At 41.8% G+C, this 72089-nt stretch overlaps 3 protein-coding genes across 5 annotated transcripts; 2 read left to right on the forward strand and 1 right to left on the reverse strand.

The window, feature by feature from the left end:
* Window positions 1-1543: 1543 nt before the first annotated feature.
* On the forward strand, window positions 1544-3379 carry LOC122551775 (fibrinogen-like protein 1-like protein). The gene is made up of 2 exons (XM_043694234.2): window positions 1544-1727; window positions 2559-3379. Exons 1-2 carry the CDS (start codon window positions 1553-1555, stop codon window positions 3188-3190), a joined length of 807 nt encoding a protein of 268 aa, XP_043550169.1. The 5' UTR covers window positions 1544-1552; the 3' UTR covers window positions 3191-3379.
* A 24297-nt stretch (window positions 3380-27676) lies between these two features.
* LOC122551774 (fibrinogen-like protein 1-like protein) lies at window positions 27677-33985 on the forward strand. The gene is made up of 2 exons (XM_043694232.2): window positions 27677-27908; window positions 33172-33985. Exons 1-2 carry the CDS (start codon window positions 27725-27727, stop codon window positions 33855-33857), a joined length of 870 nt encoding a protein of 289 aa, XP_043550167.2. The 5' UTR covers window positions 27677-27724; the 3' UTR covers window positions 33858-33985.
* A 9849-nt stretch (window positions 33986-43834) lies between these two features.
* On the reverse strand, window positions 43835-53045 carry tmem177 (transmembrane protein 177). 3 transcript variants are annotated; one of them, XM_043694236.2, is made up of 2 exons: window positions 52956-53045; window positions 43835-46632 (listed from the first exon to the last, which is right to left on the reverse strand). In XM_043694236.2, the coding sequence occupies exon 2, from the start codon at window positions 46604-46606 to the stop codon at window positions 45668-45670; it is 939 nt and encodes a 312-aa protein (XP_043550171.1). In that variant the 5' UTR covers window positions 46607-46632; window positions 52956-53045; the 3' UTR covers window positions 43835-45667. The 3 variants fall into 3 exon arrangements, with proteins under 3 accessions (XP_043550171.1, XP_087845453.1, XP_087845454.1); XM_087989327.1 differs by lacking the exon at window positions 52956-53045 and adding an exon at window positions 51100-52862; XM_087989328.1 differs by lacking the exon at window positions 52956-53045 and adding an exon at window positions 47974-48050.
* Window positions 53046-72089: the final 19044 nt, after the last annotated feature.

The following is a 72089-nucleotide window of genomic DNA, read 5'->3' on the forward strand; positions in this document are numbered from 1 at the left end:
GGATAGTGAAGAAGGCGTTTGGTATGCTTTCCTTTATTGGTCAGAGTATTCAGTACAGGAGTTGGGATGGCATGTTGCAGCTGTACAGGACATTGACTAGGCCACTGTTGGAATATTGTGTGCAATTCTGGTCTCCTTCCTATCGGAAAGCTGTGGTGAAACTTGAAAGGGTTCAGAAAAGATTTACAAGGATGTTGCCAGGGTTGGAGGATTTGAGCTATAGGGAGAGGCTGAACAGGCTGGGGCTGTTTTCCCTGGAGCTTCGGAGGCTGAGGGGTGACCTTATAGAGGTTTACAAAATAATGAGGGGCATGGATAGGGTAAATAGGCAAAGTCTTTTCCCTGGGGTGGAGGAGACCAGAACTAGAGGGCATAGGTTTAGGGTGAGAGGCGAAAGATATAAAAGAGACCTATGGGGCAACTACTTCACATAGAGGGTGGTGCGTGTATGGAATGAGCTGCTACAGTATGTGGTGGAGGCTGGTACAATTGCAACAGTTAAAAGGCATTTGGATGGGTATATTAATAGGAAGGGTTTGGAGGGATCTGAGCCAGGTGCTGGCAGGTGGGACTAGATTGGGTTGGGATATTGGTCAGCATGGACGGGTTGGACCGAAGGGTCTGTTTCCATGCTGTACATCTCTATGACCCTAAGTCATTTAGTGTTAAACATTAACCTCCGTATCTTCAGTCATTATTGAACCCCTCGACTTAAATGTCCTTCCTTTCCACATGTGGTTCACTCCATCTGTGCCAAGTTGTCCCTTCTTCCATTACTTATTTACAGTTGGTTGCTATTATTTGCTATAATTTTCCTTCTGTCTGAGTCAAAGTTCTCTTCAGCCAACTATCATTAATCATTTTTATGTTGGGTGTATTAACCTTTGACTGTCCCTTTCTAAACTACTATAAGCCTAATGATACTGGATCACTGTTTCCCAAAAGTTCTCTTGAGAAATATGCTCCTCTTGTCCGATTCCGCCCACTTTTTGCCCTGTATTTTGCTCTTATCCCAGGTCAGATTAGGCTGTTACCACTTATCATGTCTCCTATGTTGTTAGATCTTTCTGAAATCTGTCTGCAAATTTGTTCATCCATCTCCTTCCCATTATTTAGTGTTCCCTGATCTACACCCAACAGCACTACAATACCTATTTTGATATGGCTGTTTGTTTTGAGATCTTAATTTTAAGATTGCTTAATCACAGTGACCTTGATTTTTTTTTAAGTTCAAGGAACTTGTTATATTTTATATTACAGGAGGTAGGCATAAATTATCAGTCACTATTTTCAAGCTGTCAAGGAGAGTTATTGACAATACAGTTTACAGATGTTCAATATCCCTTGTGTAAATATTCAATGTGTTAATGATTTTACATTCAACATGACACAGGTATAAAATGCAAGTAGCATTGTGCACAGTGTTTCTTTTCCACCAACTACTTCACAAAGGCATTGCCTACAGTAAGTTGTGACTTCTTTTAAGTAGACATAAGGACTAAACGTTGCATTGGTTAATCAAAAATATTTGTATCTTTTTCAGAGTTGAAGCATGTTTCCCCACAGAACTTTGAGTTTTCTGGTCCTTGTGATCTTTGCGGTTGAGAAGTGCTCTGCTTTCAGTACAGTCTACTCCAACTTCCTTCAAAGAATCGATAACATAGGTGCATTGACTGAGGAGCAAAAGTCAAGAATTTTGAATGCAAATCCAGTTGACCTGGAAAAAGGTAGTAGTAGTTTTGGTTTTAATACATGCAATTTTCCATCTTAATTAATTATAAGTTAAGCTGCAATCAAATTCAGTTTTTATGATGAATTTGCAACCATTTCTAATTGCATTAGAACAAAACTGGGTGATATAAAGCAAAAAGTCAAATCCTGATGTCAAATCAAGTAGTTGAGATTACTCTTACGTTACTGTTTCACCAAACCTGGGCATTATATGAAGGGGAATCTGAAGAGCGAATTAAATGGTATTTAGAGTTTGTTGCTTGTCTTGTTAGTGATACATGATAGCCAATTTAGCACAACAAGTTTGATACTAATGAAGAAGTATACCACGAAACAGTGTAGATGGTATAGTGCTGTTTCAGGAATAGAGCTGAATTATTTCTTCCAATATGTTATATTGCCATAGAATAACATCAATGCGTCATGACCCAGCTACTTTTCTGGGTTGACCCTAAACTCAATGATGATCTAAGAGGACATTTCTTCAACATACTCATGATCATCTTCTTTTAAAACTGAGATTTTTCTTTTATTTGATAAAATCACAAAGTCTATAGAAGTATTAGTTTGCAATTTTTGTTCTCACTGGGAAAAATTGACCTACGAGTTTAAAATATATTGCCATTAATTCAATCGCCTGTCAAAATTATAAAGCAAAACCATTACTCAAAGCTTTGCGTTTAATGTCAAACATGCAGTGACATAAAACTGATGTGCCAGTGCAACGTATTAGAGCAATTTTGGTTTTCTTCACACATAATAAGATGACCATAATGTAGTAATTTATAAATATGTGTGATTTTCTATTGTCATCATTGATCTTTCAGTGAAAATGAAGCAAGACTGCATGGCATTGAACCGTAATGCAAATAAGTCCAGCGGTATCTATGTTATCCAGCCCAAAGGACATAAGCCTTTGGTGGTTTACTGTCTCATGGATACTCCAGGTAAAGGATGGGTGGTGCTGCAACATGTCTCGAAGAACAGTAGTACTCCCTTTGCAAGACGTTGGAATACTTACGAGCACACTTTCGGAGATATGGAAAATGACCATTGGCTGGGAAATGAATACACCCATTGGATCACACAGCAAGCTCGTTATGAAGTGAGATTTCTCATTGACACTGGTTTTAAAAAAGTTGAGATTGATTATGCCAGCTTCAATATTGAGAATGGAACTAATATGTACAAACTGAGACTGGGTGCTCCCATCAGTCGTTCCCAGGATGAGAAGCTTTTGATGATCAATAAAAATGATAACATGTTGTTTAGTACCATAGATCAGGATAATGATAAAGATGAAAATCAAAATTGTGCACAAGTAGTTGGAGGGGGTTGGTGGTTCGATACATGCTCCTCAGTAGTATTCAATAATCAGCAAATTCGCTGGCCGGGTATTTGTGACAACTGTCAATCTGCCACCATTTTAATCAGACGTACCTTTGCAAATTGCAAGTAATCTCATTATTAAGCATGTAGCATGTTGCTGAATGGTTAAACACATGTTGTGCTCATGATTTTCTGGCAACTGCAACAAAACTTGTATTGCTTAATGCAGTTCAGTAGTATAGCAATAAATCTATCAAAATAATAACTGTACCTAGTTTCGTGTTTCAATGACTGAAATAATTAAAAGAAAAAAAGTCTGGCTATGTTTGTGGTGTTTTCTTATCAAGAAACTGCGATGAATCACATGGGATCCTTTATAGAATTTTTAAAAGTGATTCCAGCAAGAATATGGGGATTATTGTTTCTCTTAATTTAAAATTACATTGCATAATGTAACCAGACAATTCAGCCCAACAATTCCATGACAGTGTTCATTCTTCATTGGAGCCCCCTTTCATCTTTTCTAATCCAAATCTACCATCATAACCTGAGGGCCAGACAGTTAAACAGTGCATAAGAGGACCTTGGACCCATCTAGTTTGCACCAACCTGTCTACACTAATCCCACTTTCTAGCACTTGATCCCTCATCTTAAATGTAATGACATTCAAGTGCTTATCCACAGAATTCCCACCTCATATTTGTAGGTCCTGAAACTATATACTGCAGATGGTGGATATCTGTAAATACCAAACAGAAAGTGCTGGAAACTCTTAGCAGGTCTGGTAGCATTTGTGGAGTATAATGTTCCATCAGAACGTTACCTCCGCTTTTCTCTCCACGGACCACTATTTTCTATTTATATCCGACACATGCCTAGCTTCTTCTAAAACAAAACTCTACTGTTTTGCTTCAACCATTCCCTGTTAAACTTCACACTTCCATCACTCTTCGGGTGATGAGGTTTCTTCTGAATTTTCTGTTGTACTGCTTCATGGCTATTATATATTGATGATCTTTAATTATGCCTTCCCTGCTGGAATAAGCATTTTCTCAATATGTACTCTCTCAAAATCTCTCAAACTTTGAAGACCTCAATTATGCCAGGCCTCAGCCTTCTTTACTTAAGTGAAAACAGACCCAGACTGTGAACCCTACCCTGAAATGCATATCCCTGCCTTTCTGATATCTCCATGTAAATACTCACCCATTAGAGTGCCCACATATGAGTCTTCATAACAGTCTTCAGTGATCTATGATTCCACCTAATAAAGATTTGATACTTATTCGTATAACTTCTCCACTTTTCAATTCTAACACCTTAAAAATAATTTAGGCTTTTTTTTTATGGCCTTGCTAAACCTGTGGTTGAACTTCTAGTGATTAATAAACTTGGATTCTAAGATTCCTTGGTTCTGCTACCCATGACCTTGAGAATGTTATGATGTTGGTAAAAATGGACTATTAACTTTCAATTCCTTGTCTGATTTTTAATCCCCATTTAAAAAAGGAAAAACACTGACTTAAGATGGTTCCAGTGATCACCTGACTATAGGTAAAGCCAGTTAATGAAACTATCACTAAACAACATATGGGGTGGAAAGGAATTTTGCCAGCCCTTGAGTGGCATTGGCAATGATGAGGAATTTGGGAGAATACAATGAGGTGATTCTCAACAGTGAGGTAGAAAGTCCAATTTTCTCAAGATTTTAATAGCTAGATGAGAAATCTACTAATACATGTTGAGGACCTTATTTCCATGCATTTGCATATGATTATTCACCAAACCTGTCTAATTTATATATACAAACAGTCCCTAGGTTGTAATTGAGTTCAGTTTTGGAGTGTGTTTGCAAGTTGATTTGTATGCACATTGGAACACAATGCAGAACAATATAAAGGAGCTGATCGTAAGTACAGGAAATGTTCAGATGTTGGGACTTTAAACTTACACACCTGTGTGGGGTTGCTTTCATAAATACAAAGTTTTCATTCAGACAGTTGTAAATCAGGGACCCTCTGTAGTGTTCAATTCTCCCAATGTTATCAGACTTATGAACGGACCTCTCATATATTAGAGTTGATCATTTCTGCACCTTCTCTCTCGCTGTAACACTATATTTTGCATTCTGTTCTGTTACTCAGATGTACTTAAACTTGTTAGCATGTAAAACAATATCTTTCACTGTATTTTGTTACATGTAACAATGATCAAATCAAATCAAATCAAATTCATCAGCTCTGGTGATGTCTTCACCTTCACAGAGGTCAGTTCATCCAATAATTCACTTCTGATTATGCTTATTTTATCTAATATTTCACACTCCCCCTGTTGAACTGGAATACCTACATCTAACCTATCCTTCATGAAAACAGAGACAAAATGTCTATTTGAAATCCAGACCATATATTCCGCAGCCACGTACAGGTTTCCATTTAAATCTCTAATGGGCTCAACCCTTTCCATGGTCATTCTCGTGCTCTGAAAGTACTGATAAAACAGATTTAGATTTTGCTTAATTTCACTGGCTAATACTTTACCATATCCTCGCTATGCTTTCCTAACTTCCTTTTTCATTTCATTCCTGTGCTTCCAAATAATTACTTTTTCTGAGATTGTTGTAAGCTTTATTTTTCTGCCTTATCTCATCATATAGCTTGTGGATATCAAAGGGACTTAAGTTTTGTTATTACCGCTTTTAATCTTTGTGGGGACACTTTTACACTGTGCCCGAAGAATTTCACTTTTGAATGCCTGCCACTGACATTTCTTTAAGTATTTTGCCTGATGAGCTCTCAGTTTTGGAAAGTTTGCCTTCCCACAGTTTAGAGTTTTTACTCCTGTTCTATTGTTGTCCCTTCTCATAATGATGCTAAATCTCACTGCATTTTGATCAGCCTCTAAAATGATCAGCCACTGCTTGTTTATCAGGCTGCCCAGTTTCATTTCCTGAGATTAAGTGTAGAATAGCACCCTGAATTGTAGAGCTTGTTACATGTTGCCTGTGATTGTTCACTTAAGTACTCTTCAATATGCCTGCATGCTCTGTGCTTTTGTGCTGTTTGCATCCGGGTTCATATTTGGGTGGTTGAAGTCCTCAACTATTATTGACTTATTGTTATTGCAATATTTGCCTACATATTTTCTCCTCTAACTCTCTCCCATTATTTGGACGTCTATAGTACACACTCAGCAATGTGGTTGCTCCTTTTCAGTTTCTGAACCTAACCAATAGGGCCTCATTTGATGCTTCATTTCCTGTACTCTGTATGTTTTGTATACAGTGGTGTGCTTTTTATTCTGTATTCCAAGTGAATAATTCAGCAGCAAGCATTTGTAAGATTATTTATTCTCACATACTTACCACATCACACACTTGGCTTCTAGTGAACTTTACAGATTGCAGTTTGTTCAATCTTATGATTCCTGTTTTCTCAAATGGCAGGCTTATGGTTTCTTTTTTTTTATAGATATTTTTATTAGAAATTTAACGTTTTTATAAGTTTACAAAAATAAACAAAACTCTCAGATATAAACATTGATATACAATTAGCTCAAATATACAATAGCCAAAATTTAACAAAAAAAACAACAAAAAAAACAAAAAAAATGAAAAAAAAAACAAACAAAACTCAACTATCTACTAATCTAACCTACAACTAACCAGAGTGTATATTTAAGTCTCTTACATGCTCGGAATGTGTTAGCATCAGATGTAATAAAACTCGTATTCGTGCGGGATTCCTCCCCCGAGGGGCCCCGGACCAGCCAGGTTTGTAATCTCAATTAAATAAAAGCCCTTGTTAGGATAGCCGAAATATCTGCATTTATGTAATTCAAGAAGGGCTGCCATATTTTATAAAATAATTCAGTCTTTCCGTGCACCATATTTGTAAGGAAGTCAAGGGGAATACATTCCATCATTAGTCTGTGCCAATTTGAAAGTCCAGGGGGGCCCTCAGCTGCCCAGTTCACCAAAATATTTTTCCTTGCACAGAAAGAAAGAATAGAAAATAGTCTCTTCCCGTACGTGTCCAGGTAGGGAAAGTTCGAAAAGCCCAAGAGGAGAGATACAGGGTCCACTTTAATTTCCGTTCCTAAAATTTCTGTCAGGGTACTTGCTACTTTAGTCCAATATCTACGGATCTTATGACTGGTCCATAAGCAATGTACAAGAGTGCCCACCTCTATTTTGCATTTAGAACACATTGGAGATGCTCCTGCCTTAAACTTTGCCAATCGAACCGGTGCTATATGGGCTCTATGAAGTATCTTCAGCTGGATAGCCTGGGTTCTGTTACAAATAGTAATTCTTCTAGCATTTTCCCAAATATCATTCCACGTTTCTGTAGCGATTTCTAGTCCCAAATCCTGATCCCATGTTTTAAGCAGATTATCCATATCTCCCGATACTTCATCATGTAGCAAATGATAAATAGTACTGACGGAAGATACCCCCACTGGTCGTAGGACACTACATTCTCTATCGGATTTATAAAGACTATCTAATAACGTAGTCTTCTTCTGTATATAATCTCGAATTTGGAAGTATCGAAAGAGGTCTCCATTGGGTAATCCGAATTTCTGACGCAGCTGTTCAAAAGACATCAGGACCCCATCTTTAAATAGATCCCCTAGACATGAGATACCCCTGGATCTCCAGAGTTTAAAAGTGGCATCTGTTAACCCCGGTTGGAATCCCCATGCTCCCACTATCGGTGCATAGGGGGATGTTTTATGTGAATTGCCCTCATTTTGCCGCATTATATTCCAAGCCTTGATTGTATTTAGTATTATAGGGTTTTTACAGTGATCTGTAATGAGTTTCCTCTTGTCTGAGAATAAAAGGTTAATAAGTGGGTATTTTACTTGAGAAGCCTCGATGTCCAACCAGATTGATTGTGGATCAGACAAGACCCAATCAGCTATGTAATTTAATAGGGAACTTAACTGATATTTCCTAAAGTCTGGGAAGTCCAATCCACCCTTGCCTGTGGAAGCTGTAGCTTCTTCAGCTTAATGAGGGGCCGCCTATGATTCCAGATAAAGGAACCCAGCCAGCCATATAATTTACATAAAGCCATCCTCGGCAGCATCACCGGAATATTCTCATAGGATATAGGAGACGGGGCAGGATATTCATTTTGATTAGTGCTATTCTACCCAACCAGGAAATTGGTAGGTCTCCCCATCGCTGGAGGTCCTGCCTTATCCTTTCCAATAAATACACAAAATTAGCCTTATACAACTGACCAAATACTGGAGTAATAAAAATGCCTAAATATAAGAAGCCCTCCAGGGACCAGCGAAAGGGAAAAAGGGATCCGTCCGCTAAGTGGGGTATCATGGCAAGGCCACCCATTGGCATAGCCTCCGATTTTGAAAAATTAATTTTATAGCCTGAGAATGCACTAAACGTATTGATAACTTGGATTAGGCGAGGTATGGACATCAGAGGGTTACTGAGGAATAGAAGAACATCATCTGCATAAAGGGTAATTTTATGTTTACCTGTACCAATCCTTGGGGCCACTATATTAGGATCAGCTCGTATAGCTTCTGCTAGTGGTTCAATTATTAGCGTAAATAACAATGGCGAGAGGGGACATCCCTGATGGCAGCCCCTACCCACACTGAAGCAATTTGAACCTAATCCATTGGTAACCACAACTGCTTTGGGATCACTATACAATGTTGAGACCCATTTGGTAAACACCTGTCCAACGCCAAATCTCTCCAATGTGTAAAACAAATATGACCATTCGACCCTATCAAATGCCTTTTCCGCGTCTAATGAAACCACTACTCCTGGTATCTTTCCCTGATGACAGGCTTGAATCATATTCAGAGCCCTTCTAACATTATTGGATGATCTACGGCCCTTAATAAACCCCGTCTGATCCTCCTTTATAATATGTGGCAGTATCCTTTCTAGTTTCAGTGCTAACGTTTTAGAGAGGATTTTAAAATCTACATTTAGCAAGGATATTGGTCTATATGAAGTACAATCTTCTGGATCCTTTCCTTTTTAAAGAAAATGAGAGATATTTGCCTCTTTCAGCGAAGGCAGGAGACAGCCCTGACTATATGCATTGTTATACATGTCCATAAGTGGACCAGCCAGTATTTCTGTAAATTCTTTATAGAATTCAGCTTGAAAACCATCTGGGCCCGGTGCCTTACCATTCTGAAGTTGCCTAATTGCATCAAGTATTTCTTGGAGTGTAAGAGGAGCATTTAGGACCGATATTTGTTCCGGAGTTAGGCCTGGAAAAGTCAAATTTTTAAAAAATGACTGCATCCTCTTCGTCCTATCTTCACAATCCTGTGATTTATATAACTCAGAATAAAATTCTCTAAAGATTGCATTAATCTTTTTGTGATCATGAGTCAAAATACCCGTACTTTCCTTGATAGATGTAATAGTCTGAGGGGCCTTTTTTTTCTTTGCAAGAAATGCTAAGTATCTACCTGGTTTGTCACCATATTCATATAACCTTTGCTTTGCAAATAATATTTCCCTCTTAGCCGTTTGAGTAAGCGTAGTGTTTAGAGCTGTCCTAAGAGCTGTAATCCTTTGCAATTTAATAATAGAAGGTCTATCAGTGTATGCTGTTTCAGCCGCTTTTAAGCGGGCTTCAAGCAGATGCTGTTGTTCTCCCTTAAATTTCTTCTGGGTCGCTGAGTAGGAGATGATCAAGCCTCGCGTGTAAGCTTTGATGGTCTCCCACATCATTGGCGGGTTGCTAGCTGTACCTGATTTAATTTCTAAAAAAGTTTTAAATTCTTGAGAGAAGTACTTTACAAATTTACTATCTTTCATTAGGAAGGGGTCCATACGCCAATGCCGAGGGGATGTCCCATTGTTCCTCGCCTTAGTTTTCACATATACAGCAGCGTGGTCGGAAATTGCTATACTACCTATTTTACAGGATGATATGGAATTTAAAAAAATCGAGGGGGCAAAAAACATATCAATTCTGGTATGACATTTATGTGGATTAGAGTAGAAAGAAAAATCTCTGCCCTGTGGATGAAGACATCTCCATACATCTACTAATCCTAATTCTTTGTTCAGATCCATCAATTGTCTAGATCTGGGAGATACTCCTGCAGTACTCTTGGGAATCCTATCTATTTCCGGATCCATAATACAATTAAAGTCTCCCCCTATAATTATATGATGGGCATCAAAAGCCATCAATTTTGAAAAGGCTTCCGTTATAAATTTATAGGGGTGTGCCGGGGGGCAGTACAAATTTAAAATCCCATATTCCTCTCCATTTATGAGGACTTTAATCAAGATATATCGTCCAGGTTTGTCTTTTATCTGCTTTAGGATTTTGAAAGGGAAATTCTTCCGAACAAGAATAACAATTCCCCTGCTTTTTGAGCTAAAAGAAGAAAAAAAGGCCTGATCAAAATCGCCCTGTCGTAATTTCAAGTGTTCTTTATCTGACAGGTGTGTCGCCTGTAGGAGAGCTATATCAACTCTTTCCTTCTTAAGATTTGATAATATTTTCTTCCTTTTGACTGGCGAATTACTCCCCTTGACGTTCCAGGTCCACCACTTAACCGACTGATCAACCATAATCCTCTGGGCCAATCCAAGACCCCTTGGGAGGGGGAACCCTATCCAGAACATCCCGAGCGTAGAACATATAAAATTTACAAAAATAAAACCTCTTTAACACACCCACAACAATACAATAAAAAACTATTTCTAAATAAAAAAAATATAAAACGTACCTAAGTGGTGACTTTCCCCCTTGTTCCCAAGGGGTGTCACTTCCTCTCCAAAAGTCCATCATATCCTCTCCCAACCAATGCCCCACCCTTGACCCAGGCACTCCTTAATAAAATGAGGAGAATTCAAACATAATACAAAGCTAGAGTTAACAGAGAGCACCCTACCCCCACCCATACCAACACCTGGGTATATTTGGTAATGTTAATACCATATATAAACATATAACTATAAAATTACCACCTCAACAAATAATAATTAAATATAATAATACAAAATAACAAGGGGAAAAACAACCCCGCTCCTAGAGACAGAGGTAAAATTGAATAAGGTAACTACCTCCCCCCACCAACATTAACCAAACCCCCCAGCTTTTATATATATATATATATATATATATATACACACACATATACATACATCCCTCATATATACATAAAATAATAACAGAAAACAACCCCAAGGGGGGGGGGGGGGAGAAAATCAAATCCCTCTTCCCACCCCCCATGATAATATTAAACAGTAAGATAAGAGAAAAAAAAAGGGAGGGATATAAACCAAAGCGGGGGGAAAGGCAAACCAACATCCATTATGTCTTACAGTTTATCTAAGAGAGTCCAAGAATTCCTCAGCCTTTTCTGGTGATCCAAAGTTATATACGGATCCTTCATGGTTAAAGCGTAACGTCGCTGGGTAGCGTAAGGAGTATTGAATATTGAAGTCCCTGAAACGCTTCTTCGCCTCGTCGAATGCCTTCCTCTTTCGAACCAGAGCCGGGGAAAAGTCCTGAAATAGCATGATCTTGGATCCTTTATAGATCATAGCTTGGGGGTCTTTTCCGAGATTTCTAGAGGCTTCTAGGAGTATCTGCCTCTCCTTGTAGCTCTGCAGCCGGAACAGGACCGGGCGCGGGCGCTGGTTCGAGCCGGGCCCGCGTATTGCGACCCGGTAGGCCCATTCCACCCTTACTTGGACTGATCCAGCTTGCAGATTTAAAAGCTGTGGCAGCCACTGCTCCTGGAATCCTGTAAGCTGGCCTTCCTCTTCCCGTTCGGGAAGGCCCAGCAAACGAATATTTTTTCGACGACCTCGATTATCGAGGTCATCAATATGATTTTCCAAGGTCCGGACTTGCTGCTCGAGAGTCCGGACCTGATCCACGGCCGATTGAGCGGTATTTTCGGAGGTCGCGGCCTTTAACTCCGCCCCTCCGACTCGGCGTTCAATTTCTTGGATTTCTCGGTCGTGCTTCTGCAGCGCGGCCGAGAGCGAGTCCCAACGATTTCTGGATTCTGCAATAAAGGCATCGATCTTCGAATCCAGCTTGGAAATCATTTCTGCAAGGCTTGTTACTGTAAGTAAGTCCCCCGGGGCGGCTGTGGACGCCTCTGCTGCAGCTGGAGAGGGTGGGGGAGGGGTTCCTGCTTGCTGAGAGCTGCGGGCTCCCTTCCCTTTAGTCATTTTTATTTAGGATTAAATTGTTTAAATGTAATATTACACAACTAATTAAATTACACAACTATTATAAATGATTTGGTGAGCGTGGTAGGGGGTGGGTGACCCACTGTACCCAAGTCTTGGGAGGAGCACTATAGACTCAGTCTTGCTGGGTCGCCGCCATCTTGGATCCCCAGGCTTATGGTTTCTTAACTGGGTCTAATGATTTAAACTTGAAGTTAAGATCTTAGAGACCAAAGAGTCCATAGCAGCATGTTTCTTGTAGTTGAAAATGTAGGAGATTGGTTCTCAGTTGAATTTTAAACTAGAACTGCTTTAAGTGTTGTGGCTGCTTGATAACTTATAGTTCATTTTAGGAGGCTTTTTGTCAGGCTCTCTGATAACTGATGGTTCTTTTGGGTCCTGGACTGAGAAAGACACTATCCCATCTTGTCTAATTTGGACGGGTGTAATCGGGCTTGTCAATGTGATACAAAAGATGTTATTAGAGCCATTGAGTTTAAATCTTCCTTTTTGTCTGATATGAGTTACCAAGGCATGCAGTTTGGAAACTCCATGGTTTCTAGGTATTGGCACATTGTTAAAAAAATAAGATTTGTGAACATTACAGATGACTGTGACGTACCCTTGCCTATATCCAAATTTAATTCAATATTTACCAAAGATGTGATAATGTCTGTCGTCCAAATGCTGAAGTCAAATGATTTTTTGGAAGTCATCTTAGCAGCTGGTTTGTGTTCAGTTTTTAGATGTAGTGACTGAAAGTTGAAACAATGACATGTCTGTTCTAGATATATGACAATGACCACTCTCTGGGTAACCATTTTTCCTGCAATTCTCCATTGGACTTATTAGTAATAATATATTTATGAACCCCGAGTTTGAACTCCTTAAATGAAACAGCTATTTTTTCAAATACTTTCGTAATTTAAAAGATCTTTTTTTGATCATCCATCGTTTTCCTTTTTCTAAAGATAAAAGCTCCAAACAGTCCTATCTGAGAATGTCTCAGCACTCGTACCTTTCTTGCAATTACCAGCATTGTTTCCTCTATTTAGATTCAGAACCCTAATCTGAGAATCAACTACATTACTCTCCATCTTAGTGAGGAATGAGGTGCCAGAGGTAATAGTGGAGGCAAGTACAATTGCATCATTTGGACAAATATATGGATGGGTTAGGTTTGGAAGGATATGGACCAAACACAGGCAAATGGGACTAGTTTAATTGTGAAAACTAGGCAGCATGGACAAGTTGCGCCAAAGGGCCTGTAATCTTCCATGACTTTATGGCTTTGATGTCTTCTTTGCCTTTTCTCCAGTGAGAATGGAAATGTTATTTCTCGAAACAGTTGCATTCAGTAGGTATCTGTTTCTATTTTGTAAAGGACACCTTACTAAGTTTTCCAAAGAAAAGTCCCAAAATAGTGGCTTATTCCCAGGAGATAACTGTCATAAAAGAAGGACCACTTTCTTGACCCTTTCCCAGTGCAGGAGAGCTAAACGACTCCACCTTATGACCCTGAAGTGTACATTCAATACACTCCAATGGCAAAAGGAAAGACATCTCTAAACAATGGGGAATTATAGTTTAAAGAAAAACTGGTTGAGCTTTTATTCGTTTTAAAGCTTGTTGAATCAAAGGAGTTTGAACACTTATTTTGTATTTAGTGCTTTTGGAAATTATATAGTACAGCAAAGAATGCATTTATTCAGAATCGACTCATCCAACCTGGTGATAATTAATTGTAGTCACATAGGTGTTGCGATGTTCTAGAGTAGATAATGGATTGAAGGATGCGTAGTTTGCTTGAAAGTGAATCGTGAAGGATGGAGGCATCATGACTGCTTCAAACAAATCTTATGCTCATATCCTTTACTTTTTTGGTTGCACAATCTATACATTCTGGAAGGTTAATGGGATTCTCTGCTTGAACTCACAAAGCCATGTCGCTGCCATCCATCACACTTTGGAAAATTATCATTCATCTAATAAAACTATGCATTTTTTTCATATGGAACGTGGGCATTGCTGTAAAATCAGTATTTTTTGCACATCGCTAATTGCTCTTGAACTGCAGCCAGTTAAAAGTCAACCACATTGTTAAAAGTCTGGAGTCACACATAGGCTAGACTAGGTAAAGATGAAAGATTTCCATCCATAAATTGCATGAGTGAACCAGATGGGTTTTGATGACAATCGTAAAGTGGTTACCATTGTATGAACTTTTTTATTCTAGATTTTATTGGATTCCAATTTCATCATGGTGGGATTTTAATCCAGGTTCCCACAGAACATCAAATAAAAACTGAAAGAATTACAGATGCTGTAAATTGGAGACAAAAATAGAAATTGCTGGAAAAGCTTAAGATGCCTGACAGCATCTGTGGAGAGAAATCAAAGTTAACGTTTCGGGTCGAGTGACCCTTCCCCAGAACTGCAGAACTACTAATAGTCCAGTGACATTACCACAATGCCATCACCTCCCTATCACCCTTTCACATGCTTCCTTGTTGTGATTCCAAACTCCATCAATTCACTAGCTCTCTGCTAAAAAAAAAAATTGATGAGTAAATGTTTGTACAATAGCCTCTTGGTACTTCACATATTCTAGATGGCTGCCTGAAAGAACCCGGTTAAAAATCACACAGCACCAGGTTATAGTTCAACAGGTTTATTTGGAAGCACTAGCTTTCAAAGCGTTGCTCCTTCATCAGCTAGTGCTTCCAAATAAGCCTGTTGGACTATAACCTGGCATTGTGTGATTTTTAACTTTATCCACCCCAGTCCAACACCAGCTCCTCCACATCATGAAAGAACATGGTGTTTGCTATTTTGAACTTCACATTTACAGTCTTCTTGTACACAAATAAGCAAAACTGAAGCTTTTCAAGCATGTTTCCTATTGTCTCTTTGATAAACTAACTTCTCACTAAGGTCTGTGAACAATATTGTCTGCAATTTTCTTGTAAAGTCATATTCTGCCTCACTGCTTCTTCCTCAATTCTTTATTGCTCCTTCTCTTCTTCCATGATAATGGCAAAGACAGGAGCATCCACACGCACCAGATAGTTGTTTTTGAGCAGATCTACTGCACAGAAGGGCAAAATATCCATAGTCTTTCAGTGCCACAAACAATCAACAACAATTTCAGGCTTTCCACATGCTCCATTCGCAGCTGCAATAAGGAAAAACAATATTTTCTCCAATGAAAAATAATAAACATCAGAGTCACAAGTATCAACTGCTGTCATGCTTAAAGAAGGACCACTCAGTTTCAGTGGAGGAGGTGAAGATCCCACTTTCCACTCTGGAACCCACAGGATCTGTCTGTCAGACCCAGAAACCATGTGCAGCTTTCTCTGGGTGGGAAGACCACGTGCACATCCAGTCCTTCGATTCCATCATGCTTAAGAACATCATGCAAATGTTCTTACCAATGCAATTACATTTCTCTCACATTTAATGTGAAATTATTTGAGGTGGTTCAGAGGAGCAAGAAAACAGGTGACAAAATTAAAAGAGTTTGGATATAAAAATACTGAACCTAATGATGCCTAGTGAGTGTCCCCATCATTGGTCAAAACAATTGATGCAGAAATGCCTCTCATTCTGCATCTTATGTGGATCCACTCTTCACCCTTCAGTTGCTGTGATAGTTTTGCTGCCAATAACTCTGGTGAGGTGAGGCAGGGAGAAAAGACTGGGGCTCATTTTCCTGGAGCATCAGAAGCTGAGGGGTGACATTATAAAGGTTTATAAAATCACAATGAGCATGAATTGGGTAAACAGACAAGGTCTTTTCCCCTGCTTAGGGGAGTCCAAAACTAGAGGGCATAGGTTTAAGGTGAGGGGGGAAAGATTTAAAAGGGACCTAAGGGGCAATGTTTTCAGCAGAGGATGGTGTGTGTATGGAATGAGCTGCCAGATGAAGTTAAAAGGCACCTGGATGGGTATATGAATAGGGAGGATTTAGAGAATATGGTCCAAATGCTGGCAAATGTGTCTCAATTAATTTAGGATATCTGATCGGCATGGATGAGTTGGACCAAAGTGTCTGTTTCCAAGCTGTATATCTTAGGAGAAAGGCTAATTTTGACGGTATTAGGCAAGAACATTCAAAAGCTGATTGGGGGCAGATGTTCGCAGGTAAAGGGACAGCTGGAAAATGGGAAGCCTTCAGAAATGAGTTAACAAGAGTCCAGAGACAATGTATTCCTGCTAGGGTGAAAGGAAAGGCTGGTCGGCACAGAGAATGCTGGATGACTAAAGAAATTGAGGGTTTGGTTAAGAAAAAGAAGGAAGTATATGTCAGGCATAGACAGGATAGATCAAGTGAATCCTTAGAAGAGTATAAAGGCAATAGGGAAATTAAGCGGGAAATCAGGAGGGCAAAAAGGGGACATGAGGTAGCTTTGGTAAATAGAGCTAAGGAGAATCCAACAGGTTTTTACAAAGACATTAAGGACAAAAGTGTAACTAAAGAGAGAATAGGGTCCCTCCAAGGTTCCTGAAGAAGGGCATGTGCCCGAAACGTCGAATCTCCTGTTCCCTGGATGCTGCCTGACCTGCTGTGCTGTTCCAGCAATAAAGTTTCAGCTTTGATCTCCAGCGTCTGCAGACCTCACTTTTTCCCTCCAAGATCAGCAAGGTGGCCTTTGCGTGGAGCCGCAGGAGGTGGGGGTGGTACTAAACAAGTATTTTTCATCAGTATTTACTGTGGAAAAGGACATGGAAGATATAGAATGTAGGGAAATAGATGGTGATATATTGAAAAATGTCCATATTACAGAGGAGGAAGTGCTGAATGTCTTGAAACACAAAAAACTGGATAAACCCCCAAGACCTGATCACTAGTACCCTAGAACTCTGTGGGAAGCTAGAGAAGTGATTGCTGGGCCTCTTGCTGAGATATTTGTATCATTGATAGTCACAAGTGAGGTGCCGGAAGATTGGAGGTTGGCTAACGTGGGCCAGTGTTTAAGAAGGGTGGTAAGGACAAGCCAGGGAACTATAGACCAGTGAGCTTGACGTCGGTGGTGGGCAAGTTGTTGGAAGGAATCCTGAGGGACAGGATGTACGTGTATTTGGAAAGGCAAGAACTGATTAGGGATAGTCAGCATGGCTTTGTGCATGGGAAATTATGTCTCATGAACTTGATTGAGTTTTTTGAAAAAGTAACAAAGAGAATTGATGAGGGCAGAGCAGTAAATGTGATCTATATGGACTTCAGTAAGGCATTCGACTAGGTTGCCCATGGGAGACTGATTAGCAAGGTTAGATCTCATGGAATTCAGGAGAGCTCGCCGTTTGTATACAGAACTGGCTCATAGGTAGAAGACAGAGGGTGGTGGTGAAGGGTTGTTTTTCAGACTTGAGGCCTGTGACCAGTGAAGTGCCACAAGGATCGGTGCTGGGTCCATTTCTTTTCATCATTTATATCAATAATTTGGATTGTGCTTAAAAGGTATAGTTAGTAAGTTTGCAGATGACACCAAAATTGGAGGTGTAGTGGACAGCGAAGGAAGTTACCTCAAATTACTACAGGATCTGGACCAGATGGGCCAATGGGCTGAGAAGTGGCAGATGGACTTTAATTCAGTTAAATGCGAGTGCTGCATTTTGAGAAAGCAAATCTTAGCAGGACTTATACACTTAATGGTAAGGTCCTGGGGAGTGTTGCTGAACAAAGAGACCTTGGAGTGCAGGTTCATAGTTCCATGAAAGTGGAGTCTCAGGTAGATAGGATAGTGAAGAAGGCGTTTAGTATGCTTTCTTTTGTTGGTCAGAGTATTGAGTATAGGAGTTGGGAGGTCATGTTGTGGCTGTACAGGACATTGGTTAGGTTACCTTTGGAATATTGCATGCAATTCTGGTCTCCTTCCTATTGGAAGGATGTTGTGAAACTTGCAAGGATTCAGAAAAGATTTACAAGGATGTTGCCAGGGTTGGAGGATTTGAGCTATAGGGAGAGGCTAAAAAAGCTGGGGCTGTTTTCCCTGGAGCATTGGAAACCGAGGGGTGACTTTATAGAGGTTTATAAAATTATGAGGAACATGGATAGGGTAAATCAACAAGGTCTTTTCCCTGGGGTGGGGGAGTCCAGAACTAGAGGGCAAAGGTTTAGGGTGAGAGGGAAAAGATATAAAAGAGACCTAAGGGGCAACTTTTTCATGCAGAGAGTGGTGCATGTGTGGAATGAGCTGCCAGAGGAAATGGTGAAGGCTGGTTCAATTGTAGCATTTAGAAGGCATCCGGATGGGTATATGAATGGGAAGGGTTTGGAGGGATATGGGCCGGTGCTGGCAGGTGGGACTAGATTGGGTTGGGATGTCTGGTCGGCATGGACGAATTGGACCGAAGAGTTTGTTTCCATGCTGTACATGTCTTTGACTCTATGACTCTAAATATATGGAATGTTGTGGCTATTTCATAAAGGTGCCATGTTGTCTATGTCTGTGTCTGTGTACAGGTATCTGCACTGTCCTGTCATTACTGGCATCCAAGACAATAAAATTCTAAAATTCTCCACAGCAACTCCTTGAGTTCTCCTTATAAGAGATGAACTGCTCATCAGGAACGATTTTTCAGCCTTCTCCTTCTCATTAGTATTTTATTAAGTTGGTCTGCATCAAAACAAGTGCATTATATAAACAATTGACTGATGCTTCCCAGATGGCATGCCCAGGTGGTCGCACCCTGCTAAGGTGAAAGAATGGGCATTAAAATAGAGCTCTGAGCAATTGTTTTGGAAACTCTGTTATTCTGAGATGATGCCCACCCAACCAACAGTGCAGTGTTAATGGTTATTAGGGCAGGTATTTAAACTAAAGAGTGAAGAGCGTCCAGAGCTCACAGGAAAATAAAAGAGAGCAGCCTGTGTCAGATCATTGAACTTCTTGCATCATTAGGGATGGGAGATGTTGCATTATATACTAGAGATGTCACCACCTCCCCATCATACAGCAAGAGTCTTTATCTTGGACTTGAAACAATTGCTTCCTTTCTGCAACTGAATCTCATTTAGGAGCATTTCCTCCATGAAATTGTGTATGCTTCTAACACAAGCTGCCTTTCTATTTGCTTTTCTTCGAAATACACAGGATTTGTTCAGTGGCTGGTCAATGACTACTTGAATGATCCAGCACAAATCCAGTTCTTGAGCACAAAACTCGCAACATTGATCATGTGAAACTTTGAGGTCATGATGTTTCCATTCTTGCGGAATAAGTCCTCTAGCCAAGTATTTATTTGCATATCACTGCAAACCATGTTTTCATTCAATTAGTTGCTTTCAGGATTAGTGAAACTAGGACGTGTGTCATAAAGGCAACCTATTTGTTATGCAAGTGTTGACTCTACTGATGGACTGTTAATGATAAACAATCAATGACACGTAACACAGCTAAAATGTACAAATATTTGCTGGCACAAAAGATCATAATCGAGGACAATCATTAATTCTTAAGATGCAGCATTGACCAAATGTTTAGTTATACTGCTCGGTAGATTATAAATGAGGATTGCATGAGTCGTATTAAAGATAAATGATTTATTCGAAATTCTCACACACAACATATGTAGCATGATATCATTATGACTACTTAGTCACTATAATCATTTATGATGCTATCCTTTAGTTTTTATATTTAATTTTTATAATTTTAATGTGTAATCTTAAAATGTACAAGACACACCTTTACAATTCAAGATGTCTGCAAGAGTTCATATATTTGAACTATGTTACAGTGCAATGAGAATTGAAATAATAAATGCTAGTAATAGTGAATATATCTGTTTATCTTTAGTTCTTTTCCCTACAACTGATTATATTTCTGAAAGACAGTGCTTTTGTAGACACAATGTAAATGTAAGCCTTCCTTTTGTTTCACTGTTTTAAAATATTACAATATTGTAATAATTATCATAACCCTCTCATTAAATTAAAATCCAGTGTGGAAACAGGCCCTTCAGCCCAACCAGTCCACACCGACCATCCGAAGAGTAATCCACCTAGACTCATTTCACTCTAACCAAAGCACCAACTCTATGGGCAATTTTGCATGGCCAATTCATCTAACCTGCACATCTTCGGACTGTGGAAGGAAACCAGAGCACCCAGAGGAAACCCACGCAGACACGGGGAGAATGTTCAAACTCCACACGGACAGTCACCCAAGGCTGGAATCAAACCTGGGACCCTGGTGCTGTGAAGCAGCAGTGCTAACCACTGAGCCACCATGCCACCCCAAATTATGATTTGATGAGGATCTTGCCCATTGGATGGAAAGCAGTGAGAGACCCATCAGGTACTTAATTGGATCATAATGCATCGTTCCCTGAATCAAGGATGTGGAGGCCAGAAGTGTCCCAGGAGTGGCTGGACAACCAGAGACCGGCAGCTGAGCAAGTAGGCAGAATCTGTGAAGAGCCCAGGTCAGAGGTGAGTGAGGGTTGGTGGGGCTGAGGGAGAGTGCAGTCTGCAGCAAAGGCAGTGCTCAGGATCAGGTACTGTGCCTTTGAATGAGAATTCCACTGCCAGATGGCACTACTTCTCTGGCAGCAAGTTTAATTCTACCAGTAAGACTGTGTTATTAGATTGTCTGACAACAAATGCATTAACGTAAAAGTCCCTATTTTTTTATTATACAACCCTCCAGTCCTCTTCTCTTCTCACCACAACTCCTCTTCCCTGTCCAAGTCTGACATGCCAGGGTTCACTTTTCTAACTGTAGCCTCTTTTGCATCTCACCTCCATATCAATACAACCTTCAACCTTCAGATGCCTGGAGCCTACATCATCAATCCCTTTATGTTACTACACCTTACTCCATTATCAAAAGCCTCCTCAAGATTAAACTCCTTGATCATACTTTGCCATTTCAGTAACTTAATGGCTATAACTGACAGAATACTGAATAGCCTGGACAGACTGGATGTTGGGAAGATGTTTTCGTTGGCAGGAGAGACTAGGACCTCAGGGCACAGCCTTAGAGTAAAGGGAAGAACTGTTAGTACAGAGATAGGGTGAAACTTCTTCACCTAGAGAGTGGTGAATCTATGGAATTCATTGCCACAGACGGCTGTGGAGGTCAGGTCATTGAGTACATTTAAAACTGAGATAGATAGGTTCTTGATTGTCAAGGGAATAAAGGGTTATGGGGAGAAAGCAGGAGAAGGGGTTTGAGAAAGTTAGCCATGACTGAATGGCAGAGCAGGCTTAATGGGCTGAATGGCTTATAGTCTTATAGTCCGACTCTCAGAATCAAGACTAGCCCTTATAAAATACATTGAAACTTTTAGATTTAGGGTCTAAGGTACTTACAAACTCAAAGTTGATTGAGAATTTTGCTGGGAAGATTCAATGCACTATATTTCTTCTTGCCTTAAACTGCAAAGCAGTTAAATCATTTAAGATCTGTGATATCTTTGTTTCATTGAAAAGTTTTTGGTTCACTTCAAACTGCAGTCAAGAGAATTGCATTAAGAATTAAATTAAATCTATGGCACTGAATGACATGGGGTCAGATGATATGGAGTCTGTGTGGGTGGAGTTGGGGAACCACAAAGGCAAAAAAACCCATAATGGGAGTTATGTGCAGACCTCCCAGCAGTGATCAGGACCAGGGACGCAAGATGGGCCAGGAAACATAGGGCATGTCAGAAAGGTAAGGTCACTGTGATCATGGGGGACTTCAATATGCAAATAGACTGGGTGAATAATGTTGCCGGTGGATCCAAAGAAAGGGAATTCATGGAATACTTACAGGATGGCTTTTTGGAACAACTTGTGATGGAGCCCACAAGGGAGCAGGCTATTCTGGACTTAGTGCAATGTAATGAGCCAGACTTTATAAAAATCTTAAAGTCAGGGAACACTTAGGAGGCAGAGATCATAATATGGTAGAGTTCAGCCTGAGAAGCAAAATCAGATGTAATGGTGTTTCAATTAAATAAAAGTAATTACAGGGGCATGAGAGAGGAACTGATGAAAATCGACTGGAAGCAGAGCCTAGTGGCGAAGATTGTAGAGCAACAATGGCAGGAGTTTCTGGCTGTAATTGAGGACACAGTACAGAGGTTCATCTCAAAGAAACAAAAGAGTATCCGAGGGGGCGGAGGGGGTGGGGGTGGGTGCATGGTGGGGGAGTGGGGGCGCGAGGGGTGGGTGTTTAACAATTAGATAGCCATGGCTGACAAAGAAAGTCAGCAAATGTATCAAAGAAAAAGAGAGAGCCTACAAAGTGGCCAAGAGCACTGGGAAATCAGAAGATTAGGAAGACTACAAAAACAAACAGAGGATAACAAAGAGAGAAATAAGGAAGAAGAGGATCAAATATGAAGGTAAACTAGCCAGTAATATTAGGAATGATAATAAAAGTTTCTTTCAATACATAAGAAACAAATGAGAGGCAAAAGTAGAGATTGGGCCACTCCAAATTGATGCAGGAAGGCTGGTGCTGGGAGATAAGGAAATAGCTGAAGAACTTAATAAGTACTTTGTGTCAGTCTTCACAGTGGAAGTCATGAGTCATAGCCCAAGAATTAAGGAGAGTCAGGGGGCAGAGTTGACTATGGTAGCCATTACAAAAGAGAAAGTGCTAGTAAAGCTAAAAGGTCTAAAAATTGATAAATCTCATGGCCCTGATGGATGACATCCTACAATTCTGAGGGAGGTGGCTGAGGAAATAGTGGAGGCGTTGGTTGTGATCTTTCAAAGATCACTGGAGTCAGGGAAAGTTCCAGATGATTGGAAAATTGCTGTTGTTACCCCCTTGTTCAAGAAAGTATCAAGACAAAAGATGTAAAATTATAGGCCGATTAGCCTAACCTTGGTTGTGATTAAAATTCTACAATCCATCATTAAGGATGAGATTTCTAAATTCTTGGAAGTGCAGGGTCGGATTAGAACAAATCAGCATGGATTTAGTAAGGGGAGTCATGCCTAACAAACCTATTAGAATTCTTTGAAGAGCTAACAAGCAGATTAGACCAGGGAAACCCAGTGGATGTTATCTATCTAGACTTCCAGAAGGCCTTTGATAAGGTACCTCATGGGAGGCTACTGAGTAGATGAGTGTCTATGGTGATCGAGGTGATTGAGGATTGGCTGTCTGACAGAAGGCAGAGAGTTGGATGAAAGGTTCTTTTCTGGAATGGCAGCTGGTGACAAATGGTGTCCCGCAGGGTTCAGTGTTGGGACTGCAGCTGTTCACTTTATATATTAATGATCTGGACGAAGGGACTTGGGGCATTCTGGCAAAGTTTGTCAATGATATGAAGTTAGGCAGGCAGGCAAGTAGTACGGAGGAGGTGGGGAGGCTGCAGAAAGATTTAGACAGTTTAAGAGAGTGGTCCAGGAAATGGCTGATGAAATTCAATGTGAGCAAATGTGAGGTCTTGCACTTTGGAAAAAAGAATACAGGCATGGACTATTTTCTAAATGGTGAGAAAATAGGGATCTGGTACAAAGGGATCTGGGAATGCTAGTCCAGGATTCTCTAAAGGTTGACTTGCAGGTTGAGTCTGTGATTAAGAAAGCAAATGTAATGTTGTTATTTATCTCAAGAGGGTTGGAATATAAAAAGAGTGATGTGCTTCTGAGACTTTATAAAGCTCTGGTTAGGCCCTATTTAGACTACTGTGTTCAGTTTTGGGCCCCACACCTCAGGAAGGACATACAGTGGTGACCCCGGAATCCGAATGCCCTATTGTTCGAACAAGTCAGCATCCGAACAATTATTTCGAGAAAATTTTGCCCTAAAATCCGAACACATTTTCAGAATCCGAACACCACGTACCATTCAGGTCGCACATTGTTTGATCAGTTCGTCCCCGGAAGTAGTCGTGAGAGCATCTCTCATGTGTTCATCACTAGTTTTCTTGTGTTTTCACCTTGATTTGTGCTGGGTTTTTTTAATTATCACCCTTGTGCATTCACCATGGCACCCAAGAAGAGCATGGAAAAAATAAGAGTAAGAGGAAGTCCGTGAGAACGACAATTTAGTTGAAGAAAGAACTTATCGCTAAGCGTGAGGATGGTACATGTGTGTCTGATCTCGCTGCCATGTTTGAGATGCCGAAATCGACGGTGTGTATGATTCTGAAAAATAAAGGAATGATAAAAGTATCTAATGTGGCAAAAGGTGTTACAACTCTGACCTCTAAGAGATCGAATTTTATAGAGGAGGTGGAAAAACTCATCTTAGTTTGGATAAACGAAAAACAGTTGGTTGGTGATCCCATCTCCGAGGGCATAATTTGGGAGAAAGCCAGGCTCCTGTACACTGACCTTAAAAAGACGTGCCTGGAAGTAGTGCTGATAATGATAAGTTTAAGGCTAGTAGGGGGTGGTTTGAAAACTTTAAGAAAAGAACTGGGATCCACAGTGTTGTTATGCACGGAGAGGCTGCTAGTTCGAATGTGGATGCAGCGGCAAATTTTGTGAAGAAATTTAGTGAGTTTGTGAACACCAAGAGGTGTGTGGCACAACAGGTGTTCAATTGTGATGTGATCTTCTGGAAAAAGATGCCAAGGAGGACCTATATAACTAAGGAAGAGAAGTCTTTACCAGGCCATAAGCCAATGAAAGACAGGCTTACTCTCTTGCTGTGTGGTAATGCTAGTGGAGACTGCAGGATAAAGCCATGTACCACTCAGAGAATCCACGTGTGTTCAAAAAGAACAATGTTATGAAGAGCAAGCTTAATGTCATGTGGAGGGCAAACATGAAAGCATGGGTTAGCAGGCAGTTCTTCACTGAGTGGATTCATGAGGAGTTTGCCCCTTCTGTGAAGGCTTATCTTGAGGAAAAAAATCTATCCCTGAAGGCTCTTCTTATGGTGGACAATGCTCCTGCTCATCCTCTAGCTTGGAAGAAGATTTGGTGGGCGAATATAGCTTCATCAAGGTGAAGTTCTTGCCCCCCAACACCACTCCTCTCATCCAGCCCATGGACCAGCAAATTATCTCAAATTTCAAAAAACTGTACACCAAGGCTATGTTCCAGAGATGCTTTGAGGTGACAAACGAGACCAAACTGACCCTCAGAGAGTTTTGGAAAGATCATTATAATATCCTCCATTGCTTAAGAATCATAGACAAAGCATGGAGGGAAGTGTCTCTGAGGACAATGAACTCTGTCTGGCAGAAACTCTGGCCTGAATGTGTTGCAGGGAGAGACTTTGAAGGCTTCGAAGAACCACCTGTTGTGCCTGTTATTGTGTCTCTGGGCAAGTCTATGGGCTTGGAGGTGAGTGAAGAGGATGTGGAGGAGTTAGTGGAGGATCACAAGAATGAACTCACCACAGAAGAACTTCAGCACCTCCATAAGACACAGCAAGAAGAAGTGGCAGAGGAAATTTCTTCAGAGGAGGAAGAGGGAGCTAGTGGGAGCATTTCCAATGCTGAAATTAAGGAACTGTGCTTCCTGTGGTCTATAACACAGGCCATTGTTGAAAAGAGGCGTCCTAACAAGGCAGTTGTCAACAGGAGCATAAACATGTTCAATGATAATGTGATTGACCACTTCAGAAAAATTCAGAAAAGTCGCCAACACCAGACAATTTTGGAAAGGTGGTTCTCTAAAGAAAGCCAGTCCAGTCAGCCCCAGCCCTCTACTAGTGGTCTTAGTGTTACGAGAGTGAAGAGACAAAGAGAGCAAAGAGCAGAAGCACAGTTACCTGATGTTATTATGGAAGGTGATTCACCTTCCAAGCAGTAAACCCTCTCCCTCCTTTCTCCTCTCCAGCTTCCACATGCATCATTAGCACTCCTCACTAAGGTAAATGAAGTCATTTTCACGTTAGTACATTTATTTCTTGTTTTTATTATTATTACTTGATATTTAGGTCATTTACTTATCTTATTTTACTTTAACCATGTGTATTTGCAGTTAAAACTGTCCTGGAAATGTTTTTTTTGGGTCCAGAAACGGAGGATGATCTGATGTTCCTCATGGAGAAAGTGAGGACTACAGATGCTGGAGATCAAAGCTGAAAATGTGTTGCTGGAAAAGCACAGTAGGTCAGGCAGCATCCGAGGAGCAGGAGAATCGACGTTTCGGGCATGAGCCCTTCTTCAGGAGGGCATGATTCCTGAAGAAGGGCTCATGCTCGAAACGTCAATTCTCCTGTTCCTTGGATGCTGCCTGACCTGCTGCGCTTTTCCAGCAACACATTTTCAGCTCTGATGTTCCTCATGTCTACTTTCCTGTTCTTTCCCCACAATGCTTGATTCCTCGATTAAACAATAATCTATCTATCTCAGCCTTAAACGTACACAAGGACTCAGGCCCCACAGCTCTCTGTGGTAAGAAGTTCCAGAGACTCACAACCCTGTGTGTGAAGAAATTTCTCCTCATCTTAGTCGTAAATGGGCACCCTTTTATACTGAGATTATGCCCTCTGCTTCAAGACTCTCCCATGTTGGGAAACATCCCCTCAGCACTTAACCTGTCAAGACCCTTAAAAACTCAAATGGTTCAGAGAGAGCACCTCTCATTCTCCTAAATTCCATTGGGTAGAGTCTCAACCTGTTTAGCTTTTGCTCATAAGACAATCCCTCCATACCTGGGGATCATCTCAGTGAACGTTCTCTGAACTGCTGCAGAGGCTGAGGATCACAGAAAGAAAACAGACCAGTATGTGTGAGGACAGGAAAGGGGTTGGGGGGAGAGGGAAGTTGGAGACAACTCCTTTCCGATGCTGTGTCACTTGATCAGGAGAGTGCCCAATAGCAAGAGATCAATTCATCTCCACCAAATTACCCACACCCCACAAGGCACTTGACAAATTTGTTGCGTGGTTTTTTGAGGAGTTTGAAGATTCATATGACCTTCACTTAATCCCTGAGCCTCCACCAAATTGTGGTATGATTATGAGCATTACAGTGCAATACTAGAGCACTGACTGTAAGTGTTAATTGTTAGCTCAAGTTTAGTGTAATCATGCAAGGATGGATCACATGAAAAAGTACCTTTTTGAATTATGAAATATCAAGGTTCATTGGTGGGAACTTTATTGGAGAAAATGATTTAATTAAAAACTAAAATTATCACACCTATGATACATTTAATTTTGCTTTAGCAAACATATTTATTCATTTTTAGATAGTAGTGGTTTAGTAGCTTGCCTGGAATGTGTATTTGTCTATCAATAAAAGACAAGATGAAATTGGATAATCCCTACATGTTCCAGCTGTTAAGATGTTTACCACATGTTCCGTTCATGCTCAATGTAAACTTCGCTATCTATAAAATTATAGTTAATTTTTAATGGTTCATGGCTATTTGCATCCAGATCACCAGTATAAAAGCAAACAGTGAACCCTATAATTTATTTCCTGTCTAACCTTCTCCCAGCAAAGGTCTCAGTAAATGTGAAGAAATTTGTTGCAAGTTTGGAAGTTAAACTCATAAGACTAACTCTTGTGGTTCATCCTCTTGCAGGTTTTCCATCATGAATTTCAACACCCAGTTCATAACGTTCACTGGTATTCTGCTGTGTGCTCAAAGTTTTACTTTGGATGCTGCAAGCACACTGATCTACAAAGACCTGAAACTTAAAGTAGCTAATGCTGAGATGGTACATACAAACCAAGTGAGAAGCATCATAAATTTGAGAGATCTGCTTCTGAAAAAAGGTGAGCTGTTTTAATAATATTTCTTCTGAAAACTTTGGTGTGATTATAATAGATTTTTCCTCAATCTTTACTTTTACACTTTGATTTTTAAAAATGGGCTCAATAAGCCCTTGACATTGTATTCAAGCATTCCTCTGGCCTTTATGGTGCAGCTTTCTATGCTCTGCCTTGATCAGATCAGGAAGGAACTGATTAATGCTTACCATGCATTTATCAGGATACGCTTCCCATCTTGAAATCTCTTTATAGTCTTTGTAGTTCAAATGTTGCTCAAGCATTTATGTTAATCATTGTAGAATCCTTACAGTGTGGAAACAGGCCCTTCAGCCCAGGAAGTCCACATCAACCCTCTGGGAGGAAATCAGAGCACCCAGAGGAAACCCACGCAGACATGGGGAGAATGTGCAAACTCCACATAGACAGGTGCCCGAGACTGGAATTGAACCTAGGTCCCTGAGGCTGTGAGGCAGCAATGCTAACCATTAAGCCACTGTGCCACCCTTGGTGACTTCATCCTTACTTTAAATTTCTCTTTTCACTCGTCTCACTTTCTTCAGGTCAAGAGTGTGGCCACGGGTACCCTCACAAGCCCCAGTATGGCCAGTCTCTTTGTGCAGTATCTGGAACATTTCTTGTTCAAGTCCTACTCCTGCTCCCAATCACAACTCTCTCCAGTACATTAATGACATCAGGGGCACTTCATCACTCTCTCACCCAGAACTGGAAAGTTCATTTATTTTGCTTCTAATCTACTCTCACCTTCACCTGGTACATTTCGGACTCCTCCCTTCCTCGATAACTGCTTCCATTGCTGGGGATAGGCTGGTCATCAATATCCACTTCAAACCCAATGACTCGCACAGTTACCTGGACTATACATCCTCACACCCGGCTTTCTGTAAAAATTCTATTCCATTCTCCCAGTTCCTCCATCTCTGTTGCAACTGTTTTGACAATGCCAGCTTCTTCAAGGAAAGTATCATATAAGTGTATTGGTTTTTAAGGAGATATCACAATTGAGAACAAACAGTATTTTCTTTTAACTTTTATTTTAAAAAGATATTTAATTATATGATTTGAATGCCAATGTGAATGCATGAAAAGTTGTTCAGAAGATACCAGTATAATGCACTAGTGGTACTGACCAATAACTCAAGTTAGGATTTGGTCAACTACCTGGTGAGCATCGGGATTTCAAATCAAACCATCAGGAAGAATTTTGGTTTGCCCTGTCCACAGAATCATTTTTGAAATGACTTTTTCTTTCCAAATATAAATGTTAAAATTTTTTTGGAGTAAACATATCGATTTTGAGATTATTAAACAGAGAAATTGAGAGAGAGAGATTGGATAGGCAGGGTAGGGAGTTTAGATTAGAGTGGTGCTGGAAAAGAACAACAGATCAGGCAGGCATCCGAGGAGCAGGAAAATCGACATTTCAGGCAAAAGCCCTTCATCAGGATTTCCAGCATCTGCAGTCCTCACTTTTGCCAGGGTAGGGAGTCCTTTTGTCAATTTTTGCATGAAGTTGTCACACTTAAATGCACAGGGAGAAAGTGCGGACTGCAGATGCTGGAGACCAGAGTTGAAAAATGTGACACTGGAGAAACACAGCAGGCCAGGCAGCATCTGAGGAGCAGGAGAATCGATGTTTCGGGCATAAGCCCTTCTTCAGGAATCCTGAAGAAGGGCTTATGCCTGAGACGTTGTTTTTCCAGCATCACATTTTTCAACACTTAAATGTACAGTAATCTTGTTGACATACTTTGTACAAAGAAAGTATAAACAAAGTAAATTAAGGCAAAATGAATCACAACTTACTGTGCTGGTTCAGCATATGCTCAGGAAGACAAATGGAATGGTGCAATGGAAACCGAGAAGTTAAGTACAGAACTTCTACAACAGCTACACAGAGCCTTCCTTAAACTGCATCTGGAACAATGTGTGCAATTTTTGTATCCTCACTTAAGAAAAGATGTAAAAACATTAGAAATTGTTCAGAAAGATGTCATGACTAATTACTGGGATGTATAGGCTACACGTGAGTGCAATTGCAACATTTAGTAGACATTTGGAAATGTCTATGAATAGGAAAGGTTTAGAGGGACATGGGCCAAAATTTGAAAATGGGACTAGTTCTGTTTAGGAAACCTAGTACACGGATGAGTTGGGCCAAAGGGCCTTTCCCGTACTGTATGATTCTGTAAAATTTAAGCAAGTTGGGCCTACACATCAGAGTTTAAAAGAATCAGAAGTGATCTTAGTGAAACATGTAAAATCATGAGGGGACTTGATAGGGTGGGAACTGACAGTTTGAAAAATAGGAGTCTCCCATTAGGTCAGAGATGCGGAGAACATTTTTACTCTCAGTATCAGTTTGTGGAATTATTTTCCCCACAGGACAGTGAAGACTGGGATATTGTACCCAAGCCTGGTTTAGATAGATCTTTGATTGACAGCAGGGTTAATGGTTTTTTTTAGGAGGGGATGTCCAGGAAAGAGCAATTGTGTCCACAATCAGGTTAATCAAAGTTTGTCCAATGCCAGAGCAGATCAGGCTCAAAGTGATGATTGGATTACTGCTTCTATTTAGAGTCATAGAGATATACAACATGGAAACAGACCCTTCGGACCAACTCATCGATGCTGACAAGATATCACAACCCACTCTAATCCCACCTGCAAGCACCTGATCCACTTCCCTCCAAACCCTTCCTATTCATATATCCATCCAGATGCCTTTTAAATGTTGCAGTTGTACCTCCATCACTTCTTCTGGCAGCCCATTCCACACATGCACCACCTTCTGCATGAAAAGGTTGCCCCTTAGGTCTCTTGTATATCTTTCCCCTCTCACCCTAAACCTATGCCCTCTAGTTCTGGACTCCTCCACCCCAGGGAAAAGACCTTGTTGATTTACCCTATCCATGCCACTCATGATTTTATAAACCTCTATAAGGTCACCCCTCAGCCTCTGACACTCCAGGGAAAATAGCCCTAGCCTATTCAACCTCTCCCTATAGCTCAAACCTCCAACCCTGGCAAGATTCTTGTAAAGCTTTTCTGAACCCTTTCAAGTTTCACAACATCCTTCTAATAGGAAGGAAAACAGAATTGTATGCAATATTCCAAAAGTGGCCATGAGATCTAACCTTGTTAATCAGTCTCCATGGGGAACCTTGTCGAACGCCTTACTGAAATCCATATAGATCACGTTCACCACTCTGTCCTCATCAATCCTCTTTGTTACTTCTTCAAAAAACTCAACCAAGTTTGTGAGACATGATTTCCCATGCACAAAGCCATGTTGACAATCCCCAATCAGTTCTTGCCTTTCCAAATACATGTACATCCTGTCTCTCAGGATTCCCTCCAACAACTTGTCCACCACTGATGTCAGGCTCACCGGTCTATAGTTCCCTGGTTTGTCCTTACCACCTTTCTTAAACATTGGCACCATGTTGCCAATCCCCAGTCTTCTGGCACCTCACCCGTGACTATTGACGATATGACTATCTCAGCAAGAGGCCCAGCAATTACTTCCCTACCTTCCCAGTGTTCTAGGGTACACCTGATCAGGTCCTGGAGATTTATCCACTTCTATGCATTTCAAGACATCCAGGACTTCCTCCTCTGTAATGTGCACATTTTTCAAGATGTCACCATCTATTTCCCTACATTCTATATCTTTCATTTCTTGTGGTCTTGCGAAATTTCTTCTAGTCCTCAACTATTACACACGCAAGAACTTAAGGGCATAGTGCATGTATTTTTCACTTTTTTTTGTTTGCGGGACAGGGGAATCGCTGACAAGGCAAACGTTTGTTGCCCATTCCTTATTGCCCTTGAATTGAGTGGCTTCATAGCCCATTCCAGAGGACAGTTAAGAAGTAACCATTTGCTGGGGATCTGGAATAATATATAAGCCAGACCAGGTAACAATGGTAAATTTCCCTCCGTAAAGGATTTTAGTGAAACAGAGATTTTTTACATGAGACTTGTTCAGAGTTTCACAGTTATCATTACTGAGATGAGCTTTCAATTCCAGATGGATTAATTGAGTTCAAGTTCCACTATCTACTATGGTATTAGCCTGGGTCTCTGATTAGAAAGTCATTGTCTCCCTCAAATGGTGGGCATAGGATACTAAGGTTAGACATGAAGATGTTTCCATGTATGTAGTGACATTTTATATATTACACATTTCAGTCTCATAGTGAAAAATATGTCAAGGCAAAAAGGAGAAGCTGAAGGACTATAAGCAACAAGAGATCAACAAACAAATCATCCTCAGTAGTTAGTGGTTGATTGATCTAATTGGATGTGCCCTAGACTCTTATCATTTCTATATCCATCCCGACCCAAGGTATTTCACGTTTATTAAGTTACAGTCGAGGTATGGTCTCCTGGTTTTGTAGGTAAAATGCAAGTTTATTGGTGCACATCAAGACCCCACAATCAGCAATATCAAATAATTGCTCAAAAGACAGTAGTAATTTCTGAAGAAGGGTCACCAAAACGTTAACTCTACTTTCTCTTCATAGATGCTGCCTGACCTGCTGAGTTTCTCCAGTAAATTCTGTTTCTGTTTAAGACAAATTACTAGTTTTGTTGATTGAGCGATAACAGTGGGAATGGTACCAACGGATTGTTAAGTGTTTTCTTAGTTGAAATTCACCTTTGATTCCGCTGCTTCAAAAAAGGAGCAGTACTCCAATCAATATTAATCATTCAGCCTAGCTGATGGCTTGGAGCTTAGACCCATATCTTAGAAGAGGGGCATAATCTCAAATGAGCCAAATTGATCAAATCTAGCTGGCCCCAGCTAATGTCTGGGTCTTGTGTCAAGGTCTTCAGGCCTTAACAGGATTGGTCAGTTTATACCATACAGAGTTCCATCTTGATAGCAAAGTAACCATTGTGCTTCATTACTGGTATAATGCTTCTGTCCTTATGTAATCAATCAAATCTAATTTATCGTGAACAAAATTTGTGAGTAACTACTGAATGAAATGAAAAACAACAAATTCTTCCAAACTAAAACACTGTACAATAGATAATACAATAGTTCTATAAATAGCATGCTTGATAGAAATAGACATTTAGAAATTATATTTCTTACATTGGATTGCATATTTATTCATAATGTAGTGCAATCTTCTTAAATAACTATCAAATAAATTTAAGACACAAGATATAATTATTCATACAAGTGTGGACATGAAAAAACACTGCAAAATAAATTAAATGCTTATTGTCATAGCAAAATACTCAAGAGATTGCAATGAGCTTCTTCAACGAGGATTCACTGAAGATGGCCTCTACGTGATCCAGCCAGAACCACTAGACCAAACACCACCCATTGTGATCAACTGTAACATGAGTTATGACTGCAGTGGTGGATGGACGGTGCTGCATCGGAACACCAGACAGAGCGAGATGACATGGAATGAAACATGGACTGCGTACAAGTATGGGTTCGGCAATATTCAGGGTGACCACTACATTGGCAATCAGTATATGTACTACCTAACCAGCCAGAAATGGTACAAAGCAAGAGTAGTAATAGATGAGGAGAAAAATGGTTGGACTCAACAGAGCTATGCTGAGTATGATATTTTCCGGTTGGGTGATGAGAGCACACACTATAGAATGCAACTTGGTGCATACAGGGGTGGTGCTGGAGATGCTTTGGCAACCTTTGAAAATATGGTTGATAATTTGCCATTTAGCTCAAGGGATAATGACACTGATGGTGATGCAGCTAACTGTGCTTCCAAGTATGGTGGTGGGTGGTGGTTTAATACTTGCTCAAAAAATAGCCCCTTTGCCATGTTGACCCAAAAAGAGAACATTCACTGGAAACCTTTCTGCCAAAACTGCAGGCATGTCGTTCTCATGGTCAAACCTGTCAGTATGTATTGCCGCTCTGAAGAAATGACACAGTAGATTCGATATTGTTTTATTACAAAATGCAAATGATTCTTTCTGAAATCAGTTACTGGAACAATATAATCCAGATTGTTAGTGTAGGAACTTTTGGTGTAGTTGAAAAATAAAATTCATTAAAGCACCCACGTATGTTTTGGTTCCTGGACATTATTTTAGCAAGCAAAGCAAAACATGCTGTGTTGGTATCTTACTCTTTATAGATTCACGCTAACCGGTCCATTTTTAATTTTCTTCATTGGGGGAAAACTGATGACTACCTTTTCCTCACTATGGAAAGGAATAAAATTACCCAATGGCCTAGCAACGTCGCAGCAAATCTGCTAGCGATTGTCAAATAAAATAAAAGAAAACTGATTTTCCAATTTAACCAACAAGATAATGGAAAATATAAAGGTTCTATAGATAGCACCAAGTGATGAATCTGGTACCACTGCTTTCCACACTTGTTCAAATTACTGAGTAACGCTGCTTAACGTCTTATCCTGAGACCATGAATGCAAATGCAAGCTCACTTTTTATAACACTTTGCAGAGTTCGGCACAGCAAGAATGCTCCTTCCAGGACAAACAGCAGTTGGCTAACATTGGCTTCCTCTCACCCTACCAGGTTCTATGCATGCCTCCATTCGCATTGCAGTCACTCTAAATCAGTGTTGACGACACTGGGGAATTTTCTTAGCACCTATACTGTAAATCCTCACTTAAAGTTCCTTGACAATCACAACTTTTCAGTGAAATATTAAAACTGTGGATGGGAGGTGGTTAGCTCAATTGACTGGACAGCTGGTATGTGAAGCACAGTAATGCCAGCAACACAGGTTCACGTCTCAGAACGGTGAAGGTCTTGTCTTCTCAACTTACCCCCCACCTCCACCACCTGATGTATGGTAATTCTCAGGTTAAACTCACCACCAGTCATCTCTCTCTCTCTCAAACAAGACAGCAGCCTTTGGGACTATGGCAATTATAGTTCTGTAGGTCCTTCCCCATTAGGAATAATAGAAACAGGACACCCTCCAGACAGAAGTATTTTACATTATCAAGTGAAATATTTTAAAAAAAGTTTTAAAATATTAAAGAAAAATGTAATTTGCTGCTTATAGTATCATCTTCTGTCCAGCAAACCTTCCCAAACACCGCCTCCTCATTGCTGCAGCCCCTTCCTGCTTCCAAACCCTCTGGGTTATGACCTCTATCCAGTTCCTGACCCTCCGAGTTATAGGGCAAACTCCAGCCTGCTTGATCCTCCCTTTTGCCACTTCAGTCTTCTGGAATTGGTTTCCCATTCAAGATCCAGAGCTAAAGTTCTGATGATGTGGATGTGTAAATCTCAATGGTTCTGTTCAGGAGTGCTGGGACTTTTACAATCCATAACAAAAACAGAAATTGCTGTAGGAACTCAGCAGATTTGGCAGCATCTGTGGAGAGAAAGCAGAGTTAACATTTCGAGTCCAGTAACCCTTCCTCAGAACACAATCTTTTTCTGTCTTTTATAATCCATTTTCGATTTTTAAATGCTCCCTCTCACCTCTCCTGAACCCTCTAGTGTGAGTAAGGCCTAGGAGGAAGAGCATCGAGGCAGAAACAGTTTTGAAAGTCATTTAAAATTTTTGTATAAATGTGATTTATAAAGTCCCAGTGCTTTTGAACCACTGGGACTTGCACTTCCATGATATCAGAGCTCCTGTTTTAGATGTGATCTGGCTTTGGAATGGGAAGTGTAGTTCAGGAAAAGGATACTCCCATGAATTGGGGAGGGAGAAGATGCTGGAGATCAGATAGTAGACCAGTTCTGACGAAGGTCACTCAACCCAAAATGTTAACTGCGATTTCTGTCCACAGATGCTGCCAGACCTGCTGAGCTTTAACAGTAATTTCTGTTGTTGGGCCGAATATTGGGTAAGGTAGTAATCTAATCATGTAGGAAATAATGTTAAAACAAACCTTGCAACGGTCAATAAGATTACAAGACCCATAATTTAACAATGTAAAAGCAAGACATTAAAAATGACTTTAAACACGAACATACTGAAGGAGTATGAATTTTATAGTAATTATTCAAATGAGGTCTGTGACTCCTTGAGCCCACAGCTTCAAGAGATTTAGATTAGATTCGCTACAGTATGGAAACAGGCCCTTAGGCCCAACAGGTCTACACCGACTCTCCAAAGAGTAATCCAACCAGACTTATTTCCCTACATTTACCCCTGACTAATGCACCTAACACTATGGGCAATATAGCATGGCCAATTCACCTGCCTTGCACATCTTTGGATTGTGGGAGAAAACTGGAGCACCTGGAAGAAACCCATGCAGACACGGGGAGAATGTGCAAACTCCACACAGACAGCTAGCTGAGGCAGGAATTGAACCGTGGCGCTGTGAGTCAGCAGTGCTAACCATTGAGCCACTGTGCTGCCTAATGCGTTTTAAATTCATTTGAAGCTCTAAAATGATGGTCTTCATCATTGATACTTTTCACTTTCTTTACCATGCTTACTGAGTCCAGCATATAATGATGACATGTATGGGTTTTAGTTTCTCCTGTACTGCAGCGGTGAAGAAAAATGACCAATATTCAGGGATATTTCAATGGCCATAATCTTGAGCAGATGTGACAGTCAAGAAGGCACAACAATGCCTCTTCTTCCTCAGAAGGCCAAGAAAGTTTGGCCTGTCCATAAGGACCCCTATCAACATTTACAGATGTACCATAGAAAACACTCTGGGTGCATCACGGCTTGGTACGGCAACTGTTCTGCCCAGGACCGTAAGAAACTACAGAAAGTTGTGAACACAACCCAGACCATCACGCAAGCCAACCTTCCATCCACTGAATCTATCTATATTTCTCGTTGCATGGAAAGGCAGCCAACATCATCAAAGATCTTTCCCACCCCAGTTAAAGTCTCTTTCAACCTCTTCCATCAGGTACAGGACACAAAAGGTATAACACATGTACCAAATGTATCATGAAGGTGTACATGTGCACTGTACCTTTAAGAGACATTGGAAGCTGGCACAGACTAAGAGAGGCACAGATTGTACTGAAAGAGGTTAAAATGTAACATTTGACTGTGAAACCAATATTGCAGATGAGTTGCCATGATACAAAAAGCAAATTCAAATTCGGCCAATCAGTTTAAATTATGCCCAAGATACCAAAATCCAAACAAATTTGAATTTAGTATTTTGAACAACATGTAAAACAATGAAATGATCTGATGTTTTGGGGTATAAAACTAGATATTTTGAACAGTTAGGAGGAGAACAGCTAAGAAAACCAACAAGTACAGACTGCTAGCTGAATAGCTCTCTGAAAGGTACCGGTTCATATGGAAGACCTGTGAAGCAGAATACTGAAGCCAACAGAAGAAAATCTACATAGGAAGATACAGAGAAGATTTAACAGCTGGCTGGTTTTGAAATTTGAATTTTTTTTTGTAAATGTCAATCGGGGTTTTTCAGACCAGTGGGAGGTAAAAGATAGGTTTACGAGAAAGGAGTTGTAAATAGCTGTTGTTCTAATGTTCTCTGTTGGACTTAGGGAATAAAATTGTTAATTTTTACTTTAAATATTGACCTCTGGGATAGTTCTTTGCCTCTTAAACTTTAACAGATTATGGGATGTAAGTTTCTCTGTGTGTCAGAGTTAAATTAGCAGGGGGGTTTACCCCATGTTGTAACAATAGGTTTAAGGAAAGCTGCTTCCCCGCTGTTATTAGACAACTGAATATACCTGTCTAATTTCAAATCTAATGTTGATCTTGCTTTTGTGCAGCTCCCGTGCAGCTGTAACCTTGTATGCCTTGCTCTGTCTAATCACTCTATCATCTGTACATCCTTGTATGCTATGACCTGCCTGTACTGCACACTAAACAAAACTTTTCACTGTACTTAGGTGTATGTGACAATAAATCAAATCAAATCCACCTTACTTTTTTTGTTACCAAAGTGGATAACCTCACATTTATCTACCTTATACAACCTCTGCCATGCATGTACCTACTCTACTTATCCAAATTGCACTGGAGCAGCTCTACATCCTCCTCACAGTTCACCTTCCCACCCACTTTTGTGTCAGATACTATGCTTAGCTCCCTTGTCCAAATCATAATATATTATGAATAGCTAGGGTCCAAGTACTAATCACCACAGTACCCCACTGGTTGGCTACCACTTGTAAAAGGACCCATTTATTTCTCACCTGTTTCCTATCTGCCAAGCAATCCATATTAGTACGCTACTACCAATCCCAATGCTCTTTAAGTTTACACGTATACATCCAGTGTGCAATCTTATCAAAAGCCTTCTGATAGCCCAGGTAAATCACATCCACTGGCACCCCCTTATGAATAATATAGTTATGTCGTTGAAACATTCCAGTAGATTTGTCAAGCATTATTTCCCTTTCATAAATCCATGCTGACTCTGTCCAATCCTGTCACTGTTTTCCAAGTGCTCTGCTATTAAGTTCTATGTAATAGTATTTAACATTTTCCCCACTGCCGATGTCAGGCTAACCAGTCTATAATTTCTTGCTTTCTCTCTATCTCCTTTTTAAATAGTGGGGTTACATTAGCTACTTTCCAATCCATAAGAACTTTTCCAGAGTCTACAGAACTTTGAAAGATTATCACCAATTTATCTACTATTTATGGGGCCTTTTCCTTAATTATGTAGACTGTTAGGTCCTAGGGATTTATTGGCCTTCAATCCCATCAATTTCCCCAACACCATTTCCCTATCATACTGATTTTATTCCGTTTCTTCCTCCCTCTAGATCCTATGTTTTCCAACATTTTTTTGAGATGCTATTTGTGCCCTCATTTTTGAAGATAGAACCAAAGTATGTACCTAATTGATCTTCCCTTTCTTCCCATTATATGTTCCCCTGTTTCTGACTGTAAGGGGCCAACATTTATCCTCACTAATCTTTTTTTCTTCACATATTATACAGTTATCAGTAGGGCCCTGGGAAGTGTTGCTGAACAAAGAGACCTGGGTACAGGTGCATAGTTCCTTGAAAATGGAGTTGCAGGTAGACAGGGTGGTGAAGAAGGCTTTGGCATGCTTGCCTTCATTGGTCAGAACGTTGAGCATAGCAGTTGGGATGTGATGTTGCAGCTGTACAAGACATTGGTCAGGCCACTTTTAGAATACTATATATAATTCTTGTCGCCCTTCTATAGGAAGATGTTGTTAAACTTGAGAGGGTGCAGAAAAGACTTATAAGCATGTTGCCAGGGCTGGAGATTTTGAGTTCATAGAACCTTTACAATGTGGAAATAGGCCCTTCGGCCCAACAAATCCACACCGACCCTCTGAAGAGTAATCCACCCAGACCCATTCCCTGAACCTATTGTGTACCCAGCCTATACATCTTTGGATTGTGGAAGCAACCCAGAGAAAACCCACGCAGACACTGGGAGAATGTAGAAATTCCACACAAACAGTGGCCCAAGGCTGGAATTGAACCCAGGTCCCTGGTGCTGAGAGTCAGCAGTGCTAACCATTGAGATACCAAGCCACCCCAAAGAGTTTTAGGAAAAATCTCAGGCCATCCCAGATGGGACTTGAACTCCGCAATCCCTAGTTTAGGAGGCCAGTGCTTTATCCATTAAATACTGGGGCCACATTGAATGAGGTTATATTGAGTAATAGGGAGAGACTGAATAGGCTGGGGCTTTTCTAAGTGGAGCTTCAGAGACTGAGTGGTGACCTTATAGAAGTTTATTAAATCATGAGAGGCATGATTAGGGCAAATAGACAAGTCTTTTTTCTAGGAAGGGCATCCGTTTAAGGTGGGAGGGGAAAGATTTTAAAAGGACCTGAGGAGTAACTTTTTCATGCAGAGGGTGGTGCGTGTATGAAATGAGCTGCCAGAGGAAGTTGCGGTGGTGGGTACAATTATAACATTTATGAATGAGTACACAAATTGAAAGGGTTTAGAGAGATATGGACCAAATGCGAACAAATGGAACTACAGTTGAAAAGTGTGGCACTGGAAAAGGACAGCAAATCAGGCAGCATCTGGGAGCAGGAGAGTCGATGCTTCAGGCATAAGCCCTTCATTAGGAGTGTGGAGAGGGAAGAGAACTGAAAGATAAATAGGGAGTGGAGCTGGGGCTGGGGGGGGGGGGGGGGGGGGGGGGTGGGAAGGGTAGGTAGGAAAGCGATAGGTGGATGCAGTAATTGTGATGGGTCAATGGGAGGGCAGAGTGGATAAGTGGGAAGCAAGATGGACAGGCAGGACATGTGAAGAGAGTGGTGCTGAGTTGGACTAGGTCAGATTACGGGAAGCATGGTGGCACAGTGGTTAGCACTGCAGCCTCACAGCGCCAGAGACCTGGGTTCAATTCCCGCCTCAGGCAACTGTCTGTGTGGAGTTTACACATTCTCCCCGTGTCTATGTGGGTTTCCTCTGGGTGCTCCGGTTTCCTCCCACAGTCCAAAAATGTGCAGGTTAGGTGAATTGGCCATGCTAAATTGCCCATAGTGGTAGGTGAAGGGGTAAATGTAGAGGAATGGGTCTGGATGGGTTGCTCTGCAGAGGGTCGGTGTGGACTTGAAGGGCCGAAGGGCCTGTTTCCATACTGTAGGAAATCTAATCTAAGCAGATTGGGATGTCTAGTCAGCAGACACTCACGCTAAACTGCCCTGTGGCCGAACACAATTCCCTCTCCCACTCCACCAAAGACATGCAATTCCTGGGCCACCTCCACCACCAGATTGACGCCTGGAGGATGAATACCTCATCTTTCACATTGGGACCTTCCAACCACATGGGATCAAATGTTGATTTCACCAGTTTTCTCATCTCCCTTCCCATCTTTTCACAGATCCAATTCAGCACCGCACTCTTGAACTGTCCTCCCTGTCCATCTATCTTCCCATCTACTTGCTCCACCCTCCGTTCCAACTTATCACCTTCACCCCTTACCTTCATCATAGAATCTCTGTGGAAACAGGTCCTTCAGCCAACAAGTCCACACTGACCCTCCGAAGAGCATTCCACCCAAACCCACTCCCCTACCCTATTACTCTACATTTACCCCGACTAATGCACCTAACCTACACATCCCTGAACACAATGGGGAATTTAGCATGGCTAGTTCACCTAACCTGCACATGTTTGGATTGTGGGAAGAAACTGGAGCACCCGGAGGAAACCCATGCAGACACGGGGACAATGTGCAAACTCCACACAGACAGTCGCCCGAGGTTACTGTCATCTACCTATCACTTTCCCAACTACCTTCCCCCCAGCCCCACCCATCTCTCAGCCCCCTTGGGCTTCTCCCACATTCCTGATGAAGAGTTTATGCTTGAAACATTGATTCTCCTGCTCCATGGATGTTGCTTGACCGGCTATGCTTTTCCAGCACCACACATTTTGACTCTTTTACATTGTTTGTATGTTCCTCACAAGCTCCCTCTTGTACTCTATTGTCCCCTCTTAACCAATCCCTTTCTTCTCTGTTGCTGAAATGAAAATTTCTCCCAGTCGTCAGGTATGCTGCTTTTTTGATCTGTGTGCCTTTTCTTTGGACCTTATATTCACCTTAATTTCCTTTGTGTGCAATGGTCAGACCACCTTTCCTATTTAACTTAGGCCAGACAGGAATGAACAACTGCTGCAGTTCATGCACTCTTTAAACGTTTGCCAGTGCCTCTCCACTGTCATCACTTTAAATCTATCACAACTAGCTCACACCTCAAACTATTGTGGATTCCTTTATTTCGATTCAGGACCTTAGTCTTAGAACAAACCACATCATTCTCCATCTTAATCATATTATGGTTACTCTTCCCCAAGAAGCCTTGCATAGCTAAATTGCAAATAATTCCTTCCTCATTACAGAATGCTCAGTCTCGGATGGCTTATTCTCTATGGGACACCAACCAACCCCACTGCCTTTGGCCAAACACTTCAACTTACCCCCCCAACCCCCCACTCCACCAAGGACATGCAAGTCCTGGGCTTCCTCCATTGCCACTCCCTAACCACCTGATGCCTGGATGATGAACAACTCATCTTCTGCCTTGGGACCCTCCAACTTCATGGCATCATTTCCCCTCCTCCCACCTTATCCCAGTTCCAAACTTCCAACTCAGCACCGGCCTCATGACCTGTCCATCTTCCTTCCCACCTATCCAGTCCACCCTTCTCTCCAACCTATCACCATTATACCCACCTCCGCCTACTTATCGCACTCTCAGCTATCATACCCCAGCCCCTGCTCCATCGCCCCCCCATTTATCTCACCACTCCCTTGGCTCACAGCGTCATTCCTGGTGAAGGGCTTTTGCCCAAAACATCAACTCTCCTGTTCCTCAGATGCTGCCTGACCTGCTGTGCCTTTGCAGCACCATACTCTCAACTCTCATTTCCAGCAGCTGCAGTCCTCATTTTCATCTGGCCTAGTTCAACATATTGATCCAGAAAACCATCTTGACACCCCAAGAATTCATCCTCTACAGTATTGATATTGATTTGATTTGCCCTGTCATGTGCATATTAAAGTCATCCATAATTATAGTGGTATCTTCATTGCTTGAATCTCTAATTTCCTGTTTAATGCATTCCTCAACAGTAACACTACAGTTTAGGGGTCTGTATACTGTACATGTCAGTATCCCACTGTACTTTTTTGCCCCTTTGTGTTTCTGAGCTCGACCCACACAGGTTCTATTTCACTGGAGATCATATTCTTCCTCACTGTTACATTAATTTTCTTTAATCAATAATGCTACCCTACTTTCTTTTCCTTTTTGTCTGTCTTTCCTAAAGTTCCCATTCCTGGTCACTTGCATCTACATCTCTATAATCCCAAATATATCATACCTGCTTACAGTACATCTAATTGTTGACTAATTCATCCACTTTAAAGTGACTGCGTGTTAAAATACAAATCTTTAAGGTTTATGTTTTTAATGTTCTTCATCCCATTCATATTAATTTACAGCGGCCTTGTTCGATTCTTACTCTTGAAATCTCTGCTGATCACTTTTCTAATTTCCCATTGTCTTTTGTCCTTGCTCTGTTTTCCTGTCTTCTATGTATCTGCATAAGCTCTAATCTCCTGTAATTTTAGTTCATACCCTCCCCAATATCTAATCTTCAGATGAAAGTGGGAAACGTCACCCATTGTCACAAGTAGCTGTCCTGTGGTCACCAGCTAGCAGGATTCAGTTGGATGATTGACACAGTGTAAACCACCTGCTCCTAGACATCAGGTATATCAACGAGTTTTCAGGGTCTCATTGGACAGTTCTGGTCAGAAGGTCCTTGTAGTTGCCAGTCTGCATCAGGGAGCTGTTTTCTTCAGAAGGAAGATAGACCAGAAGAGATGGAGGGAAGACCCAGAGGAAGTTCCCTAGTACTTCGGCCAGACGGCAGGATGCTGCCTTCACAACTTTAATGAAATCAACACATTCCATGCCATCTGCCTGTTCTGTGCTTTAATGAACCATTCTTAATTGTCATAGGGTGTATATTGTCTAATTCACTAATGTATACAGCTAAACTGCTGTTTTGCAACAATCCTAACAAAATTCCTTACAAATAGTCAATATTTAAGTAACTGTGATCACACACCCCTAAAAATCAACACTTGCCAAATACACCATACGCAACTGAACTATACATAAACATAGATGGTCCACCTTCTTGTTTGTAGTTTATATATTGCTTCTACATGATGACTATATATGGGTGTTGCTTAATTGAATAGTTTGCTCATGGAACTGGAGCCCTTCTCATCTTATTGACCACAGATGTATTTTATTGGCTAAATGCACTGGTCTTGCAATGACACAATGGGATTCAATGCAGCCCAACATCATAGAAGCAGCATTTCCTAATTTATACAAACCATTCCAGTTAGCATATAAGTTAGAGGTTCATCAGTTTTAATTTAAGCAAATAAAGAGCTTAACAGGAGAAAAACAGGCAGCCTTGCAAAAGCACCATAATATTATACCATTTATTTTCTAAAAAAATGCAGATTGCTCGTACAGGATGAAAATAGCACATTACCAATCATTTAATCGTGGAGTGTAGCCCCTGTGATAAAGGATTTCTGCACATGCCTGTGAAACCTGAACCTCTTAGCAAAATGAGAACTCACAGGTAGAAGCTCTTTCTGCACTGTCAGACCACAGAGGTTTCAAAATCTATCTTGTACATACATATAAAAATCACAGAATTAGTTCTCTTAACATTCTGGTGGCAATTAGGCACAGGGCCCTCAGTCAATGTGAACGCCCATTATTTGCTACATTTGTTCCTTCTTTGTCAACGGTACATGGACATTGTCCTAATTACCCTTGGGAAGGTGGTGGTAAGCCGCCTTCTTGAACCACTGCTGATCCTGGGATGCAGATACACCCATGGAGCTGTTAGGAAGGGAAATAACATCCTGAAGTGTCAAGCTTAGAGGGAACTAACAATGCAACCAATTTATTTGCTTTTTCTGCACTTTTAACTTTTGACCACTATTACTTTTTTTATTTCAGAACTCTCTTAAAATGTCAAATATCCTGTGAAAGCGAATATTCATAATGTTCTCATTCTCATTAGTTACTCAAATTCATGCTACTAATGCATCTCTGATACTGCAAATGAGGTGGCCCAGCCATGTATATCATGCCGCTTTGCACACAATATGGGTGAGACCCAGAGGTTTGCCCACTGACAGTCAATGACTGGTGAACTTCACCTTTCAAGTCAGGTTCAAGATTTGATTATCAAACAAGGCTTGAGTTCAAGTGTAGCTCTTTTAGATTTAACTATCTTCATTCATGATTAAGCCACTATGTATAATCTGCAATTCTTGCGAGATCATCATAACCTCAAACAAAAGGATATCTGCACATGCCTGTGAAACCTGAACCTATTAGCAAAATTATAATTCAATACAAGAAAAATGTAAAGGAAAACACGAGTGATTGATATAGGTTTGCAAGCCATGTAAAACTGGCATGCTCTTGGACTCAGTAACTTGCATAAAAATGTAACAACATTTGGTCAATAAAAGGCAAAGAAAGAAAAACAAGTAGAATGCCAGTCTCTCAGTTTCCTGCTTTTTGCCATGATCTGTGTCTGAATTTTATGAAATTAGATGATCCTTTGCTATAAAGGATAATTTAGTCAGTTTGGCAATGTAATAGGTTATAAGTCACCGGAACACCAGTGAATCTTTATCAATCACCACACTGGAACAGCTCATTACAAGGTGCAGCAGAACTTCCTATCCACAAAATGCATTTTTGTGATGCTGGGAGATGCTTCCCTCACAGAGAATCTGGGAGAACAGGAGAAAGCACACAGTTTGGGGCACACAGTAAACAAAGGAAAGCAAAATTGGAGAGAATTCACTGCACAAGATATTGTGCAAATGTGTACCTAATTGGGGGATGTGTCAATGGCAAAGGCAGCATTTGTCACCCATCCCTTACTGTTCTTAAGACGGTAGTGATGTAACTTTCTTGAACTGTTCCAATCCTTCTGGTGCATGGACACCCACAGTATCCTTATGGAAAGATTGCCATGATTTTGACTCAGCAATAACCAAGGAACTGCAATATGGTTCCAAATCAAGATGGTGTGTGGCTTTCAGGTGAACTTGCAGGTGGTGGTATCTGATACCTCTGTGCTTCTAGGTAAGGGTTGCAAATTTGAGAGATGTTGTCGAATGAGCCATGATGAGTTGCTGCAGTGCATCCTGTCGATAGTATACACTGCTGCCACTGTAGTGGATAGAATGAATATTTAAGTTGGTGGATGGGGTACAATTCACTGGTTTACATCCAGCAGTCTTTCAGAGTATTTTCAATCATCTCTTTTCTGGAGGTGTAAGGAGCATGTTTCAATCTGAACCAATGCCTTGGGAACAGATTTCCATTTGTTGCATACATTTCCACTCCTTTTTTACCCAGAAGAAAACGAAATGTTCTATTCCGTGCAAGTACTTTATCATAAAACTCAATGCCTCCTTCTGCATAGTTCTTTGATATTGTAGCTGTGCGGTGGTCTGATCTATAGTCAAGCCAGTGACTAACTGTATCAGAAAGAAGAAAGTAACCTATAAGTCCCACTGCTACTACAGTCAAGTTGAAAAAGCCACGTACTAATACAGGACCAGAGTACAAACCTAGGGCTTGTTTTGCTGCCACCCCAGTCAGATATGTGCCTGCTAAACAGACTGATCCCACCAGTGAATAAATGATAGGGCTGTTGCTCTGCAAATACATAATCTCTCGAGCTATGGCAAACTTCTGTGCATTAGGTGAAAAGGTGAGGGATTCCCTTAGGGCTTTTCCCACCTCACTGTCCCATTTGACGTCTCTGCCATTGATCATGACAATTCGATTTGTTATTCCTTTTCCTTCATCATCTGTGCTGTTGAAGTTGGCAGGGATGCCAATGATGGCACCAGCCGGTAACCAAGGGACACCCGCACTCACTGGCTGAAAGCTGAAGGCAGCAAACGCTGTGTAATTCTGTGTTGAATCCACCCCAGCATCTTTAAGAACCTCTTGAAAAGTATCTTGCAATTTGTCTGAAAGTTCAGCAGGGATCCCTCTTGACCAAGCTTGGTACAACTTTCCATACGTCTGCTGGGGGAAAACATGACAGAAGGCATTGGTGACAAACAGCCCTCCACAGGAAACAGCCAGCAACTTTAATCTATGCCTGGTGGCAAATACAGTAAGTTTCCTAACAAATTGACTTGCCATCATCCAAGTGTTTGTATGGGTGAGTATATCTGCAAGAAAAAACATACCATTTAGACAGGAGTGGTCAGTTTGATTTCTCAGTTATGTGCTTACAGCCCCTTGAGTTGTTCAATCCTTCAATTAGATCATTCTTCTCCTGCATCTCAACTCCTTTTAAATATCTTTGTATCATATCCATCGATCTCATAACCTAACAAAACTCCATCAAACAATTGTTTTGATAGCTTCAATTTTGCTGCTCCCACAAACCTTTGGGAGAGATGTCCAAATTTGTATCGTGTGTAGGGAAGTAAACACGTCCTCACATCCTACCTAAATTGCCTCACTCAAACTTCTGATCACTTGCCTTTATTTTGATTTCTTCAACAAAATAAATAATTCCACTGTACCTACCATCGACAGTTGAAACAACTCAATCAGATCACTCTTCAGTCTAATTTTCATTTCTAATGGGAGCTGGTGTTGCTGGCAAAGTAAGCAATTATTGCTCATTGCTAATTGCCCTTGAAAAGCTGGTTGAATATGTTAATTTGATACCCAGAATAAAAAGCCAAACTCAAAACGTGCTCGATAAACTCGGCTGGACCGGCAACCTTCGTGTTGGGGGGGGGGGGGGGGGAGAAGGAGAGAGAGTGAGAGTCAGAGAGAGAGAGAGAGAGAGAGAGAGAGAGAGATAGAGAGATAGAGAGAGAGATAGAGAGAGAGAGAGAGAGATATAGAGAGATATAGAGAGATATAGAGAGATATAGAGAGATATAGAGAGAGAGAGAGAGATAGAGAGAGATAGAGAGAGATAGAGAGAGATAGAGAGAGATAGAGAGAGATAGAGAGAGATAGAGAGAGATAGAGAGAGATAGAGAGAGATAGAGAGAGATAGAGAGAGATAGAGAGAGATAGAGAGAGATAGAGAGAGATAGAGAGAGATAGAGAGAGATAGAGAGAGATAGAGAGAGATAGATAGAGGGGGAGAGTGAGAGCGAGAGAGAGAATGAAAAAGAGAGTGAGAGTGAGACAGTGAGAGGGAGAATGAGTGTGTGAGAGAGAGAAAAACAGAGTTAACATTTCAAGTCCAATGTGATTGTTCTTCAGAACTGAAGGGGACTAGATAATGATGGATTTCATGCTCGGTTGTGACGGAAAATAATCTGAATGAGTTGTCGAGCCCTATGTTGGTTCTTCAAGCTATAAAGTGCCTAAGCAGAAAATGAGATGTGATTTGCTTGGGCTTCACTAGAACAATGCAGCAGCACATCTCGGACAGAAATGTCTGAATATGATCTCTCATTTTCCAGTCCACTTCAGTTCCAAAGAAGAAACATATTGAACTCCAAATGTTAACTCTATTTCTTCCATCACAGACGGTGCCAAACCTGCTGATTTTCTCCAGCACATTTTGTTTGCATTTCAGATCGCCAGCAGCTAAAGTACTTTGCCTTTATTTGAGGTCTGTACCTACAGGGAGTTAGAAGAAAGAGAGATGATTTTCCAGAAATATACAAGATTTTATAAGAACATAAGAACTGGGAGCAGGAGTAGGCCATCTGGCCCTTTGAGCCTGCTCCGCTGTTCAATAAGATCATGGCTGATCTTTTTGTGGCCTCAGCTCCACTTACCCGCCTTCTCACCATAATCTTTAATTCCTTTACTGTTCGAAAAAAATCGACCTTAGTTTTAAAAATATTTCCTGAGGAAGCCTCAATCACTTCCATGGACAGGGAATTCTACAGATTCACAACCCTCTGGGTGAAGAAGTTCCTTCTCAATTCGGTCCTAAGTCTACTCCCCCTAATTTTGAGGCTATGCCCTTTTGTCCTAGTTTCACCTGCCAGTGGAGACACTCTCTCTGCTCCTATTTATTTATTCCCTTCATTATTTTATAAGTTTCTATAAGATTCCCCCTCATTCTTCCACATTTCATTGAATATAATCTCAGCCTCTCCTCATAAACCAACCTCTTCAACTCCGGAATCAACCTAGTGAACCTCCTCTGCACCCCCTCTTGTGCCCTCAATAGAGGAGACCAACATTGCACACAGTACGCGAGGTGTGACCTCACCAATACCCTATACAGCTGCAACATAACCTCCCTGCTTTTAAACTCAATCCTTCAGCAATGAAGGACAAAATTTCATTTGCCTTCTTAGTTAGCTGTTGCACCTATAGACCAACCTTCTGTGATTCAGGTACAAGGACACCCAGGTCCCTCTGCACAGCAGCATGCTGTACTTTCTTACTATTCAAGTATTAGTCCTTTTTACTGTTATTCCTACTGAAATGGATTACTTCATATTTATTAACATTGTACTCCATCTATCAGACCTTTGCCCACTCACTCAAACTATCTTTTTGAAAGTTTCATAATCCTCTGCTTTACCACTCATCTTAGTGTCATCTGGAAACTTTGACACACTATACATGGACCCCAACTCCAAATCATTTATATAAATTGTGAATAATGGCGGTCCCAACACTGATCCCGGAGGCACACCACTAGTCACTAATTGTCAATGAGAATAGCACTCATTTATCCCCACTCTTTGCTTTATGTTGGTTAACCAATCCTCTATCCATGCTAATACATTGTCCATAATACCTTGCGTCTTTTCCTTATGCAGCAACCTTTTGTGAGTGGATTCCCAGTGAATGTTTCCACTTTGGTGGGGGGGGGGGGGGGGGGGGGGCGGCGATGGAAACACTAAAATGAGCTATGATGTGGAGGTGCTGGTTTTGGACTGAGTCAGAAGACACCAGGTTTTGGTCCAACAGATTTATTTGAAATCACAAGCTTTCGGAGTGCTGCTCCTTTGTCAGGTTAAGTCAGGTTCACCTGACAAGGGAGCAGCGCTCCAAAGGCTTGTGATTTCAAATAAACTTGTCAGACCAAAACCTAGTGTCATGTGACTTCTGACCTAAAACTAGCTGATATTGTTTAAGAATAAAGGGCTGGCCTTTTAAGACAGAGAGTAGTTTTTTTTTTCTGAGGGTCATTGGTCATTGGGCAGTATGGTGGCTCAGTGGTTAGTACTGCTACCTCACAGCACCAGGGACTTGGGTTTGATTCCAGCCTTGGGCGACTATCTTTGTGGAACTTGCACATTCTCCCCATGTCTGCATGGGTTTCCTCCGGGTGGTCCGGTTTTCTCCCACAATCAAAGATGTGCAGGTTAGGTGAATTGGCCATGCTAAATTGCCCATAGTGTTCAGGGATGTGTAGGTTAGGTGCATTAATCAGGGGTAAATGTAGAGTAAAGGGGAATGGGTTTGGGTGGGATACTCTTCGGAGGGTTGGTGTGGACTTGTTGGGCTTCTTTTTACCCCAGAGGTACTGAAGTTCAGGTCTTTATATTTATTCAAGGCTGAATTATACAGATTTCTATTACACAAATGATTCCAGAAGACTGGAGTAGAAGGATGCAGAAGTTATGCTGCAAATATACATAACCCAGTTAGACCCCACTTAGAGGTGTGCAGACTGGAGGATATATTAGCACGGAGCATGTACAATATAGGTTTACAAGAATGATACTGGACCTTTAGGGATTAAGTTATGAGGAGAGACCACACCAATTAGGTCTGATTTCTCTAGAATTTAGAAGGTTAAAGGGTGACCAGATCAAAGTCTTCAAGATATTGACAAGAAACGAGTGGGTATATAGAGATAAACTATTTCCACTGGTTGTGGAATCTAGAACTAGGCAGCATAGTCTGACAATGAGGTCCAGACCATTCAGGAGAACTTTCAGGAAGCAATTCCATACAGAAAAGGTGGTAGGTGTTTGGAACTTTTTTCCACAAACTGCAGTGGATGCTGCACCAGTTTTAATCTGAGAGAGATAAATGTTTGGTCACTAAAGGTATTAAGGGATATGGACTAAAGGTAGGCATATAGGCCACAGATCAGCCACGATCTCACTGAATGGTGGAACAAGTTCAAGGGGTTGAATGGCCTATTCTTATGTTCCTACATAAAGATTATGAGGTGCAGATAGAAAAGTAGAGATAAGACTTGAACCAGATCTTACTGACAAGTAAAGCATGTTACAAGAGCTAAATGACCTGCTCCTGCTCCCAAGTACCATGAGTCATCTTCTTGAACAGTTGCCGTCTTTGTGGCATAAGTACACCCACACTGCTATTAGGGAGCTCCAGGATTTTGACAGTGCGGGAATGGCAATGTGGTTGCAAGCCCAAATAGTGTTCGGATTATTGGGGGACTTGCAGGTGATATCATTCCCATGCATATGCTGCCCTTGTGGCAGGGGTCTGAGTTTGAAAGATTCAAAGGAAGGAGATTTGGTAACAATCTCAAGCCTAGTCTGACCTTAGCCAATAAGTGAGGGTTGGCATATTGGTAACATCACTAGTAATCCAGAACCCCAAACTAATGTTCTAGGTCCATAAGACCATAAGACATAGGAGTGGAAGTAAGGCCATTCGGCCCATCGAGTCCACTCCGCCATTCAATCATGGCTGATGCGCATTTCAGCTCCACTTACCAGCGTTCTCCCCGTAGCCCTTAATTCCTCGAGACAACAAGAATCTATCAATCTCGGCCTTGAAGACATTTAGCGTCCCGGCTTCCACTGCACTCCGTGGCAATGAATTCCACAGGCCCACCACTCTCTGGCTGAAGAAATGCCTCCGCATTTCTGTTCTGAAATGACCCCCTCTAATTCTAAGGCTGTGTCCACGGGTCCTAGTCTCCTCGTTTAACTGAAACAATTTCCTAGCATCCACCTTTTCCAAGCCATGTATTATTTTGTACGTCTCTATTAAGTCTCCCCTTAATCTTCTAAACTCCAACGAATACAATCCCAGTATCCTCAGCCCTTCCTCATATGTTAGACCTGTCATTCCAGGGATCATCCGTGTGAATCTCCGCTGGACACGTTCCAGTGCCAGTATGTCCTTCCTGAGGTGTGGGGACCAAAACTGGACACAGTACTCCAAATGGGGCCTAACCAGAGCTTTATAAAGTCTTAGTAGTACATCTCTGCTTTTATATTCCAACCCTCTTGAGATAAGAGACAACATTGCATTCGCTTTCTTAATCACGGACTCAACCTGCATGTTTACCTTTAGAGAATCCTCGACTAGCACTCCCAGATCACTTTGTGCTTTGGGTTTATTAATTTTCTCACCATTTGGTCAAAATGGATTTGAACCCTACCATGGCAGATGGTGAAAGTTGATTTCAATAGAAATCTGACATAAAATGTTGGCACAGTGGCAACCACATAACTACTGAAAAGGCTCATATAGTTCACTTAGGGAAAAGAATCTGCTGCCTTTGCTTTATTTGGCCTACATGGGACTTCAATCCCACATCAACATGGTTGCCTCTCAAAATAACTTCAAGGTAATTGGGGATGACTTATTACTGACCCCACTGAATGGCAGAACTGACTCAAAGAACTGAGAGGCCTATTCTTGTACCACACTTGCAACTGCTTATCTCTTCACAAATGCTGCCTGACCTGCCACGTTTCTCTACCTTTTTTTGTGTTTGTTTCAGATTTCTAGCATCATCATTGTTTCTGCTTTAATCTGCAAGGTCCAAATGACCAATTACTGCTTCCCAAGTGCTATGCACCCCCTTTCTCGAACCACAGCAATCCAAGGGCTGAGGTGTAAGGTCACCCATGGTGCCATTAGGGAGTTCCAGAATTCTGACTCAGTAGCACCAAGGGAACAGCGATATTGTTCCAAGTCAGCATGCCCACAACCCATAAGCAAATATTAATTATAATTAAAAAGAAATGGTTAAAACCCCACTTTGGGCCGATCTGCCTTCATCCACAACATCCCAAACTGTTCCCCGAAGTAAAGATTTGGGAGAATTACGTGACGTGCACGGGTGGCTCCGTGGTTAGCACTGCTGCCTCACAGCAACCGGGACCCGGGTTTGAGTCACTGTGTGGAGTTTGTACATTCTCTCAGTGTCTGTGTGGGTTTGCTCCGGTTTCCTCCCACATCCAAAGATGAGCAAGGTTAGATGGGTTACCAATTGGAAAGGAAGGGATGGGATGGTCTTTGGAGGGTCAGCGTGGACTCGATGGGCCAAATGGCCTGCATTCACACTGTATGGATTTTATTACTGGAAACAAGCATCTGTGAGACGTTTATTTTCTCCTCTTCCCTCTACAAATGAAAGGCGAGCAGCAAAGCTGAGACAGAGACAGAGGCAGAGGCAGGTCAGACCCCAGTCCCAGCCTTAGCTCCTTGCTCCTTTTTTATGGTCACCCCGGGATACACTTCACAATAGACAGAGGATGGGGAAAGCCATTTCAAACCCACTAACAACTAACAACCCCCAACCCCTCCCTGCTCTCGGATTGATTTTTCTTTTTACCTCAGACTCCAGGACAACCTCAAACACAGACCGGCTTTTTTCCCCCTCCCAGTCGTTTACGACACTTTCCAGCAGCTGCTCCCAGAATACGGCGGACTTCGGGTCGCTGGTCTCTCCCGTCGGGGATGAAGCCGCCGGAGTCGCCATCTTTGTAAAGTTACGAGGGTGTGCGGCCACGAAGGTGCGGATCAATGAGTATCCATCTTTGTAAGGTAATGTCAATGGGCGGCCATCTTTGTAAGGTAATGTCAATGGGCGGCCATCTTTGTAAGGTAGAGTCAATGAGCAGCTATTTTTATAAACTCCATGAGCGGCCATGTTTGTGAGGTGGAGCCCATGAGCAACCATTTCTGGAGAGTCAAATGAATAACCTTTGATGAAGGTTAATGTGTTAATATTTGTATACTGGATGCAGCTAGGGGGAGGAGTTGAGTTAAAAAAAGTAAAATATGTTTTAAAAATTAATTCCTTCAGCTAGACCCCTTACACACACATACAAACACACATTGTATCTTCTACTTGGGTTAATGTAATTTTCTTTTTCAATTGGTGGACATTGAAAACCTGAAATCGGAACTGAAATGATGGAAATACCCAACAAGTCCATCTTTCTCAGCCTTATGTCGAAACAAGAATTCTGCCCTATCGCTCTATGTGACAGCAGTTTCAAAGACTCACAACCCACTTAGAAAAAAAAATCCCCCTCATCTCAGTCTTTGTGATGATGATGTCACTTGAAAAAGGTTATTTTGTCCTGGGTTTTTGAACAGAGGAATGTAAACGCAGAGGTTCCAAAGTGGCTTGGGAGCTAGCCTGAATCAATAGTCATGCTGCGGAGGAGCTGGTGTTGGATTTGGATGGACAAAGTTAAAAATCACACAACATCAGGTTATATCCAAAAGGTTTATTTGGAAGCACTAGCTAGCTTTTGGAGCTCTGCTCCTACATCAGGTAGCTGTGTAGCAGGACCATAAGACAAAAAATTTATAGCAAAAGATTACAATGTCATATAAAAAAATAGCTCAGTCAAGAGGACTCTAATTTCACACCTTTAATGCATTGTCTGAGCTGAGATGTTACCTATTTTTCATAAAACTGTACGTTATCTCGAGAATGTGACTTAAAAGAAGTTCTGGGATCTACATATTAATGAACCAAAACCTGCAACCCATTTTAAAAGATGAAAGACTTAACAGCAATCTAGGTTTGTTCAATATATCATTTCAGCTGCAAGACACTGTAATCTTTTACTATAATTTCTGTATCTTATGGTCCTGCTCCACAGCTACCTGATGAAGGAGCAGTGCTCCAAAAGCTAGTGCTTCCAAATAAACCTGTTGAACTATAACGTGGTGTTGTGTGATTTTTAACTGAATAGTGTAAGAGCCTTTTGGTCTTTTTAAAATGGTTTAACAATGGGAGGGGAGTGGCTGGTTCTTCCCAAGTCAGGGTTTTCTAGCTCTAGCAGTCACAAGATGCTTGAATCCAGTTGTAAGCTTCAGTAAATGATTCCTGAAGGACTTTCTGTGAAATTTCTCTGCATGTTGTTCCCTCCTGCCTGTAAGGATCTGTGTTTGAATTTACCTTTTTGCCAAGGAGTGTGTTTAGGGGATGTTACCGTATTGGAACAGTTAATTAGTTATAGGTACAGTGTCGGGTTGGTTAGGTTTTCCAGTAAAGTTGTTCTAAATTCTGCTTTCCTTTGTTCGTCTTTTAACTACAGTGTTTAAATAAATTGTGCTTTTCTTAAAGCTGAGTGGTTTGACCAGTTGCATAACTCCTGGAACCTACTTCACATCTACCTTTAAAACAAATAAAATTTAGCGTCTTCTTAAGTATTTTGAAGAAGTCTGGCCTGGTCCATAACAGTCTGAAAAATTATGCCTTTGTTTTAAGAGTTATGGACTTTGGTTCTGGACTGTTTGTGAGAATAAACACCATTTCTGCATTTACCTGTTTAAGCCCCTTTAAAATCAAATCTATTTCATTGAGATCACCACTTATTCTTATAAATTCCAGAGAGTACAGTCTCAACCTTGTTTAGCCTTTGCTCATAAAACAATCCCTCCGTACCAGGAATAATCAGTGTGAAACTTGTCTGAACTGCCTCCAAAGGAATGGTCCTTAAATAAAGGGACCAAAACTGCACATAATATTCCAAATGAGGTATCATCAGCACCTTATATAGTTACAGTAAGACTCCCTGACTCTTACACTTCAACACCCTCCCCCCTTGAAATAAGACCAAAATTTCTACTAGCTTCCAGACTACCTGTTGCACTGGGTGCTACTTGTAGTGATTGTAATGAGGTCAGAAGTCACACGACATCAGGTTATAGCCCAACAGGTTTGTTTGAAATCGTAAGCTTTCGGACCACTTCTCCTTCATCAAGTGAAGTGCAGAAACTTGTTGGACTGTAACACCTGTCGTGTGACTTCTGACCTTGTCCATCCTAGTCCAACACCAGCACCTCCATATCATGGAATAAGGTCAGCCAGGTGGACCCCATAAAATATGAGCTCCTGGATTGGGGCTGTTAATCTGGTCCAATCAAGCAGCCTGCCTGACAGATAGAAATAGGAGTGTCAGTGGTTCTGTTCGCTCTGAGAGCTGATCAGTGTCAAGGACTTGGCAAAAGTGAGGACTGCAGATGCTGGAAACCAGACTTTAGGTTAGAGTGGTGCTGGAAAAGCACAGCAGGTCAGGCAACATCCAAAGAGCAGGAAAATTGACGTTCCGGGCATAAGCCCTTCATCAGGAATGAAGCAGGTCAGGCAGCATTTGAGGAGCAGGAAAATCAACGTTTCCGATGAAGAGCTTTTGCCCGCAGTGTTAAGGACTCTCCATACATAAAGGGTAACTTGGTGATGGCATACCAGCATTTGTGGAGTTGTTTTAGTGGCAACGAGAGAAAAGCACTCTCCAGAAGAATTTTATTTGCAACATTAATTTTTGAGTTAGGGTAGGCTTTTCTGGCATCATTATTTGGAAAGCTTGACTTGCTTGATCTTGCCATCGAAAACTGGGCCCAGGATGTGGAAAGAACGGGTTATATTTTCTTGGCAAATGACATTGGGGCAGATGAAAAGCAACAAGTTATTCTCCTGGCAGTTTGTGGACCCACAGCTTTTTTGGTTATTAGGAGCCTAACTTTCTCTGGGGCACCAGACACTAAAGCTTTTCAAGATTTGATGGATTTAGTTGAGGAATATTACTATCCCCAAGCCTCCTTTAATTCTGAGATTCTACCGAATTTTCCTCAGCAAATCGAAACCAGGGGAATCTGTATCAGGATTTTTGACAAGGTTAAGATGACTGGGTTCTGGGATCTGGGTTCAATTCCCATCTCGGGCAGATGTCTGTGTGGAGTTTGCACAATGTCTGCATGGGTGTGCTCCGGCTTCCTCCAACAATCCAAAGATGTGCAGGTTAGGTAAATTGACGGTGCTAAATTGCCTGTAGTGTTAGATGCAGGGATAAATGTAAGGGAATGGGTCTGGGTGGGTTGCTCTTTGGACGGTCGGTGTAGACTTGTTGGACTGAAGGGCCTGTTTCCACACTGTAGGGAATCGAAGAAAAACAAAGTCTGATGGGTCTGCTCGCTTTTGTGGGGAGTTTAACCAAACAGTAAAATGCTTTTTACAGCTGGACAAATATCCACTTCCTCACTTCGAGGATTTATATGTAAAACTAGCACATAAATTTTTAATAATGGACACAAACCCCTGCTAGGTCTACTTAAGGAGGACAAGGCAGTGCTGCCGATAGTTTCAGGCCAAATTCAGCAGTGGACTCTAATACTAAATGTGCATTGTTACAAGTTGAGACACTGTCCAGGAGGCCAAGTAACAAATGCGGATGTGTTGAGCTGCCTCCCACTGGCAGATACACCACCGGTGGTATCACCCCTGGAAGAGTCCGTAACGGTTTTAAATTTTCTGGACACATTTCCAGTCACAGCTGACAATATTAGACTATGGACATAGAAGGATCTGGTCCTGGCAAAACTGAAACAGCTGGTGGTGATGGGGGAAACCAAAGGGCTGTCACAAACATAATTGAAACACTTTTGAACCCGGAGAGACCAGATCAGTGTTCTGTAGAAGAGTCACTGGACCCTAAACATTAACTCTACCTTCAGATTTTGCCTGACCTGTTGCGTTGTTCCAGCAATTTTTGATACTGATTTCCAGCATCCACAATTCTTTTGTTTTTTTTCTATAGTTTCTCATCTTCTACCTTCTTTAACAGGGGTGTTACATTAGCCATTTTCCAAACTTCTGGGATCCTCCCTAGCTCTAACGAATCTGAAAAATCACCACCAATGCCCCCACAAATTCATCAGCTCTGTGGTGTAGTCTATCTGGTTCAGGTGATTTATTCACCTTCAGACCTTTCAAATTCCCTAGCACCTTCTCATTAATTATGGCCACTACACTGACCCCTGGCCCTCTTGAAGTTCTGGTATGTTACTGGTGTCTTCCACTATGAAGACTGATGCAAAGTACCAATTCAGTTCCTCCGTCATTTCTTTGTTCTCCATTACTACTTCTACAGCCCAATTTTCCAACTGTCCAATTTCCACTCTTGCCTCTCTCATACCTTTCCTATTTCTAAAAAGACTCTTGCAATCTTCTCTTATGTTACTAGCTAGCTTACCTTCATATTTCATCTTCTCCCCTTTGTTGATTTTTTTGGTTATCCTTGACTGGTTTTTAAAAGCTTCTCAATCCCCTGGCTTCCCATTAATCCTCATCACATTGCATGCTTTTTCTTTTGCTCTTAAGGTGTCCCTGACTTTCCTTGACAGCCATGGTTGTCTCATCCTCCCTTTGTACGTTTCTTCTTCTTTGAGATAAATTTTGGCTCTTGAATTACCCCCCAGAAACCCCTGCCATTGCTGCTCCACCATCTTCCCTGCTTGACTTCCCTTCTAATCAACTCTGGCCATCTCCTCGCACATGTGTTTGTAGTTACTTTGACTTAGTTATAATACCATTCCATCTGATTCAAACTTCTCCCTCTCAAATTTTATCATATTATGGTCACTGTACCCAATGGGATCCTGCATCTTAAGCTCCTTAATCAAGCCTGCCTCATCACACATCACCAAATCCAGAATTGGCTGTTCTGTAGTGCACTTTGTCACAATCTGCTCCAAAAACCTATCGTGTAGACATTCCAAAAATTCCTTTTCTTGAGATCTGTTACCAACCTGATTTTCCCAGTTCACCTGCATATTTAAGCCCTCCCCATTATCATTGTAATAGAGCCTTTCTTAAATGCCTTTCCTATCTTCTGATTTATTTTTTTCCCTACATCCTGCCTACTGCTAGGAGGCCTGTATGCAACTCCTGTCAGTCTTTTTTGCTTTGCCATTCCTCAACTCTACCCACACAGATCCTATGCCTTTTGACCCCATATTGCTTTGTCTATCAATTTAATTTTAGTTTTTATGAACAAGGCAACTTCACCCCCCTCTATCCATCTGCTTGTCCTTTGAATAGGATGCTTATCCTTGGATAAAACATAAAATATAGAACATTACAGTGCAGCACAGGTTCTTGGCCCTTGATGTTGTGCCGAATTAAGATCCATATGTTTATCCAATGGCCATTTAAATGCCCTTAAAGTTGGCAGTCCATGACTGTTGCAAGCAGGGCATTCCATGCTTCTACTACTCTCTGAGTAAAGAACCTACCTCTGACATCTGTCCTAATCGGTCACCCCTCAATTTAAAGCAATGTCCCCTCATGTGAGCCATCACCATCCGAGGAAAAAGGCTCTCACTGTCCACCCTATCTAATCTTCCGAACATCTTGTATGACTCTGTTAAGTCACCTCTTAACCTTCTTATCGAGTTATCGAGATGTACAGCATGGAAACAGACCCTTTGGTCCAACCCATCCATGCCTACCAGATATCCCAATCTAGTCCCACCTGCCAGCACCTGGCCCACATCCCTCCAAACCCTTCCTATTCATATACCCATCCAGATGCCTTTTAAATGTTGCAAATGTACGAACCTCCACCACTTCCTCTGGCAGCTCATTCTATACACGTACCACCCTCTGCGTGAAAAAGTTGCCCTTAGGTCCCTTTTATATCTTTCTCCTCTCACCCTAAACCTATGTCGTCTGGTTCTGGACTCCCCCACCCCAGGGAAGACACTTTGTCTATTTATCCTATCCATGTTCCTCATGATTTTATAACCCTCTAATAGGTCACCCCTCAGCCTGTGACAGTCCAGGGAAAATAGCCCCAGCCTATTCAACGTCTCCCGATAACTCAAATTCTCAAATCCTTGTAAATCTTTTCTGAACCCTTCCAGGTTTCACAACATCCTTCCGATAGGAAGGAGACCAGAATTGCATGCAATATTCCAGAAGTGGCCTAACTAATGTCCTGTACAGCCGCAACATGACCTTCCAACCCTTGTACTCAATACTCTGACCAATAAAGGAAAGCATACCAAACGCCTTCTTCACTATCCTATCTACCTGCGACTCCCCAGGACCTTACCATCAAGTGTATAAGTCCTGCTCAGATTTGTTTTTCCAAAATGCAGTACCTCACATTTATCTAAATTGAACTCCATCTGCTAATCCTCAGCCCATTGCCCATTTGATCAAGATTTCATTGTACACTGAGGTAACCTTCTTTTCTGTCCACTACACCTCCAATTTTGGTGTAATCTGCAAACTTACTGACAATACCTCCTATATTCACATCCAAATCATTTATATAAATGACAAAAAATAGTGGACCCAGCACCAATCCTTATGGCTCTGCACTAGTCACAGACCTCCAGGCTGCCCTCATCAATCGTCTTTGTTACTTCTTGAAAAAATCTCAATCAAATTTGTGAGACATAATTTCCCATGCACAAAGTCATGTTGACTATCCCTAATCAGTCCTTGCCTTTCAAAATACATGTAAATCCTGTCCCTCAGGATTCCCTCCAACAACTTGCCCACCATCGATGACAGGCTCACTGGTCTATATTTCCTTGGCTTTTCTTTACCACCTTTCTTAAATAGTGGCACTACCTTAGCCAATCTCCAGTCTTCTGGCACCTCACCTGTGACTATAGATGATACAAATATCTCAGCAAGGGGCCCAGCAATCACTTTCCTAGCTTCCCACAGAGTTCTACCTGATCGGGTCCAGCGCCACCTCTTCTGTAATACAGACATTTTTCACAATGCCACCATCCATTTCCCCACATTCTATATCTTCCACGTTCTTCTCCACAGTAAATTCTCAGACTCCTCAGCCTCCTTCGACTGACTGAACTGGTCCTCACCCTCAACAACTTCTCTTTCCAATCCTCCCACTTCCTCCAAACCAAAGGAGTAGCCATGGGCAACCGCATGGGCCCCAGCTATGCCTGCCTCTTCGTAGGATATGTGGAACAGTCCATCTTCCGCAGCTACACTGGCACCACCTCCCACCTTTTCCTCCGCTACATCAATGACTGTATCGGCGCTACCTCGTGCTCCCACGAGGAGGTTGAACAGTTCATCCACTTTACCAACACCTTCCACCCTGACCTCAAATTCACCTGGACCATCTCAGATTCCTCCCTCCCCTTCCTAGACCTCTCCATTTCTATCTCGGGCGACCGAATCAACACGGACATTTACTATAAACCGACCGACTCCCACAGCTACCTAGACTACACCTCCTCCCACCCTGCCCCCTGTAAAAATGCCATCCCATATTCCCAATTCCTTCGTCTCCGCCGCATCTGCTCCCAGGAGGACCAGTTCCAATACCGTACAACCCAGATGGCCTCCTTCTTCAAAGACCGCAATTTCCCGCCAGACTTGATCGACGATGCTCTCCACCGCATCTCCTCCACTTCCCGCTCCTCTGCCCTTGAGCCCCGCCCCTCCAATCGCCACCAGGACAGAACCCCACTGGTCCTCACCTACCACCCCACCAACCTCCATATACAGCGTATCATCCGTCGTCATTTCCACCACCTCCAAACGGACCCCACCACCAGGGATATATTTCTCTCCCCTCCCCTATCAGCGTTCCGAAAAGACCACTCCCTCCGTGACTCCCTCGTCAGGTCCACACCCCCCACCAACCCAACCTCCACTCCCGGCACCTTCCCCTGCAACCGCAAGGAATGCAAAACTTGCGCCCACACCTCCCCCCTTACTTCCCTCCAAGGCCCCAAGGGATCATTCCATATCCACCACAAATTCACCTGCACCTCCACACACATCATTTATTGCATCCGCTGCACCCGATGTGTCTCCTCTATATTGGGGAGACGGGCCGCCTACTTGCGGAACATTTCAGAGAACACCTCTGGGACACCTGGACCAACCAACCCAACCACCCCGTGGCTCAACACTTCAACTCCCCCTCCCACTCCACCAAGGACATGCAGGTCCTTGGACTCCTCCATCGCCAGACCATAGCAACACGACGGTTGGAGGAAGAACACCTCATCGTCTGCCTAGGAACCCTCCAACTACAAGGGATGAACTCAGATTTCTCCAGTTTCCTCATTTCCCCTCCCCCACCTTGTCTCAGTCCCAACCCTCAAACTCAGCACAGCCTTCCTAACCAGCAATCTTCTTCCTGACCTCTCCGCCCCACCCCCACTCCGGCCTATCACCCTCACCTTGACCTCCTTCCATCTATCGCATTTCCAACGCCCCTCCCCCAAGTCCCTCCTCCCAACCTTTTATCTTAGCCTGCTGGACACACTTTCCTCATTCCTGAAGAAGGGCTCATGCCCAAAACATCGATTCTCCTGCTCCTTGGATGCTGCCTGACCTGCTGCGCTTTTCCAGCAACACATTTTCAACCATAGTCACCTACCCTGTCTTATTTCTCAAGAGTAGTTCATATTCTGCACCTTCTCTAGTAAGAACATCCACATACTGAATCAGAAAATGTTCTTGTACACACTCAACAAATTCCTCTTCATCTAAACCCTTAACACTATAGCAAGCTCAGTCTATGTTTGAAAAGTTAAAATCCCCTACCATAACCACTCTATTATTCTTATAGATAACTGAAATCTCCTTACAAATTTGTTTCTCAATTTCCCGCTGACTATTGGAGGCTCAATAATACAATCACAATAAGGTCATCATCCCTTTCTTATTTCTCAGTTCCACCCAAATAACGTCCCTGGGTGTATTCCTAAGAATATCCTCCCCAAGTAAGCAGTAATGCTATTCCTTATCAAAACACCACTCCCCCTCCTCTCTTGCCCCCTTTTCTATCCTTCCTATAGCATTTGTATCCTGGAATATTAAGCTGCCAGTCCCATCCATCCCTGGGCCACATTTTTATCATTGGTATGATATCCCAGTCCCATGTTCCTAACCATGCCCTGAGTTCATCTGCCTTCCCTGTTAGGCCTCTTGCATCAAAGTAAATGCAGTTTAATTTATTAGTCCTACCTTGTTCTCTGCTTTTTCCTTCCTACTCTGACTGTGTGACTTGCTCCTTCTCCTGACTGTACCAATCTCAGATTGATTTCTTTCCTCACTGTCTCCCTGGGTTCCACCTCCCACCCTGCCCCTTACTAGTTTGAATCCTTCTGAGCTGCTCTAGCAAATCTCCCTGTTAGTATATTAGTCCCCTTCCAATTCAGGTGCAATCCATCCCTCTTGTACAGGTCACTTCTACCCCAGAAGAGATTCCAATGATCCAAAAATGTGAATCCTTCTCCCATACACCAGCTCCTCAGCCATGCATTCATCTACTCTATCCTCTTACTCCTGCCCTCACTAGCTTGTAGCACCGGGAGTAATCCAAATATTACTATTCTTGAGGACCTCCTTTTTAAATCCCTGCCTAACTTTCTGTAGTCTTCCTTCAGAATCTCATCTTTTTCCCATCCTGTGTTGTTGGTTCCAAAGTGTACAATGACCTCCTGCTAGTCCTTCTCCCCTTTGAGAACATTCTGCACCCTGTCTGAGACATCCTTGATCCTGGCACAAGGGATACAATACACCATTCTGATTTTTCATTGCTGGCCGCAGAAATATCTGTCTGTGCCTCTGACTGCACAGTCCCCTATCACTATCGATCGCTTGGAACTTGACATAACCCTCATTACATTAGAGCCTGTCTTGATACCAGAAACTTGACTGATCGTGCTACATTCCTCTGAGAGTCCATCATACCCTACATTTTCTAAAACAGCATTCTTGTTTGAGATTGGGATAGCCACAGAAGACTACCTGCCTACCCCTCCTACCTTTCCTAGAGTTAACCCATCTACCTGACTGTATCTATGGCTTTTCTCCCTTCCTATAACTGCCATACATTGCACCCTCTAGCTCTTGTAAATTCCTCATTGCCTCTAACTGTTGCTCCAACTGATCCATGCAATTGATAGGATTCACAACCAAAGACACTTCCTGCTAACATAATCATCAGTAACATGGAAACTCTCCCCAAACTCCCACATCACTCTACTAAAGGCCATCTTCGCTCCTTCACAATCTACAGACCCAGAAAATAGCACCGTCTTTTTGGCATTATTCCTGTAGACAATGACAACATAAAGATCAAAGCCAAAGGCTCTGCAATCTCCGCTCTAGCTTCCCAGGGAATTCTAGGATAACTCCCTCTGGCCCAGGGGACTTATTTATTTTCACACTTTCCAGAATTGCTAACACCTCTTCCTTGTAAATCTCAATCTCATAGCCTGTATCTCAGTATTCTCCTCAACAACATTGTCTTTTTCCTGTGTGAATATTGATGAAAAATATTCATTTAGCACCTCTCCTAGCTCTTCGGACTCCATGCACAACTTCCCACTACTGTACTTGACTGGCCTTAATCTTACCCTAGTCATTCTTTTATTCCTGACATACCTATAGAAAGCTTTAGGATTTTCCTTGATTCTACCTACTGAAGACTTCTCATGTCCCCTCCTGGTTCTTTGTCGCTCTCTCTTTAGGTCCATCCTGGCTGACAGGTAATTCTCAAGTGCCCTAACTGAGCCTTCACACCTCAACTTTACATAAGCCTCCTTTTTTCTCTTGACAAGAGATTCAACTTATTTATTAAACCATGGTTCCCTTGCTCGAACACTTCCTCCCTGTCTGACAGGTACATCCTTATCAAGGATACACAGTAGCTGTTCCTTGAACAAGCATCACATTTCAATTGTGCCCATCTCCTGCAGTTTGCTTCCCCATCCTATGCACCCTAATTCTTGCCTAATCGCATCATAATTGCCTTTCCACCAGCTATAACTCTTGCCCTGCGGTATATGCCTATCCCTTTCCATCGCTGAAATAAAAGTAACCAAATTGTGGTCATTATCACCAAAGTGCTCACCTACCTCCAAATCCAACACCTGTCCTGGTTCATTACTCAATACCAAACCCTCCTGCACACATTGGACAAAAACTGACCCATCTAAAATAGCATTTCCAGTCAATATTTGGAAAGTTAAAGTCCCCCATAATAACTACCCTGTCACTTTCGCTCCTATCCAGAATCATTTTTGCAATCCTTTTCTCTATATCTCTGGAACTATTTGGAGGAGGCTTATAGAAAACTCCCAACAGGGTGACCTCTCCTTTGTTGCTTCTAACCTCAGCTCATACTATCTCAGTAGATGAGTCCTCAAACGTCCTTTCTGCAACTGTAATACTGTCCTTGACTAATGATACCACATGTCCCCCTCTGTTACCTCCTTTCCTGATCTTACTGAAACATCTAGACCCCGGAACCTGCAACAACCATTCTTGTCCCTGCTCTATCCATGTCTCCATGGAAGTCCCAGGTACCAACCCGCACTGCAAGTTTTCTCACCTTATGCTCTCGGCGTTGAAGTAGACATACTTCAAACCATGTTTCTGCCTGCTGGTACACTCCTGTGATATTGAAACCTTATTCATGACCTCACTACTCTCAGCCTCCTGTACACTGGAGCTATAATTCAGGTCCCACAACCACCCCCCCGCTGAATTAGTTTAAACCCTCCTGAAGTACATTAGCAAATTTCCTCCCTGGATACTAATAGCCCTCTGGTTCAGGTGTGAACCATCTTGTTTGTCGAGGTTCCACCTACCCCAGAGTGAGCTCCAATTATCCAGGTATCTGAATCCCTCCCTCCTGCACCATCTCTGTAACCACGTGTTCAATTGCTCTCTCTCCCTATTACTCGTTTCGCTAAAACGTGGCACTTGTGACAAACCAGAGATAGCTACTGGGGAAGGTGGGACCTGTACAAACAGGCTAGTCTTCACTTGAACCAGAGGGGTACTAATATCCTGGGTGGGAAATTTGCTGGTGCTATTCAGGTGTGTTTAAATTAGCTCAGCAGGGGGATGGGAACCTGAGGTGTAGTTGCAGTGCACAGGAGGATGAGAGTAGGGAGGAAAGGGACAGGATTTCAGGGTCACAGGAATGTGCTGGCAGACAGCAAACCAGTTTGAAGTGTGTCTACTTCAATGCCAGAAGTATCCGAAATAAGGTAGGTGAGCTTGCAGCATGGATAGGTACCTGGAACTTTGATGTTGTGGCAATTTCGGAGACATGGATAGAGCAGGGTGAGGAATGGATGTTGCAGGTTCATTAAGAACAGGCAAGTGGTAAAAGAGGGGGAGGTGTGGCCTTGTTAGTCAAGGATAGTATAACGGTGGCTGAAAGAACTTTTGACGAGGACTCGGCTATTGAGGTAGTGTGGGCTGAGGTTAGAAACAGGAGAGGAGAAATCACACTGCTGGGAGTTTTTTTATGGCCTCCGCAGAGTTCCAGGCAGATGAAAGAGAGGATTGGCAAAATTATTCTGGGTAGGAGTGAAAGGAACAGGGTGGTCATTATGGGGGACTTTAACTTCCCCAACATTGACTGAAATGCTATAACTCTAGTACGTCGGATGGATAAGTTTTTGTCCAAAGTGTACAGGAGAGTTTCCTGACACAGTAAGTCTAAGGGCTGACAAGAGGTGAGGCCACATTGGATCTGGTGCTTGGTAATGAACCAGGCCAGGTGTTTGATTTAGTTGAAGGGAGCACTTTGGAGAGAGCGACCATAATTCAGTTATGTTTAGTTTAGTGATGGAATGGGATAGGTACATGCCACAAATCAAAAGTTATTGAGGAGCAAGGGCAATTAGGGTGATTGGGTAAGAATTAGGATGCATAGAATGGGGTAGCAAAATGCAGGGGATGCAGACAATGGCAATGTGGAGCTGGTTTAAGGAACAGATATTGCATATCCTTGATAGGTATGTCCTTGTCAGGCAGGGAGGAAGTGATAAGGTAAGGGAACCATGGTTTACTACAGAAATTGCATCTCTTGTTAAGCAGAAAAAGGAAGCTTACGTGTTGATGAGGCAAAATGGTACAGATTAGGTAATGGAGAGTTACAGATCAGCTAGGAAGGATTTAAAGAGAGAGTTAAGAAGAGCAAAGAGAGGACACGAGCAGTCTTTAGCAAATAGAATGAATGAGAACCCTAAAGCTTTCTATAGGTATGCGAGGAATAAAAGGATGACTTGGGTAGGAATAGGGCCAGTCAAAGACAGAAGTAGGAAATTGAGTGTGGGCCCTGTGGAGATTAGAGAGGTGTTAAACGAACATTTCTCATCGGTTTTCACTCAGAAAAAGCAGAATATTGTAGAGGAGAAGAATGAAGTATGAGATATTAGACCAGAAAGGATCGAGGTTAGTAATGCACAGATGTTATCAATTCTAGAAGGAGTGAAAGTAGACAAGTCCCCTGGGCCTGATGGGATTTATCCGAGGATTCTCTGGGAAGCTAGGGAGGATATAGCAGTGCCTTTGGCTTTGATCTTTGAGTCGTCATTGTCTACAGGTTTAGTACCAGAGGACTGGAGCATTGCAAATGTCGTGTCCTTGTTCAAGAAGGGCAATAGAGATGGCCCAGGTAATTATAGACCAGTGAGCCTTACTTCTGTTGTAGGAAAGGTTTTGGAAAGGATTATAAGAGATAAGATTTATAATCATCTAGTAAGCAACAATTTGATTTCAGATAGTCAACATGGTTTCATCAAGGGCAGTTCGTGTCTCACAAACCTCATTGAGTTTTTTGAGAAGGTGACCAAGCATGTAGATGAGGGTAGTGCAGTTGACATGGTATACATGGACTTCAGTAAAGCCTTTGATAGGGTTCCACATGGTAGGTTGTTGCAGAAAATGCAGAGGCATGGAATTGAGGGTGCTTTAGCAGTTTGGATTAGAAACTGGCTTTCTGAAAGAAGGCAGCGAGTGGTGGTTGATAGAAAATATTCAACCTGGAATTCGGTTTCTAGTGGTGTGCCACAAGGATCTGTTTTGGGACCACTTCTGTTTGTCATTTTTATAAATGACTCAGATGCAGGCATAAGTGGATGGATTAGTAAATTTGCAGATGACACTAAAGTCGGTGGAGTAGTGGACAGTTTGGAAGAATGTTACAGGTTGCAGGGGGACTTAGATAAACTGCAGAATTGGGCTGAGAGGTGGCAAATGGAGTTCAATGCAGCTAAATGTGAGGTGATGCACTTTGGGAAGAATAACAGGAAGGCAGACTACTGAGTCAATGGAAAGATTCTTGGTAGTGTGGATGTGAAGAGGGATCTTGGAGTCCATGTACATAGATCCCTGAAAGTTGCCACACAGGTTGATAGTGCTGTTAAGAAGGCATACGGTGTGTTAGGTTTCATTGGTAGAGGGATTGAGTTCTGGAGCTGCAATATCATGCTGCAACTATACAAAACGCTAGTGCAGCCACACTTGGAATATTGTGTACAGTTCTGGTCGCATATTTCGGGAAGGATGTGGAAGCATTGGAAAAGGTGTGGAGGAGATTTACCAGGATGTTGCCTGGTCTGGAGGGAAGGTCTTATGAGGAAAGGCTGAGAGACTTGGGTCTGTTCTCATTGGAAAGAAGAAGGCTAAGAGGGGATTTGATAGAGACATACAAGATGATCAGAGGATTAGATAGGGTAGACAGTGAAAGTCTTTATCCTAGGATGATGATGTCAGCTTGTACGAGAAGGCATAACTACAAATTGAGGGGTGGTCAATTTAAGACAGATGTCAGAGGCAGGTTCTTTACTCAGAGAGTGGTAAGGGCGTGGAATGCCCTACCTGCCAATGTAGGTAACTCAGCCACATTAGGGAGATTTAAACAATCCGTGGATAAGCACATGGATAATGATGGGATAGTGTAGGGGGATGAGCTGAGAATAGTTCACAGGTCGGCGCAACATCAGGGGCCAAAGGGCCTGTTCTGCGCTGTATTGTTCTATGTTCTATGTTCTAACTCTGTTTCTTCAAGCTGTAAGCTTCTGCCCTACCTCCCTGAATTTCTGCCTTCTGATACACATGGCCAGGTAATTCTTCCACTCCCTGGTGTTGTAATATTTTAAGCACAGGTTCCAGATCATCAACTCTGAGCTTCAAATATTCTGGAGCTTCCTCCAGAAACCTACAGTTGCTCCAGATAAATTACAATGGAGTCCACCAGCTTCTAAGTCATACAGGTAGTATACATTGCCTGCCCTTACATCTCTATTTTGTTTATTTAGTTCTTAATTTTTAAAAAGAATTCCTATTGATTGTTAAGTTTTTAATCTGTAAACTTTTCTCCTGTTTACCTTCAACCTGAAATTAATGTTTACCAGGTGGTCAAAATAGCAGCTATTACCAGCTAATGAACTTATGGTTTTCCTGTGATGTCACTCTTTACTTTGTGCTGAGCTGCTGAACTTGGACTTTGTCCTGTTAAAAATAATTTATCCTGATAAACTATAGGCCAGAAAAACATGCAAAAAACACCCAGTTCTCTCTGCACCAAATTCCCATGTTACCTCCAAATTCTAAAAGTGTGGTGCTGGAAAAGCGCAGCTGGTCAGGCAGCATCCAAGGAGCAGGAGAGTCGACGTTTCAAGCATAATCTCTTCATTAGGAATGTGGGAGTTTGGGGGAGGGGAGGGGGGTGCTTAAGGAGTTTGTGAGATAAATGGGAGGGGGAGGGCTGGGGGGGAAGGTAGCTGGGAATGGCTGTGCTTTTCCAGCACCACTCCTTTTGATTCTGATCTCCAGCATCTGCAGTCCTCACTTTCTCCTACCTCCAAATTCTCCAAACTAAATATCCATTCAGGCTGAGTCCCCCTTCGGATGGAGTCTCTCCTTCCTGACCTTGTGAAGCTTATGAAAGCCCTTCAATTGCCCGATATTTGAAACCGTATTGTTTCATTCATTATCTCTGCAGCCACTTCCTTTAAAACCCTGAGATGGAAACCTTTTGTTCCTGGTATCTGCCTTGAGTCCCATTAGTTTGTCAAATACTTTGTCCCTTGTGACAGAGACTGTTATAAGACTGTTCCACACGTTAGCGTTTGCTTATCTTCTGTCTTCGGGATGTTTGTAGTGTCTGTGTTGATAGGTGTCAAGATATTGTTTTACGTTATCTGCCATTTCTCTGTTCCCCTTTATTAATTCCCCAGTAGCAGCCACCAGGGGTCCAACACTCACTTTAGCTACTCTGTTTTAATATATACATGGACGCTCTTGTTTTACAATTTTCTTTCATCATTACTTTTCTCCCTTTTTGTTAGCTTTTTAATCTTCCACTGCTGGTTCCTATGACTTCCATTAACTTAGGGAGACTATGACTTCCAATAATTCAGGGAGACTATGACTTCCAATAATTCAGGGAGACTCTCATTATCAAGATGCTTGATGTTACCATTGATCAGAAACTAGAACAGCCAAATAACCTCTAACTCCCTTCCTAATAGTATTGTAGACATACCTACATCCAAAAAACTACAGCATTTTAACCAGGCAGCTCACCACTAACTACTTCAGGGCAATTACATTTGGGCAATAAATGCTGGCCTAGCCAATGATGCCCACATCCCACAAACACACTTTTAAAAATGAATTGCTTTCCTCGAAACTGTTCTGCAGTCTCCATCTAAATAATTATCAACATTGTTTGAAAAGGATCTGGCAGTAACATGACGCAGCCATAAGCAATATTACAAGGACCTGTGTCACGTAACTTGATTTAGATTAGATTTTTTTTAAATTAGATTTCTTACAGTGTGGAAACAGGCCCTTCGGCCCAACAAGTCCACATTGACCCTCCGAAGAACAACCCACCCAGACCCATTCCCCTACATTTACCCCTTCACCTAACACTACGGGCAATTTAGCATGGCCAATTCACCTAACCTGCACATTTTTGGACTGTGGGAGGAAACCGGAGCACCCGGAGGAAACCCGCGCAGACACGGGGAGAATGTGCAAACTCCATATAGGCAGTTGCCTGAGGCAGGAATTGAACCCGGGTTTCTGGCGCTGTGAGGCAGCAGTGCTAACCACTGTTTCAATCATCAAAGGGCTTAAAATTGAAACACCATATCTTAAACTTCAAATTCCATTGTTGATAAATAAAAGGAAGTTTGGGTTCAGAAGGAGCTGGGTGTATGTGTGCATAAATGTTAGAAAGTTCCCAGACAGCTTGAGAGAGTAGTTAAGAAAGGGTGGGCCAAATGGCCAATGCCTTAGAATTAAAAAAGAAAATTAACACCAGTTTAGGACATAAAATAGCTTTGCTTCGGCCATTCTGTGATGATGCTCAGTGAGTGACAGTTCATGCTCTATTTAAACATCGCATGTGAGAAGCACAGCTTAGGAAGGAGTTTTTGAAACTGGTGTAAACGTTGTCACTTATTTATGCTTACGTTTCAAACTGATACATTACAGTGAGGTACTACAGCTGTAGACTTAATTGGCAAGGTTTATGATTTACTTGCTAGTGCTGTGATGTTTGGATTTTTTAAAAATGTGTGCAATTCTCATGAGAGTTATAAATGTAACTTTTTTACACAATTCAATTTTTGGCAGGAGTCCAAGTATTTGAAATATTTCTATAAATTGGCAGGCGAGTGCATCAGGAGAGTTTGCAATGATGCAGTAGTGCCTCTTGTGGCTTACAGGATGAACTACATTGTGTGACATAAATGCTTCATATTCTTATGTCTGAACTTCCCTAGTCTTTTGAAGAAACTCCATCCTGACACGAAACAGCCCTGAATTAACTAAGATTTGTTCTGTCTGCATTAACTCAAAAACTGTATGAACTCCAGGGGAAAAGATTGACTTTTTACATTCTAAGGCGGTGTTTTAATTTTTAAAAAATTCTACTCTGGTGTTAACTCAGTGGATTGACATAGCCCCTTGACCTTCAAAGAATCAGCAATTTGTATCTTCAAGCTCCTTTGGTTTTAAAGCTTTGGTATTAATCACTAATTCAGGCTAATGCATTATTGTTTGTACAATCCTATACTTTTAAGAGGTTCCATCTTTGTCATGCGATGGTGGAACTGATTCCCCTATCTGCCAGCTATAATGGAGGTAAAAGAGCCGATTGTACTATTCAAACAGCAGCAGACAGCTGACATTTTCCCCTTTGATTAAGGTACTTTGGTCACAAGTTGGCTGCCCCTTTATATTTTAACAGAAAGAGTCGTGAATGCTTTTTGAAGTGATTCACAACTGTCAAGTATTTCCATAGAATCCCTACAGTGTGGAAGCAGACCATTTGGCCCATTGTGTCCACACCGATCCTCTCAAAGGCATCCCACCCAAATCCACCCCCTACCCTATTCCTGTGTTCCCTGTGGCCTATCCACCTAACCTGCACAATTTCGGACTGTGGGAGGAAACTGGAGCACCCGGAGGAAACCCACGCAGACATGGGGAGAATGTGCAAACTCCACACAGTCACCCAAGGGTGGACTCAAACCCATGTCCTTGGCATTGTGAGGCACAAGCAAAGCTAACTACTGAGCCAGTGTGCTGCCCAAGTACTTGTGAGGTACTTCCAAGTACACAAGGATGTCACTTAGTTCTTTTTTTATCTTAATGCCTCATTAGGTTTCCAATAGGTACAAATAGGGCAAGATAAATTGTTAAGTTTCCCTTCCAGTGTTTCTAGGCATAGTTGGTGCCTTTCTGAATTTGCTTTGCTGAATTCAGATTTGATGTTGCTCACTGAAGTGAGCTCTCTGCCTTTCTGGAGTACATTTTTAAAGGTGGGTGGACGTACTCACAGGCAGCCTTTTCTGTGCATTGTAATTAAGCTGCTCTGGAAGGAAGAAATTACATATCAGT

Source organism: Chiloscyllium plagiosum, unplaced genomic scaffold (genome assembly GCF_037043375.1).
Source record: "Chiloscyllium plagiosum isolate Xiang-an unplaced genomic scaffold, Cpla_swu_hap1 HiC_scaffold_7, whole genome shotgun sequence".
Classification (NCBI taxonomy): Eukaryota; Metazoa; Chordata; class Chondrichthyes; order Orectolobiformes; family Hemiscylliidae; genus Chiloscyllium; species Chiloscyllium plagiosum.

Bases quoted from the DNA above. Each gene is read 5' to 3' on its own strand.
- LOC122551775 (XM_043694234.2), top strand. From the start codon at position 1,553: ATGTTTCCCCACAGAACTTTGAGTTTTCTGGTCCTTGTGATCTTTGCG. The intron at 1,728-2,558 runs GTAGTAGTAGTT...TTGATCTTTCAG, and splicing joins TCCAGTTGACCTGGAAAAAG to TGAAAATGAAGCAAGACTGC.
- LOC122551774 (XM_043694232.2), top strand. From the start codon at position 27,725: ATGAATTTCAACACCCAGTTCATAACGTTCACTGGTATTCTGCTGTGT. The intron at 27,909-33,171 runs GTGAGCTGTTTT...TTATTGTCATAG, and splicing joins AGATCTGCTTCTGAAAAAAG to CAAAATACTCAAGAGATTGC.
- tmem177 (XM_087989327.1), bottom strand. From the start codon at position 51,673: ATGCAGGTTGAGTCCGTGATTAAGAAAGCGAATGCAATGTTGTCTCTT. The intron at 46,633-51,099 runs GTAAGTGGAGCT...TTTTTCTTGCAG, and splicing joins GGGCTACGGGGAGAACGCTG to ATATACTCACCCATACAAAC.